Source organism: Heteronotia binoei, chromosome 15 (assembly GCF_032191835.1).
Source record: "Heteronotia binoei isolate CCM8104 ecotype False Entrance Well chromosome 15, APGP_CSIRO_Hbin_v1, whole genome shotgun sequence".
In the NCBI taxonomy this organism is placed as follows: Eukaryota; Metazoa; Chordata; class Lepidosauria; order Squamata; family Gekkonidae; genus Heteronotia; species Heteronotia binoei.
In genome coordinates, this window is record NC_083237.1 from 49,873,651 (window position 1) to 49,942,574 (window position 68,924).

At 46.0% G+C, this 68,924-nt stretch overlaps 6 protein-coding genes and 2 long non-coding RNA genes across 12 annotated transcripts in view; 7 read left to right on the top strand and 1 right to left on the bottom strand.

The window, feature by feature from the left end:
* Nucleotides 1-404: 404 nt before the first annotated feature.
* On the top strand, nt 405-4,914 carry HOXB9 (homeobox B9). The gene is made up of 2 exons (XM_060256336.1): nt 405-970; nt 4,614-4,914. Exons 1-2 carry the CDS (start codon nt 460-462, stop codon nt 4,847-4,849), a joined length of 747 nt encoding a protein of 248 aa, XP_060112319.1. The 5' UTR covers nt 405-459; the 3' UTR covers nt 4,850-4,914.
* Nucleotides 4,915-13,801: 8,887 nt separating this feature from the next.
* Nucleotides 13,802-16,152, top strand: HOXB8 (homeobox B8). Of its 2 annotated transcripts, none has more exons than XM_060256248.1 (2): nt 13,802-14,837; nt 15,772-16,152. In XM_060256248.1, exons 1-2 carry the CDS (start codon nt 14,414-14,416, stop codon nt 16,077-16,079), a joined length of 732 nt encoding a protein of 243 aa, XP_060112231.1. In that variant the 5' UTR covers nt 13,802-14,413; the 3' UTR covers nt 16,080-16,152. The 2 variants fall into 2 exon arrangements, with proteins under 2 accessions (XP_060112231.1, XP_060112232.1); XM_060256249.1 differs by having other exon boundaries at nt 15,775-16,152.
* A 2,762-nt stretch (nt 16,153-18,914) lies between these two features.
* On the top strand, nt 18,915-24,220 carry HOXB7 (homeobox B7). Its single transcript, XM_060256734.1, is given in 3 exon segments — nt 18,915-19,477; nt 23,945-24,075; nt 24,077-24,220. Coding segments are annotated over 3 exon segments (660 nt in total). The 5' UTR covers nt 18,915-19,077; the 3' UTR covers nt 24,206-24,220.
* Nucleotides 22,939-46,592, bottom strand: LOC132584810 (uncharacterized). Of its 4 annotated transcripts, none has more exons than XR_009556263.1 (3): nt 46,157-46,592; nt 28,958-29,019; nt 22,939-23,051 (listed from the first exon to the last, which is right to left on the bottom strand). It is a non-coding gene; the product is annotated as an uncharacterized LOC132584810 (long non-coding RNA). The 4 variants fall into 4 exon arrangements; XR_009556262.1 differs by lacking the exon at nt 46,157-46,592 and adding an exon at nt 33,158-33,281; XR_009556260.1 differs by having other exon boundaries at nt 22,947-23,042; nt 28,891-29,019.
* On the top strand, nt 24,276-25,137 carry LOC132584809 (uncharacterized). Its single transcript, XR_009556259.1, has 2 exons — nt 24,276-24,578; nt 24,622-25,137. It is a non-coding gene; the product is annotated as an uncharacterized LOC132584809 (long non-coding RNA).
* On the top strand, nt 35,666-39,467 carry HOXB6 (homeobox B6). Its single transcript, XM_060256733.1, has 2 exons — nt 35,666-36,428; nt 38,479-39,467. The coding sequence occupies exons 1-2, from the start codon at nt 36,008-36,010 to the stop codon at nt 38,736-38,738; spliced, it is 681 nt and encodes a 226-aa protein (XP_060112716.1). The 5' UTR covers nt 35,666-36,007; the 3' UTR covers nt 38,739-39,467.
* On the top strand, nt 41,649-45,344 carry HOXB5 (homeobox B5). Its single transcript, XM_060256731.1, has 2 exons — nt 41,649-42,587; nt 44,007-45,344. Exons 1-2 carry the CDS (start codon nt 41,927-41,929, stop codon nt 44,252-44,254), a joined length of 909 nt encoding a protein of 302 aa, XP_060112714.1. The 5' UTR covers nt 41,649-41,926; the 3' UTR covers nt 44,255-45,344.
* Nucleotides 46,593-64,908: 18,316 nt separating the features above from the next.
* Nucleotides 64,909-68,924, top strand: part of HOXB4 (homeobox B4) — a 4,283-nt gene continuing 267 nt past the window's right edge. The window contains 3 exon segments of the mRNA XM_060256732.1: nt 64,909-65,480; nt 65,482-65,612; nt 67,610-68,924. The exon segment at nt 67,610-68,924 is cut by the window's right edge and continues 267 nt beyond it. Coding sequence (XP_060112715.1) covers nt 65,212-65,480; nt 65,482-65,612; nt 67,610-67,935 — 726 coding nt within the window. The 5' untranslated portion in view covers nt 64,909-65,211 and the 3' untranslated portion in view covers nt 67,936-68,924.

The window sequence follows — 68,924 nt, forward strand, 5'->3', positions numbered from 1 at the left end:
AAGCTTTGCTACATCGCATCAACATAACACAATCCATCGTGGATATGGAATGCAAGAGGGCGGTTTGACAGCCCCGCGCAACCCCCTCCGCCCGGATTGATTTACGCCTGCCCTGACGCTTTATCAGCCTCACGAAAAAAGTTTGACCAATCATTTTGCTGGAAGCTCCCAGCCCGGCAGTCCCGACTGTACTTTTTCTTGGCAGGGGAAGTTGAGGCTGGAAGGACGAAAAGGGGGTTAAAGCGGGGATCTCGCCTCTCTTTTTTTACAGCTCGCCTCTTCCCCCCCCTCCCTGCACCTACTCACCACCCTTATATACTTTAATATCTCTAGGACCAGCTAGCTCGAGATCTGCTCCTGTGTTTTTTGTTTTATTTTATTACTCGCTCCTTTGGTTTCCCCCCCCCCCTTTTCCTTTCCCCACTTCCTTGAACCGGGGGGCTCGTATGATGTCCAAGAATGTCCATTTCTGGAACTCTTAGCAATTATTATGTCGACTCCATTATAAGTCATGACAGCGAAGAAACTCCCGCGGCCAAATTCTCGTCGGGGCAGTATGCAAACTCCAGGCAAACTAGCCACAGTGAGTCCCTCGAATTCCCCTCTTGTAGTTTCCAGCCCAAATCGTCCGTTTTCAGCGCTTCTTGGACGCCTCTGACGCCCCACACGGCGACCACCCTTCCTTCGGTCTATCATCCTTACATTCCGCATCAAAACCTCCCAACTTCCGAGAGTAGGTATCTACGGAGCTGGCTGGACCCAGTGCCCCGAACAGAAAACATAGCCGGGCAGGGACCAGTTAAAACAGAACCGCTGCTGGGACACCCCGGGGAGATTCGTAAACAGGGGACACAGGAGTACCATTTAGAAACTTCTGCTGCAAGGGAAGGGATCGCTTCCAATCAAAGGCCCAGCTTCGAGGACAATAAAGTTTGTGAAGGAAGCGAGGACAAAAGCAGGCCAGATCAAAGTAAGTTATAAAAAGTGAGGAAGTAAACAGCGTTTAAAAAAAAAAAACCAACAACGAAGAGGGGGTGTCGTAAAACGGCACAATGGGAGAGGGAAGCTTTAAAAAAAATTGCAGGTCTTAAAAAAGAGACCCCCCCTTTTTTTTTACCCTCTGAAACCTAGTGGTGCTATTCTAGGATGGGGAGGGGGGAGGAGAGGAAATGGACTGGATTGCTCTGTTTGTTTAGATTGTTGTTGGGGTTGTTTTGGGGGGGAGGTGGAAATATATAATGCACCGGAGGGGGTGGGGGGTGGTGAAAGAGATGTGATGCCACTTTTGCTTGAAGAAGTCCAGGGGACTTCTCTTGTTTGGAGTCAGTTCTTATTTTTATGCGAGGTTGGGCGAACGAGGAAATACGGAGTCCTTTATGCGTTGTTGGTGTGGGTGTTGCAGAAGCGTTGCTAGAGGGGACTTGGAGAAGGTATTCGTGTGTGTGTGTGTGTGGGGGGGGGTTGTTTTGTTTCCTTCTCGGTTCCGAGACAGCGGATGGAAAGACGTTCACGTGGAGGAGTGAATGGGGGGCGGGGGGGGGGCTTTGTTGCTGTGCGCCCTTGTTTACCTGGAAGGACCCCCCAGTTTCTTTCGGATGCCTTCTTCCGTCTTTCTTCGAGTCTCCGTCCGTTGATTGCCTTTCGCTTATGAAATGCGCCCGACGTGCGTATGAATATTTTAGAGCAACGGCTTGTCTCTCCCCTCCTCCTTTTCTCCAACAAAACAGTAAAAAAAGCGAGTTTAATTGGGTCTTTTATTTGCTGCGGGGGGGGGGGGGAGAACAGACTGGCAAAGTCTTAAACTTAATCGTGTGGTGCGTTTTGCGACCGGGTAGGCGGCTGGGATCATTTGGTGTCCCCCCTCCCCAACCCTTGGAGGAAAAAAACCGAGTGAAAATGATTGGAGATGGGGGTGTGGGGGGGAGAGATGCGGAAGCGCCACGAAATATAATGCAAAGATGCGCTGCCTCCTCGGGTAAGGGAAGGGAAGCGGGTGCCAGCCGCTTTTCCCGATGGCCTTGAGGAAACCTTCGGTTGTCAGAGCAGAAGGAGAAGGAAGAACCTCGGTGGAGGAGTTGGTGAGGGGGGGGGGGGGAAGCGTCGCCCTTTTGAAAAAAGCGACCCGGCGGCTGAAAAGCAAAACAAACGGCACAATCCCCCGGACAATCGCTCTTTCGGAACTCCGGAAACAGCCGCTCCTGCATCTTCTCCTCCTCTTAAACGCGTCTCTGTCTCTCTCTGTCTCTCTGTAGTCCTTTCCCCGGATCCAGACCTGCAGTTGGGGAAAGGGGGCGACCTGAACATTCACGAGGCATCGGCTGATTTGTGTCAATTCGGTCCTGGCGGTTTGCTCTGGGCACAGCGGGAGGGGAAGCGAAAACGCCGCCTTCTGTGTCGGGGCGCTGGGCTGCCTTCTCGGCGGAGGGGCTGAGGGGCCCGGGTGAGAAGAACTGGAAGGAGACGTCTCCACCACCCACCCACCCCCGTCCGGCTTAGGTGCCTCTCTCCATCCGCCGCCCCCACCCCCACACACACTCTACGACTTCAGGACGGAAGATAGAGAACACAAATCTTGTGGGAGAAAACGGCTCCGTTCCAGAGGATCGAGAAATGCCACTTGGGTGGGGGGCGCTCAGAATAGCTTAGAAGGCATCCTTGGTTGGAGGCTGCAAAAACCCCAAAAAGAAAGGGGGGGAAAGGAAAAGTCTGTCTCCCTCCCCCCCTCCAGAAAGTCTGCCCCCCAAAGAAGTGTACGGTGTGTGTTGGGGGGGGCGGGGGGCGGTATTCCTGTTTGTTTGCCCTCAGCGAGCCATTGAGCCCCTGGAAATTCACGCCCTGTTGGAACGTCTTCATTTGTAAATCTGTGAATTGAGTTTCTGGTCCCACACCCCCCACAAGTATAGCGTGCCAGCCAAACATAACTCTCCCCCCCCCCCTCTTCCTGTTTGGGGAATAGCGTGAAATGAGAGATAAACTTGTTTTCCTGCGGTAGACGTCATGTTTCCTTGAAGTGCCAAAAAATCACACAAACACGAAGAGTAATAATAATAATAAAAAAAGTCAGGGCGGGGGGAGGATGGTTTTTGGTAGAGATGTTGTCCCCCCCCCTCTTCCAAATGCCATTAAAAGATAGGTAGCGGGTATTAATTATTAACTGCCTGCCTCTTCTTTAATATTTAATTCTGCCTAGCCGAGCCAGTTTCGTGGAGGAAGCGGCCGGTCGCGCTGGTCAGGCGAGCGAATCGCTCACCGCTGGGGTTTGGTTTGGTTTGGTTTCCAAAACCAGAACGCGACTGGCTGAAGACCCGGGGAAATGGATTCTGCTCCGCTGGCCATCCTTACTAGGAGAATCCAAGCTTTATAGGGGCTATCTTGCGTGGAGGAAGGCACCCCGGAAGTCCGGCAAAGGTTGGGCTTTCTCCTTTCCCACCGGGTCTCCTTTGTACCAGAGAAAGCACCGACGCATATCCGCCGCGACCCTGACCCGTTTTTCTTTTTTTAGAGCGCGGCGCAAATGTCTCCAGGCTTTCCTTCGCCAAAGCCCGCTACTACCTCCCTTTTACTCCCGAGTAGTCTTATAACGAAGTCAGTGGGTTGTGGATCCCTACGGCAGTTTTTCTTCTGCCTGGTGTATCCGACTACCACCTCCCCACCCGCAACCGTTCCACCAGCATCACGTTGGGATAGTTTCTCAGAAGGTGGACTGGGGGTCCTTCCTACGCAAGTCTGTCCAGTGGGCTTTCAAGTTTCCTTAGGATGGCGTCTTGAGATTGCTCTTTGGGGCTGAAACTATCACCGCTGCAGAAAGCGCAGCCCACCTGGTCGTTCCGGAGAGGCCTGGCAGGGAAGCGCTGAGGGCTCCGGGACATCTCCCCCTGGCTTCTCAAGGGTCTTGCGGTGACACAAGGACCCCATAGATGCCTGAGACTTTTCCGGGCAACAGGGAAACCCCCCACCACAGCAGGCGATTTGCTTTCCCCTTGGTAGAGTGGAGATTATATTAAGTTTTTTTTTCCTTTGAGAGAGAGAGAGAAAGAGAAGAGAAGAGAAGAGAGCGGGAGTGCTAAATTATTCATAGTTTTCTAATGAATTAGTTGGTGCCTACAAGCGGGAAACATAGGCAAGCCATTTGAAAAACCTGCATCTGAGAAGCAGGGATCCTTTCCTATTAGCACTATGAAAAAACGTGCATAGATTAGAATCAGCTTCTTTTCTTCCTGCCATGAATAATCTCTCCCCCAAAGCTCTAAACATCTCCCTTGAATAAGTTTTTCACAAAACATCCAAACTCCTAAAAACTTCCTTCCTTCCTTCCTTCCTTCCTTCCTTCCTTCCTTCCTTCCTGGATGATCTGACTTAACTCCGACCTATTGTAGGTAGAAATGTGGTTACTTCCTCTTTACTCCATATTTGCATACCGGCGCACGTGGGGATTCTTCTATAGATGGATCCGCTTTGTACAACTTTGCTTTTTTGTCCACCAGGTATTTCACTGTAACCCTCACCCACTTCTGGGTGCAAATCCCCCAGGTCAAAACTTCTTCCTGGTGGTTGGTTGGCCAATTGCGTGACAGTCTACTGGTACTGACTGGCTTTCATACTCTCTCTTCCAGGTAACCCCGCGGCCAACTGGTTACACGCTCGCTCCTCCCGGAAGAAACGATGTCCCTACACCAAGTATCAGACCTTGGAACTGGAGAAGGAGTTTCTGTTCAATATGTACCTCACCAGAGACCGTAGACACGAAGTGGCCCGGCTCCTCAACCTGAGCGAAAGACAAGTCAAAATCTGGTTTCAGAATCGAAGGATGAAGATGAAGAAAATGAACAAGGAACAGGGGAAAGAATGAAGGTTCCCTAGCCCGGCCCCCTCCCTCTTATCTCTCCCCAAATTTGGCCCCCACTTAGAAACTTATGTTGTATTTATGGGCAGTGATGGTGCTAATGGTGCTTGAGGTCGGGTCGGTGCAGGTGGGGAGGGGAGGGGAGCCAAGCAGAAACAGACTGCTTCGTTGGGATGCAAGGGGCTCATAATGATGACACCTGTTCTATTCTTTGGGGTCTTCTTTTTTCTTCTTTTGAAACTATTCAGGAAGTCACTGCTATAGCGTGAGGAGTCGCAGCGAAGGGACTGGCAGATGACTGACATTAGTTTTTTATGTTGATTTCACATGGTTCTCCCAGGGGCTTCTTGGGAGAGTCGTCACTCAGTTATAGTGTACTTCTTCCTCCACCATACCACGCACTGTCCCAGACTAGCAACTCGGTCCATGCAAAGTTCTCCGAAGCCAAGCCTCTAGGAAGAAACCAAGGGAAACTGTGCTCCACCACTGAGGCTGGGCAGGGTTTCCCGGGAGATGGTGCCCTGACCTCAAAAGGTTTTCCATATCCCATATCCCTTACAGAGGGACCAGAATAATATAGATCTAATTAGCAGCTGAGCTTGAGCAGACGCCCATTGGATTGACCATCCTTCTTAGAGCACCTAAGTCGATTTCCTGATAGCTAGGGGCAGAAGTGCCACTGGTCTTCTAAACACCATCCCTTGCTTTTAAAAATAAGTCAACATGGGACAGCTGAGTTACTTTCCCCCAGCAGAAATGCATTTACTCAACGCCTCTGAGGCCTTGGCACCAAGCAAAGCGGGGTCCTCTTATTCTCCCCTTCAGGCTTGTCCAGGAGATCTTAAGATGTCCCATAAACTGGTCCTGACTTCTAAGGGCAAGACAGGACATTTCTCCTCCTCCTCCTGTTCCCACAAATTAGCAAGAGGGGAGTGAGACTGGAGGAGAGATCACCACCTTTTTCATAGTGACTGAGAAGGTGTGTGTTCCTAGTGTCCAACTATTTATGATTTAATGGGAAAAATCAGTTTTCCAGAAACCATACCAGAGTCAGGCATGGTATGAGGATCTTCTCTGGACCTTCTTCCTCCTCCTCCTCTTCTTTTTTCTTCTTCTTCTTTCTCTTCCTCTTTTTCCTCCTCCTCCTCCTAGGTTTCTGCGGAGAAGTTTTAATACTTGAACGTTCTAGGAATATTTCCGCCTGCGTCTCAGTGGTTCCTGGAGAACATAGCCATCTTTCATGTTCACACGAAAGCCAAGTTTTGAATGGCATAAAAGGTCTTGATGGCCTTTAGTGGAGGGGGAAGGCCCCATGTATGTGTGCTAATGTAACAGACAGACATCCTCATTGTTTACAAAAGAATCCTCATTTCAAACTGGGAAGAATGGGGATCCCAACTTTGGAAGCTCTTTTGGAGTCTCACATATAGATTCGCCTTTCAACTTATACCACATGGGATTCTGTTGTCCTTATGACTGCTTCTATTTAGCCTCCCTCCGCCGCCCCCCCCTTCATCGGTGGGACTTGGGGGAAAATAGGTAGTTAAGTAACTTAGTACAAAGTGATCATATGTTGTGTTTATTTTTAAAAGGGGGGGATCCGTGTTCGTGACTGTGCTTTTGTGAACGTTCCGCTAGTTTTTTCTGTGGCTTTTTAGGAATATAAAAATGGGGTCTATACCTGTTAGTTGCAGAACTGGCGGGACATAAACATGTATATAATTTATCTCCCTCCCCTTTCCTGTACTTCCACGCTAAAACTACCAGCCTGTTTCTAGAAGTAACACTGTATGTACTGACAATTTTTTTGTTAACAAAACAAAAGAGGGTGGGGAATAGGACAAGAGATAGATGGATTTTAATGTATCTCTTTCTGGTGATTTCTGGGCAAAGCGGTTCCAACCGAGAGATCTAATTTCATAGGATGTTGTATAGGATTTTTATACCATTTCTGCCTGAGGACAAGCCGTTATTCTGTCGAGATTTGATAGGCATATTTTGATCCTTGGAGAAACTGCCTTACCGGTTTTGCAGGATTCTCCGAAGATGGGGAAAAAAAAAATCTTTTAGGATAGACTTCAGTGTAAAATATTCAGGATTTTGTTTTAAGAAAATTTTAGGAGATTTGATGACTTTCCTCAAAATCAGTGGGGTACTTCCTATCCCGAACAAGATTTCCTTCTTTCTTTCTTTCTTTCTTTTTAGTGGGATACTAGGAAAACAGCGGACGAAGTGCTTTTTTAAATAGCTTCAAACCTTAATAACTCTAGCGTGTGACTCAAATTTAGTCAAACTTCACCTTGTCTCACTATGCCAATTTCTCAAATGGAATTTCCGAGGAAACCTCCTGTCCCCCCCACCCCCCAGTAAAAATAAATATGATTTTAAAAAAAAAATACTGTTGGAACAGGCCTTCTCTTGCGTCGTTTGAGGTTGGGGGGATTCTCTGGTTTGTCTTTATTTCGTTACTCGCCGGTGCTCCAATCGGGTGTTCCACCCTCGTGGAGGGAACAGACAGCACAAACGGGTCTGAGACCTTTCCGAGTCTGACAGCAAATCTCTTCCACTCTCTCTCTAGCCACCGACTTATTCTGACACCGAAGCAGTGACGACCAGAAGTGTTTAGAAACCACTTTTTTTTTGTATGCTAAAACATGAACTTCAAAGGGGAAAATAGTTAATTTCCTTTAAAAGGGGAGAGGGGATGAAGAAAACACAAAACCTTCGTTGTTTCTCCTATTCTACAAGATCATAATGTGTTTTTTCCCCCACCCTACAATTGTTTAATGTCTAAGAATAAGAATCGATTGTGGGGGAAACCCTTCACCCCACCCGCATCTGGTAGGATTCTGCTGCTCCCAGCTTAACAGAAATCTTTGCAGCTGTGTTCCCTTTTTCTTGGCTAGAGTTCATTATTAAAAGTTTTGGAAAGTTTTCTTTTCTTTTCTTGGTGAGAAATTGTTTCTTTTTAACTTTAAAAAGACAAGCTGGGGGGAAAGTCTAAGGATTCATTTCTTGTGAGTGTGGGGTTTTTTTTGTTTTCTTTTTGCCTCAGCGTTAAGCTCGGCCGCATCCCGAAACCCATTCAGCAAAACAGAAATAAAAGCTGCATTCCCGTCTTTTCATTTGTTACCAAAGGAGTCTTTATTCACGGAAAGGACCCTTATAATAAAAGAAGGGGACGGGAAAAAGGAATGGGTAGGTGGATGGATGAATTGGAGTGGGGAAATGTTGTGTTTACACCCGGCAAGGAGAGAAACCTACATGGTGGAATCCAGCGACGGTGGAGAAATTGAAACGTCCGTTTCCCATTTTCAACAGGATGTCGAGTCTGATTCCTCAGCCTGCCCCCTCTCTCTTTAACGCAAAGAATAATGCCCATCATTGCAATATTCAGAAAGCCATCTTTGAGATCCTGCTTCCAGAGCAATCCTCCTGCACTTTTCGACACAACCTTGTGCTTCAGACAAAAGCTTTCCTTCTGCATTGATTCCCAGGGTCCGGTGTCGAATTGAGCAGACAGCGCCGGTGTTCTTTAAGGGGAGGGGGGAGAAAATAGTTGGCTCCAGGTTTTTAGGAGAGCCACCTTCGTTCAAAAATCCCCCTTACGTGTCTTTCTTTGGGTAAAACCGGGGCAAGGGAGGTGAAGGATGTTTGGATCTTACCGAAGAAGAAGCGGAAGAAAGTAAGTAGCTTGTCATAAAGCAGATACAGAGAGAGAGAGAGGAGAAGAAGACGAAAACTCCGCGCAGTGGGCTGCAATAAAAGAATATGACCGCCATAAAACTTTATAGGGTATAAATTTCTGAAGGTTAAGGAACTAAGCAACTGTAAAGCAAACAACGGTCGAAAACTTTCAGAAGCTCCTAAATTACTTGACTGTCTTGAGAAAGGGGGGACGAGTGGGGTGGCAGCGGCGCTGGGAACACATTCCTCGTTCACCCAAATTCTTTTTAAAAAAATAGTGGTGGTTTTTAATTTAAAAGAATAACACTTGGAGGATAAAGTCTATTCCGTCTGGAGCGCTCTGTGAAAATCCAGCGCTCTCTGATGTTGGCTTCTTCTGGCTTTGTGTTCCTTATCACTTCCCAACTGCCCGCATCCTGGCCCATCAGCTCGCAACAACAACAACACACACACACACACAAACGCTCACACTACACCAGATAGACACACACACACACACAAAGTTCTGGCGAGACGTCTGGGCTTCGAAAGGCTTTTCTCCCGTCGTTTAAAAATCTGTTTACAGCCCAAGCTTTCCCCTTTCCAAGAGCAGAATACTGTGATTGTTTAGTCTTGGGTCCCCCCTCCTTTTTCTTTTTTTTCTATTTAAACAATGGTGGTTTTTCAAAAGCGAGAGCCTTTTCTCTAAAAGTGTCTTGAAAAGGACCGGTTGGGAAGTGACGCCGGATAAGCAATCGGGTGACTTCTGGAACGGAGGCCGTGACTTCCCTTTCAAATCACCACCGCATACGAATCCTAATCATTTCATAAATGATTTATCCAATGCAACAATGCTTGGGGGAAAAAAACACAAAGGGAGAGAAAGAGAGAGAGAGAGAGAGAGAGATCCATAAAAGCGCACGCACGCGTGCGCGCATAAAATCTAACTAACCCCATCTTTATTAGCCCTGTATGTTTTTACTTGCAATGGACATTAGATGGCGCCATTACTCCACTTTAGAAATCAAGAGGCACAGGCGTTCTTTCCCCCGCCGGTCTCTTTCCCTTTTTTACTCCAAACACCTTGATTTCATTAGGAACAATAAACTGAACGGTTGTTCATAACCGTTGTGAATAAATCCGTCCGACATAAAATATAAGGTTAATTATGGCGATTTTCCAACTTTTTTTTTTTTGTTGATAAAAAAGAAGGTCCATTACGATTTCTTTGGACGACGAACCACCCCCCCCCTCCCCTTAGGAAACCTGACTCACAGATGCGGCGGGAAGTTCTCCTGCGCAGGAGACCTGGACATGAATCTTGCGAAGTTCCTATTGATTTCAAAGGGGTTGTAAGGACAGGACTTAGCGGGATATTTTGGGCCCGGCCAGCGATGAAGTCTGTGTGTCTCTACATCAGGCGAAGTGTTTTGAGGGGTGATTGCGGGAAAGCAGGGAAACCAACCCACCAACCAACAAAACCCCTCATTTAATAGCCCAGCAATATAGTTTTAGGAGGCTGGTTTTGCGCCTCCGCTTATGTGGTGGGGGTTGAATAGGGAAAAAAAAAGGGGGGGGAGGTCTGCAATCCTTATACATCCCTGTTCCCCAGCATTTCTTTGGATAGGCAGCCAGGACGGACCACAGAAGTGGCGGGGTTAGGTTAGGAGGTCGCTTATTCCGCAGCACCCCCGTTACCTCTGGCTGGGGTCTGAGGAACTGCATGGTGAAACAATGCCCCTCAATAATCGACAGGCTTGCGAAATATTTCAATCCTTGGAAGGGCTGCAGATCAAGACTGGCAGTTTGCGGGCGGGGGTGGGGGGAGAGGGACCCCCAAAGTGTGGCTCCATCCAAGCACAGCTCTTCTTCTGGGTGTTTGTCAACATACAAGAGAGCTTGAAGAAAGGGGTTCTCTGAATGCCTGGAAAACCCGTGAGGAACTTGCCCCCCCCCCCAAGGATCCATTGAAAAGCTTTGCTTGATCCAAGCCATGAAGGCCGACAAGTTTTACTTACAGAAATCTGTTTTTAAAACACATTCCCCCACTTTGCATTAGACGGGAGGGTCTCACTCGCCCTCTCCACATGACAATCAATGGCCATTATTGTTGGGGGGAAGGGATAAACACGTTTCAATTGTTGGGGGGGGGGATAACATCACCAGAAAGGAGAAAATTGGGGCCGGGAATCCCATTTGAATAAAGGATTTTCTGTCCAAAGCTTCCAAGTTCTGTGAGGAACATTTGGGCCGCAGGTTCGGCGGATTGTTGGAATTCGATAGACCTTTTGTTGTTGTTCTCGTTCACCAACAAGAACCCTATTTTACAACAGCAGTTAAGCAAAGCGAAGGAAAAGCTTTCCCCTTTCCCTTCTCAGAGCAACACCAAAAAAAAAAAGAAGCACATTTAAGCAGTTCCACCCTGCATCCAAGCGGTCACCCTTTAACCAGAAGGAGTTGGGGCGAATTAATAAGCAGCCCTTGAAAAAACAAACGAACGAACGAACAAAACCTCACGGACTCATAAAGTAATGAGAAGTTATAGTTTACCAAGTGATGTGTTGGGGGGTGGGGGCGGGATAAGCTTCCCTAATAAATCTTTTTCCTCCACTGGGTCTTTGTAAATCATGTTCCCACTTTCTCTCGTGGCTTTCGTCTCCCCCTTTAGAACAGAAACATTTGCCTTTCGTCAGAGATCCCTGCTACTGTACGTCCGATGATTTAAAGGCAGCGGCCGATTCTTGATCCGTTGGGTGCGGACAACAGTAACACATTACGCCTCAAACCTCGCTGCACTTCGGTTAAGATAAAATTTCGCTTCCCAGACCTCTTCTCCCTTCTATCGCCTTGCCTGCCTACACGCACACACGTGCCACAAACACACACACGCAATATAGCATGTTGTTGTTCGCAATGCTCATGTTGGTGTGTTGGACCTGCTCTAGAGTGTGAAACCTCTGTGTGCATGACTCTCCATCGGGCCCACATGCCTACATCAAACTGTTTGTCACAGATATACAGTCTGTTAGGAAATATTGTTTATTTGGGATCTGGTGGCCACCAAAGTATACAGCCGCTGGTGTATCTGGGGCTGAGGAGTCCCCGCCTTCTTTCTGGAATCATCTTGGAGAAGTATTTGGAACTTTCAGATGGTTTCCAAGAGTGGGGAAGAGGGAAGGAACCCGGGGTTAAGGATCTGTTGTGATTCGGTGGGTTCGTGTGGGTAGTAATAACCAAACATTTTAAACAACAGCAACAGCCAACAACCACAATTTATTCTGCTCGGTGGACGGTAAAGGAGATGATAAAATAAAATCTTAAATGTCTTATTTAAAAAAAAAGAAGAAGCCAAAAATCTATCCTAAGGCGTTGCCCGCCATGAAAAGAGGTTCCAATTAAGAGAAGAAAACAGTTCGATAAAAGCCGTCTTACACAAAATAGAATAGAGCTTACTTTAAAAGACGTGAATCTGGGTACGCCTTCCTTCCTTCCTTCCTTCCTTCCTTCCTTCCTTCCTTCCTTCCTTCCTTCCTTCCTTCCTTCCTTCCTTCCTTCCTTCCTCTCTAAGTCTGAGCTCAGAGTAACTCTTCCAAGAGATTTATCTTGAAATTTTTTACTTAAATTAATAATTTTTCTTTGGGTTTCTTTCGAGGAGGCCTTTCCGTTTCAGATCTTGTCTGAATCAACCTTTGGGGTGACAACAGAATATAATTTACGGGGTACTGGGGAGGCTGAGTGTCTAGCAATGTAGAAGGACCCAAGGCCGCAAAAAGAGGGCTCAGAGGTCTTCAAAAGTGTCTTTCGCTGTTTCATGGTTCCCCAGAGAAAGTATCTGAAGCGGGACAGGAATCTCATGGGAAGCCTGAGGTTTGTAGGGTGGCCATAGGAAGGTGGGGAGGGGGAGCAGAGAGCAAAAGGAGCTCCGAAGTATTATTATTTGTGAAAACGTCTTGGTAACAGTTGCTGACTGCGTTAAAAGGGTTCCTCGAATTCACCCCCTGTGTGTTTATCACGGGTGAAATTGCCGAGTTAGCATGCTAAAAAACGGAAGGCAACTTTCACAAACGTCAGTAAAATAGAAAGTCAGCGCCCCCCCCCTACACACCTTCGGCCCCCTCTTCAGCTTCCCAAAGAAACCCCCCTTCCTCCCCGACTCCAAAGTTAAAACCACCTAGTGGTCCCCCCTTTTGCCGGGCATGGCGCATGGCGATGCTTAGAGAGGGTGGCTTCGAACGCTGGGTTAATAATGCCCATCGAGGTGGCGGTTTGGAGATGATGAGAGAGAGAGACGGCACCGCATCTTCTTCTCCTGTGTGGAGCGGGGGGAGTGAGGAGGGGGGGGCAGAGAGAGGAGAGACAACAGGAGGGTGGAAATGATGTTGGGGGGGGGGGGGTGGAGAAGAGAGACTAGAGAGCCGAAAAGTCAATGTTATATATGAAAAACTATAATCATTTTAATTCAGTATTGACACCCCAACATCTTGCAATAATGGAGTTAAGGCGCCAACGGAAGGCGGGGCTTTTATAGCAGTAGAGGAAAAGAACTCGTAAAAACCATTTAACAGCTTTTTATGTAGTGCGATATAACCCAGCAAGAACATCTCCGGGTGTTTTATTTATTTATTTATTTATTTTCGCGTTCTTCTCTCTCTCTCTCTCTTTCCCCACCCCTAAATTTTATGGCGCTTTATAGTTTGTTAAACAGTTTACGGCCCCCCTCTTTTGCCCCCCCTCAGTTACAAATGGGCCATTTCTCTCCCCTTTTTTGCGCGCTGATAGTTAAACCTTTATCAATAATAAGGAAATTGATCATTAAAATGTTAAATCTGACTACCTCGTTTGTTTTAAAATATGTTGCGGCTACAGGACGCCGTACGATTTGATAACTCGGTATTAAAATACCAATTACATTTATAGGAGGCTTTTAGAAAAAAACGGGTAGCAATTAAATCCGGCCTCTTTTTACAGTTTTCCAAAGCAACCCTGACATTTTCCAAAGGCTAAAACTGCCTCGTTAAAAAAAATTTAAAAAATAAAATGGAAATTAACCATAGGAACGAAGCCTCTCTTTAATTTTTCAACCCTCCCCAAATATCAATCTTTTGGGTGGGCTTAGGTAGATGATTTGTCGTGGGGCGAGAGATATCTCATTAACGTAGATAGTTTAGCATATTTAATCTCTATATTTACCACACCCCACCCCCCTCTTTCTCCCTCGCTCTCTCTCTCTCTCTGCGCTCTCTCTCTCTCTCTCGCTCTCTCTCTCTCCCTCTCTCTCTCTCTCCCCCTCTCTTTCCTCCTCCGTCTCACTCGCCTTTCTACTCGCAGGCTGAACAGAGTCCGTGTGGAGTACGTGGAAACCAATAGGATGAGGGTTCCGTAATAGATGCAAATGATCCAGAAAAGACACTGCGAAATATGAACAAACTCATTTGCTCCGAAGTAAATCACGGAAAAACTGTTTATGAACTGGCACCTCTCCTTGGAAATGTAAAGCGAGGACTCCTTTTTTTTTAAGTGCCGATTTTTTTATTTTTAGGGGGGGTTGAAGAAGAAGAAGAAGAAGAAGGAAAAGAAGGGGGGAAAAGAAGAAGGAGAAGAGAGAGAGAGAGAGAGAGAGGTAAAGACAGAGCGTCAGAAAGAAAGAAAGAAAGAAAGGAGTAACAATCACCTCAAACAACAATAAAAAGAGGATTCTGATACCATGCATTGTGGCAAAGAGTTTTGACTCAATCCTTGGGATTTTTTTTTTTAAATCTATGTATATCTGTATATATCCCCGGAAACCACAAAGATTCTTGGGTTAGCATCTCTTCGCTTTCCTCCGCTCCTGTGGCTGTTGATACACCCCGTCCTCCGTACCTTCCACCTCTTATCTATTTAAAATAAGCTATTTATATTAAAATGAGCTCTTACTTCGTCAACTCCCTGTTCTCCAAGTACAAAACCGGAGACTCCCTGCGCCCCAACTTCTACGACTGTGGGTTCGCTCAGGAGCTCGGAGGGAGACCTACAGTCGTGTACGGGCCGAGCACGGGAGGCACCTTTCAGCACCCCACCCAAATCCAGGAGTTCTACCACGGGGCGTCTTCTCTGTCCAGCTCCCCTTACCAACAGAACCCCTGCGCCGTCGCGTGCCACGGGGACCCGAGCAATTTCTACGGCTATGACCCCTTGCAAAGACAAAGCCTCTTCAGCGCTCAGGACTCCGACCTAGTGCAGTATCCGGATTGCAAGCTCGCCTCCGCCGCCGGGCTGGGAGAAGACGCCGACAACTCCGAGCAGAGCCCTTCGCCCACGCAGCTCTTTCCTTGGATGCGACCGCAAGGTGAGGAGGCAGCTTTGGAAAAAGGGCCAGCCGGCCGCCCCGGCCACCGCCGAGGCATTTCCTGAACCCATAAAACAACTTCGCCCTCCTTTCTCCCCCCACCCACCCCCACCTCTGCCACTAGCCTCCCCACTCCCTCCTCTCCCCCCCCCCAAACCCCTCGGTTACTTTTTTTACTGTTTTATTAGCGTAAACTTTTGCACTTCTCAATAGCTTGATCGCTTCATTACCCTGAAAGGGACCCTTTTCCTTCTGAATGGGGGAGAGAACCGGACCTCTCTGTCTCTCTCTCCCCCCCCCCACCCCCGTCCCCCTTTCAATGTGCGAAGCTTCCCCCTTAAAGTTTATGGTACTTTTACAACCTTTAAGACCCTCTTTTTGTGTCTCTCTCTTTAACCTCCCCCTCCTCTTCTCTCCCCCCTCCATTATTATCTTTTAACCCTCTGGAGAGGCGAGGGGAGCAGGAGAGGACGGGGTGGGGGGGGGACACTGGGGGAGGACTGGTCTGGCCAAGAGGGTGCTGCTGGCTGGGGAGGGAAGGGTGCTTGTAAAAAAAACGACAGTGCTGGGCGGACGGGGGGGGGGCAATGGGAAGAGCAATATTTTCTTTCAGAAAAAACCCCCACCAGGGTGGTATTGCCGGCTGAGGGGGCTCGAGCGCATATGTGGTCCTCTTTGCCTCTCTCTCTCTCTCCCCCTCCCCTTCCCCGGATAATTGCCTTCCCCTTTGTAATATTAAAGAAGGGCAGTTGCTTCCCTGCCTTTGTGTGTGTGTGTGTGAATGCGCGTTTCTGTCCCTCCTCGCCCTCCCTCGCTCCCCTTCTCTCTCTCTCTCTCTCTGCCCCTAAACTGTTTTATGTATCGTCTCAACCTTCCTTTTCTCTCCCTCCCGCCTCCCTCCCCCCCTTGCTCCCCCACCTTTGCAACACCCCAGCAGCCGCCGGACGGAGGAGAGGACGGCAGACTTACAGCCGCTACCAGACCTTGGAGCTGGAGAAAGAGTTCCTTTTTAATCCTTACCTGACCCGCAAGAGGCGGATCGAGGTGTCGCACGCGCTGGGACTGACGGAGAGGCAAGTGAAAATCTGGTTTCAGAACCGCAGGATGAAGTGGAAAAAGGAGAACAACAAAGATAAGTTCCCGAGCAGCAAATGCGAACAGGAGGAGCTGGAGAAGCAGAAAATGGAAAGGGTGCAGGAGGTGGAAGAGGGCGGCGAAGCACAGACCGGGGAGAAGAAATAGGCGCTTGGGAAGCCCACGGACAGGCGAGCCGCAGAAAGCCTCCTTGCTCCTGCCATTCTGCCAGCCGGGTGTTTTGTGGGGGGGTGGGGATAAACACTGCTTAGGGAAGGGAAACTCCCTCCACTTCCGTTGCTGTAAAACAATATAGCTGTGAGAGTCTACTTCTGATTGTCCTTTGATACATACAATGAACTATATCTATATTTAAAACAAAAAACAAAAAAGAAATCTTGGGGTCTTTTTAGCTTTGTTGCTATTTTTTTCCCGTTTTCTTGCCAGTTAAGAATTAGTATTAGTGTAATGCAAATAGCTTCTGTTAACCATGACTGTGAAAATGATTCTCTCTCTCTCTCTCTCCCCTCTCCCTCTCTCCTTTCTCCCCTCCCCCTCTCTCTCCCCTTCAATGGGGCGCGAGAGATGCTCTCCGGGCTGCAAGAGAATCCCTGAACATTCTATACGGACTGTGCCATCCTCAGTAGAGTTACAGCCGTCTGAAGTCCCTTGAAGTCAATGAGTTTGGAAGGGTGTTAACTCTACTTGGGATGGCTAAGCGCTCTTCGGAAGACTCTGGGTTTCCCTGCTTGCGCTTTCCAAAACATAGGAAAGGCGTGAAAAGCGTATTAGAGCACTTTCAAAACCAATTCCCTCTCTCTCTCTCCCCCCCCCCCCTTTCTCTCTCTGTCTGCCCCCTCCAGTCGTGGAGGTAGCTCTGAAAACATACACCCCCGACAACATGAAACTGCCTATTTCTGATGTAGTTGTTTCCTTTATTTTAAGAGTTGACTCCCTTCCTTTTGGCTTCCGAGTTTGCTTTTGTTTATGCGTTTGTCTCTTTAAATGTCTGTCTTAAAAAGGGAAAAAGAGAGAGCCTCTCTTTCTCTCCTCTCTCTTTCTCTATTTAGTTAGCATGCGCACAGTGGAACAAGTTGTAAAAAGTGCTTTTTTTCCTTCCCCCCCCCCCTTGGGTTTTTGGGTTCCCCCCCTTTTTCTCTTAGGTTTACTGTGAACAAAAAAAATAAAAGAGAATGTATACTGTATAGGTGAATTACTTTATGGGGGGGAGGGGGAACTAATGCTATATTTTGTCCTCTTCTTCACTTTGTTCTATTGTTGAAGCTGGAAGCGGCGGAAGAAAGGAGTTACAATAAAGTTTACAAGTCACAATTGCTCCTGTGACATGGTTCTTTCTTCGTCTGACTTGAAAAGTTCCTCTGGGACATCTTGAAGGGAAGAATTCTTTCTTTAAAAAAAAAAATCGAACAAAACAACGCTGGCTACCTACTGTTATCCAAGAGAACTTTTGGAAGGATGTGGAAGAAACTTAGGGATGGTGTGTGTGTGTGTGGAAAATGCACCTTAAATACGAACTGGGGGTGGGGGCAGAGAAAGCTGGGTTTTGTAAAGAGGTATTAACATCTCTTCTGTGACCGAATGGATGTTCTTATTTTTAAGGGGGGAGAACCCAATAACTTATGTTTATAGGTGTGCATGTGTTTGGAAGCTACTGAATTCTACCCCCTCCTGAGTTCCTTATGGGGTCAGCCCCCCATCTTTCAGAGTCACACAGCTGCCCTCCTAGAACCACAGAGTGTAATCAGCTTCCCTCTCCCCACCTCCCCTGTTTGCATCCGAACCATGAAAACTTTCAATGCAACCCGCACCTTTCCTTGGCTTATTTCTTTTTTTTTCCTTTTTGCTTGCTTGCTTGCTTGCTTTCTTGCTTGCTTCCCTTCCCTTTCCTTCCCCCTCCCTTTTTCTTTCCCTTTATTGGAAGCCATCCCTTGCTTCCCCAGCAGAAAGCGGAGTCACCAGCTGGTCACATTTTCCTTCTCGCTGTAATTGAGTCCAGCAGAAGAGCTGACACGCTTAAATAGAGATCTGTTGTAATCTTTCCTCCTCTCTCCCCACCCCCCCTTCCGCCACCGGGAAAAAAGAAAAAATAAAAAGACAGGCAGCTCCGAGCCCAGCGCCTGTGGCTGTGGAATAAATTACTTATGGAGCTCAGTGGCGCTTAGAAGGGAGGGGGCTGATATTGGAGGGGGGGGGGATATGAAGTATCAACTTGGGGGGGTGTTGGTGGGGAGTCCTTAGGAAGGGGGGAGAGGAGAAATCCAGGGCCAGAGCCCGTAGCACCTGAGAGTGGCCAAGATACTCGGCTAGAGGCCGGGGGATAGGGCGGGATAGAGATCAGTATAGGGTGCTGCTCCTCTGCGCCGGATTAAAGAGCGACAGGGGCTGGGGCAGAGGAAGATGGGGACTGGAGAGGGAACCACACCGAAGGACTGCGGCGTCGCTGTATGTTTTAGGCAATCTGGGTACCATCCTGTGGAAATGCTCCTCCAAAACGTCAAATCGCTAGGGAGGGGAGGGGGTGCGCGCAAAAGCTCATTTCTCCCAGCCGGGCTTCCTTGCCTGGGACAACTTCTGGTGCCTCCTGATTTCATTTCCCCCCCCCCCGCCCCCAAATCCCCTCCGTCTTCAGCCTACTTTCCTCCCCCCACTCCTCGGTTTGTTTTTCGCCCTCTTTCTTAGCAACCTCCCGTCCTCCTTGGACTCGCCCCCCGATCTTGTTTCCTTGCCAGCGCCTGTCTTGACGAACTGATATCAGCGGTGGCTTCAAATCCACATCTCTTCTCCTTCCACGCCCGGGTCTTGGGAGATTTTGGCCTCCCGGCATCAATAATGCATCGTTTTTAATAAACCCCAACCAGTAGTCCACCCACACCGTGCGGAGTGTGGTGTTGTTGTTTGCCCCTTTTCCACATTAGAAGGGGGACAGCTTAGGGGGTGGAGGGGGGGGGGGAAGAGGTGGAAAGGAGGGAGGAAGCTCGGAGCCGATTGGCGGCGCCCGCGTCACGTGGGCCGGAGTCACATGGCCACAGGGAGGAAAAAGGGGTTCCTTTTTGGTGTAAATCTGGAGTCTAATTCCGTAATATATCACGGTACCTCGTAAAACCGACACTAAAACGTCCCGGCCTACAAATCACCCGGCCAGATTATGAGTTCATTGTATTATGCGAATGCTTTATTTTCTAAATATCAGGCCGCAAATTCGGTTTTCCCCTCCGGAGTGTTTTCCGAGCAAACTTCTTGCGCATTCTCGTCCAACGCGCAGCGCGCCGGGTATGGCTCCGGGTCCACGGCCTCTTTCGCCGCCTCCATGCCTGGCTTGTACCCCAACGGCGGCGGCATGCACCCCCAAGCCCCCGGCATGTATTCCAGCAGCTACGGGCTGGAAGCCGGCTCCTTCAACATGCACTGTTCCCCCTTCGAGCAAAACCTCTCCATGATGTGTCCGGGGGACGCGTCCAAAGGCAACTGCAACAAAAGCGACCAGAGAGACGCCGACTTGAGGCACGAAAACAACTTGCGGATATACCCCTGGATGAGGAGCACAGGTGAGTTTGCCTGGGAGGCCGGAGGGGTATGTGTGTTGGGGGGGGGGGGTGAGCCTGCCTGCGTGTGGGGGGTGGGTGGGCCTGGGGAAAAACCGTGGGGAGACGGATGTAAATGATTTTAAGGGGAGGGGAACTTGCTGGGGGGGGCGGTGGGAGAAAGATGGCTCTCTCTCTCTCTCAACTCCTTTTATGACGTGTTCCTCTCTCTTTCGCTCACTCGTCCCCTCTCCCTCTTTGCCTAGAGACCCCCACCCCACCCCCACATGGAGGCAACCCTCGGGAAACAAATAAATAAATATCCCAATATTTATTAGTCTTCTTATTCCTGCTGCTATAGCTTTCTCGACGCGGCTCTGCAGGCAGAGTTACGTTTTTAATTGAGCTGGAGGGGTGGGGGAAGTCTTATTCAGGGCCCCCCTCCCATTTCTCGCTCCTTTCTCTTTCCATCCCTTGCAACTGGGTTCAGGAAACAGACGCAGGTTGCTTTTTCTTTCGTGGTTCTTTTGAGTCGACTCCAGGAAAAAAAAGAAAGAAAGAAAGGACAGGAGGGGGTGCCAATGAAGGGAGTTGTGGGGGGAGCCGGAGCGACGGGATGTGTAGGTGCGTGCCAAGATATACATATTTCTGGAGAGTTTTAAGAAGAGATTGAACCAACGCTACAAGTCTTTCCTCTGACCCTGGGCTTTTCAGCGCAAGCAAAAAAAAAACCCATGAGTTTCTTCCTCTCGCTGGTCGTCAGAACCCGCAAAATCCACATGGCGTTGACCCCCCCCCTCCCCCCGAAAAGGGACTCTGGAGAGGAATGGAGTAAGCAGCAGTTTCCCAAACTCACTTGAAATCAAAATGTGCTTTTAGGAGCATAAACGTGTACCGGTGGGGGCTTTGGTCTGTGAAGGTGGTGGAGCGCCCAAGTGTTTGATAACTGGAGGATGTATACCCAGACCACCATCACCAGTCTCCAAACGTGTCTATTCCTCTTTTTCGACCAGCATCTTTTTCTTATTGATGTTAATATTTCCACCCCCCCCCTCCCCTCTGGTAAAGTTGGTCCAAAATGTTCGCTCCACCGTTGAGCTACAATTATGACAAAATCACCCCGTATATATTTTGTCATAATTGTATTTCATCTTCGCAGCGTGGTCCCGTGTTTTGGTTTTTCACCTTGGAGCTAGCCAAACACCAGAATTACGTTCAAGGGAAAGGTATGAAGGATCTAAAATTCAGATGCCATGTATTTTTTCCGGCTGGGCCTCGTTCTCTTTCAATAAACCAGACCGACAAATCAGCAAAAGGAATGCATTTTTATTAAAAACAACTTACAACTTACAAGAAAACTTTGGAGGTTATCAGAACGCTTCCTCCGACTTGAGATTCAAGACAATGATGTAGCGGGGGTGGTCTGTAGGCTTTTCCCACTTAGTCAGGTGGGATAAGTGATGGAGAAAAAATCAGAAAACCTGTGGCTGCAAAACCAGATATGGATGTCTCCTGCCCTCAAATATATAAAAGTTACCTGTACAGAAAAAGCCGATAGACTTTATACAAAACAGTAGCTACTGTCCCGTTCCCCCCCACCACCACCACCCACCACGCCTCCTTTTCCATGTTAATATTAAGAAAGTCTCAATGCAAGAATGGGCATCAAGTACTGGTTGCTGCTTTGGTCCAACCGCCGCCCCCCACCCAGGAAAAAAAAAACCCAACAGTAAGTTAATCTATTTATTAGAAAGAACAGAAACTTCACCAAGCGGTGCCGGAGTTGAGGCTGTCAATTTCCTTGCTTGACTTTTCTCTCTGGTTGATTAAAAAAAATAATGAAGGTATATGCGATAGGAAACCAGGGGGGAGAGAGGGAGCGACTTCTTGGGAACCGAACACCCCCTCCCCCCCACACACACATTGGTATGTCCCCCAAATACTGCAAAATAAAACAAAACAACACCTGGTTTCAAGGAAGAAAATAGATCGAAGGTTTGGTGCGTGAGAGAAGCAAAGGCGATTCACAGCGCAATCCTGAACAGAAGCCGGTGAGCTTAAAACGGTGTCGCTCTGTTTAGGATTGCAGTGTAGGCATACAGAAGTCAGTTGTTCGGTCCTTGAGGTTTCAGTGCTTGGAAGCCCCCACACAATAGCTTGGCTCCTTAAACACTGTACAGATATTCCTATACAAGTGGAATTCTATCTATCTATCTATCTATCTATCTATCTATCTATCTATCTATCTATCTATCTATCTATCTATCTATCTATCTATCTATCTATCTATCTATCTATCTATCTATCTATCTATCTATCTATCTATCTATCTATCTATCTATCTATCCCACAAGCAGACCGACCCCCTTGAGGATACATACCTTATAAATCTCCTATACATTCTCACTCATCTCTTTACCAACTCTTCCACAGCTCGCTCACCTTGTTCCCTACCCCTGCGATTTCTAGGAGTCCTTCTCTACAGATACATCCACTACCCAGTAGCTTTTAAAATAAATTTTGGGAAGCTGGAAGGCCGAAGGCTAGAGGCGCCATTCCGGATCAGGTTTATATAGGCAAACTGCAGGGACGCAGGAGCAATATTGTGGAGGGGGTGGGGGAGATAGAGAGAAGGGGAAGGGGAGGTGCTATTAAGGCACTTCTCCAAGTAAAGGTGTTTTGCTTTCTATTTTTACCTGATTTATTAATACGGTTTACAGATGATCTTTCAGAATCCAGGTCGTGTGTGTGTTTTAATACATGTGTGTGTGTGTGTGTGTGTGTGGAGGTGGGGGACACCAATTTAAGCATAATTCTTTTTCTTCCTCCACTGTTTTTTTGAAAGGCGGGCTGCTGAGGGCAGGACAGGATGGTCAGTGAGTGGCCGGGGGTAGAGTCGAGATGTCTCCAGCGCCGTGCAGTTTGAGGAGGGCACATTCTCACTCCTCCCTGGATTCTTTGCCTGTTCTCAGCACTAAATCGGCCTTCCAGATAGCCCTTTCTCTCCTTATCCCCCTCCCTCCCGCAACTTCTCCTTTCATCTTTCTTGTCTGGTCTTGGTGATAGATCTAGGAGACTCCGTTGGCGAACCGGAGAATGTGTCTCCCCATTCAAGAGAAGTTTATGGCGCTGCCTTGAACACATTTTACAACCCCACATTCCACAGACATCTTAGCCCCCCCCACCCCTTTTTATAGCAGGACTGGCTTTTCGACTGTCCCTTTCTGAAACAGAGGGACTATCACTGTCCACCCCCCCCCCCAAGGCTCCCCCACCCTGGTAAACAATTTAAAAAAAAAACATCAAAAGCTCCAATGGTGTTTTGGATGAACGGTGTAGGCTGGTTTTCTGACGGCCTAGGAGAAACAAAACAAAACAAAACTCCGGAAACTTTTGTCTATTTGCGAGCAAACAGCGCCAAGTCTGTTTTGCAGGATCATACCCATAAGAGGACTCCAAGAAACGACGGGGAGGGGAAAAGAATCGGTTAAAAACCCAAGAGATTCTTTGGACGCTCGAGTAAATAGCTGTGGTCAGAGACGTGACTCTTGCTTTAAGGAATTCCCATCTCGACGGACTTATCCAGCTTCTGAATTCCCTAATGGTGAAAGGAAAAAAAAGACAACAAAGACATTTCCCCCCTCCAGACACTTAAAACATGCATACGATCTGAACTAGGAAGGAAACGAGATTACACACAAGTTATTATTAAATTATTGCTGTTGCAGCTTCTGGATGGGAAAAGTCGACCAGATGTGGGAATAAACTATCAGAGAGATGCCCTCCTTCGAATGAGTACCTTTCAGTTATATCCTCACTAATAAGGCTGAGTAGAGCCACGCTTAAGAGAAGGTAAACAACTCATCCTGTGCATTTTAATATAATGTATCCCCCCCCCCCCATACACACACATCTCAAAAAAACGTTTTTCGAGGAGGGCGAGGGACATATACTTTAAAGCAGAACAACCCCCCCACTCCCAAGCCCCTCTGTGGCAAATGCCATCCCATAAAATTGCAATCCTATGACCAGTCGACTGGGAAAGAAGTCCATGCGCAGATCCGGCTATACAGAAGAGAAAAGAGACCTATTATGAGACGGTAGATTTGAAACAGCAAGTGGCTTTTCATGAAATTTGCATTATGGTGGCAGAAGCAATGCAGAATATTTGTGGAATATGTTCTAACTTTGATCTCTCATGCAGTATTTATTTATTTATATCCTTCCTTCCTTCCTTCCTTCCTTCCTTCCTTCCTTCCTTCCTTCCTTCCTTCCTTCCTCCTTCCTTCCTTCCTCTTTATTTATAAACCATCTTTGCAACAAATGCAAGCTTCTATCACCTTTGTTCAGCTAGGAGGACCTGAAAGGTAAACAGATCAGTGAATCCACACTGGGCTACCATAATGTGTGGTAGAATATTACACCCAGAATCCATATCAAGAGCTTTAAATCGAACTAATCGGGGTCTGGTTTCTTTTCTTTTTGAAACAGGGACTGACAGAAAGCGAGGCCGGCAGACCTACAACCAGGTACCAGACCCCTGGAAACTGGAGAAGGAATTCCACTACAACCGCTACTTGACCAGGAGGCGACGCATCGAGATCGCCCACAGCCCTTGTGTCTGACAGAGAGAGACAGATCAAAATCTGGTTCCAGAACAGGCGCATGAAATGGAAAAAGGAAAACAAACCGGCGGGCCCAGGCTCCAACAGCCAGGAAAAACCAGACGCCGAAGAAGATGAAGAAGAGTGAAAGATGGGTGGGTGGGTGGGAAGAGTAGGGGAGGGGGGGCAAAGAGAGTGAGAGTGAAAAGAAGAGAGAGGTGGATGAGAAGTGTGAGGAACAAATTGACTGCCACTGTCCAGAAAGTTAAAGCAAGGCACGGATCCTTAAAAAAAATTAAAAATTAACGAATAAAGACTGTACATTTAGACAAGAAACGAATACATCCAAGCAAAGGGAATGGATGTTCTCTTCTGTTTCTTGGCTCTTGGAAAACTACCTATATTAACATTTCTCGCTTTTTCTTTTGTACAACAACAATGGAAAATAAATCTACCTATTCAATGTCTCTTTAGAATCAAAGATAGATCATTTTGTTTTCCTCTGTGGGTCTTCATATCTAGTTCCATGTATTTGTAAATTTTCTTGTTGGTCTTCATATCTAGTTCCATGTATTTGTAAATTTTCTTGTTGGTTTTTTTTTTTTTAGAAATATTCTTTTGTTGTGTAATTTTAAAAAATGGTATATGAAGTGGAAAAAGTGGATGTGATTAGCACTTTTCTTTAGGAAAACATGAACTCCGAACTTATGAAGGGAACAAAATACTTAAAACGTAACATGATGTACATATTTCTATGAGATTCCTGTACTTCTCTTTTCCTCCCCTCTTGGTAGATTTGTGCATCTAGTCTGGTTACCCGTGCTGTATTTTATATTTTAAATTTTTTTGCTTGTTTGTTTATGTTGGTGTATATTTTTACATGTTCCGACAATGGACCACTTCCTTAAGGCAGTCGCTAGAGGGGGGAAAAAAAACCCCGAAATTAATATTGTGCGGAGTAAACCGATGTATATGATAGATAGCAAATAATTTAATAGTTGGCCAAGCCTTTTTATTCGTATTTTGTGATTACTATTGCGTAGAAAGGGGGGGCATTAAAAATAACCTTACTGAATATAATCTGAAATGAGTTGGGTCTTCATTTGGGTCGCTTGTTTGAGTGCTCGTGAACGGATGCGGTCGTTTTGCATGGGAGCGATCCTTGCTAAACATTGGTCTCGTGCAATCCATGGACGGTTGGGCGATTCTTGCTTCCCTGGGGCTTGCCCAGGAAAACTTCCTCCTAAATTAGCGATGTAGGGTGTGTGTCCTCTCAGGTCAATTTCTGGATTTTTTTTTAAATGGATTTCCTTGCTGAACCAGTCCGTTGTTTTACATCTTGTGGTAGTTCGGTGCAGTGTTAAAAATAATAATAAAACCATTCGGTTTAACCCCAGTGTAAAAGCACGGTGCTAACCACAGTAGTTATTACAAATCATGGACGGTGGGGGGGGGGGGGGATAAACTCTGGCTAAGAACATACATGCGCATTACATCCTATCTGAGGACTTTACTCCTAGAGCGAACGTCTAAGCTTTTCTGACTCCCTCATGAAGCAAAGAGACAACAAGACGAAGGAATATCGACAATAATAACCACTAAAATAATACCTTCGGGCGGGAAACTACGCAAGGCCTTGGGATTGGTTTCCTCAGCTTTCCCCTCTCCCATAATTTCAGTAGTTTTATTGAAAACAACCCCCCCAAAAAACCTCCTCATTTCTGCCATTACAGACAAAATAAAGCTTAACATTAAAAAAAACAGGAATATAAAATAAATGGAAACAATAAAGCATAGGAAACTTGCGTGATAAAAACAACCAATTTCAGATAATATCAACATATCCCTTACAATATTTTTCCCACCTTTTAATTGGATTTTGAACCCACACGATTTCCTGGAATGTACTGTATATAGATTTCAGCTCTAAAATGGAATAATCGGAAATAAAAAGGTGACAGTTGGGAGGGGGCAAAGGAATGATTATTTTTCCCCTTTGTTTTTCGTCCTGTATCTACATAAGCAAATTGAAGTATTCAGTATTTTCGGTGATTCCCCCTCCCCCCAAAAAAATCTATCTCCCCCCCCCCCTTTTTTAAAAAAAGAAAATGCTCTCTCTCAGCATATCCGTGATCCCCACCCTCAAAAAAGACACAGATAACGTTTATAAAGAAAAGGAAGGTTTCTCGCTGTTAGGTTCGTTGCCCTACCCCTCAAAAAGACCAAGGGGCCAAGAACCCGGGCATTTTAGATAAATATGTCAGGTCAATAGACCTTCTGGATGATATTTAGGGAAATGATATATTATGTAGGTATTAGGTAGGTCTTTTTTCATACAGATGTGCCAAACATCCCTAAATATACAGGGTGTATTTGCCTTCACGAATTTGTGTGAATATGTGTCAGATGTCCATATCTGCGAATGTGCCTACTTGCTGTATGTATTCATCTGCAGTATGTGTCATATAGACAATAAGGTACACACACGCCCACCAATATGGATGCTATAGCCAAACAGGAGGCTCAAATAAAATAACGTACCAGCAAAATGTTTGGGTATGCTCTGATACGGAGATTTGGGCTTATAGCCACATACACAGGATTGTGATCAAGCGCGCTGGTCCACGGATCTGTCCATGTTAAACGAAAACGGGGTGCGATATTCAACCCTCAGGGCAAGCGAAACCAATACAGGGTGCGGTATTATTCTGACTCCTTGAAAAACTGAAACAAAGAAAAAATCAAAAACACAAACCAACAAATAAATGGCAAGATCTTGTTGCTTCCTTGGCCAAAACGCTGTGATTCGTTTGCCCTTGTCCACAAGCGAAAACTGGACCCCCGTCGCCCACCTATTACGAATTTGCTGCATTGGACCACTGCTATTGTTTCCGTGGCATGTACCACTGCGGTAGTGGACGCTTCTGGAAGCAGCAGTGCGCCTGTGCGGGCTCTCCTTCCCCTGTGTTATGGCTGTACAGCTGTATCTTTAATTCCAGATATACATATACACCTACGTATACGAATGGGCGCTGACTCGAGGAATAGCTTTGAATGTCTGTCTGTCCGTCTACAACGCAACTTGGGTCGTTTTATGATCCAAAAACTCAATCTCTTCCAACAGTGTTTGGGGGGGGGTGGGGGGGTGGGAGGTGTGGGCGGAATCAACACTGTAAATTCTCGGTGAATTTCCGGAAGAGAAACCGCCTGGATTTAGAAACATCAAGCGGTTTAAGAAGAAAAGAACAAATAGATTGAAATAATAGGAAATGCACTCCAGTCTTAGAAAAGACCCATTGGAAACAAAAACATGGCTGGTTTCCTGAGTCGAATAATGAGTTTCTTCATTTTTTAAAAAAAATGTACATTCAGGCAAACACACACCCATCCACGCACACACCCCTATAGAAATGAAAAAAAAAAAAAAAATAACAAGGTTCTTTGGCGACTGAAATGCTCTGGCAAATCTTCTAAAAAGAGGCTGTTTTAACCTTGAGTATCAGGGGGCTGTTGGAGACCCCCGTCGAGAAGTGGAGGGGGGGGGGGGGCCTTGCGAAATCTTTGCATATTCTTCTCTTCGAGTTTTTTAAAAAAAGAAAAGATGGCGGCGGAGAAAAAGACTGCTGTTAAAAGCAGTCATGAAGAAATGCATAAATTCCTTGTTGTTTTATGAAAATTTACAACTTTGTGATAGAACTTTATGAGTGGCTGGGTTCTGCGATTGGCCAGAGCTGGTCATGTGGCCTGCTAACCGTGAACATGAACTTTTTATGATTTCCCATGTGGTTATTCTACCATTCTTTTGGCCGCTGTATCTTGGGGTCGGATCACTGTCCTCTGTAGGACTCTCGCCTCTTTAAACATTTTTTTTTACTTACATGTGTAAGCTCGATAGGGCTAAAAATAGAGGAGAGAAGGAGGATACACTCACACACACACACACACATTCACTCACTCATGCACGCACGCACCACACAGACACACACATATCCAGGAGTGAGTTTAGACTGCGACTATTATCGATTTCCTCCCTCCCCTTCCTAATTTCCTGGGCTAAATTTCCGTGCTGATTTGGGAGAAAGTGTGTGTGTGTGTGTGTGTGTGGTGAGGGGAGTCTTGCTCTGTCTAGTGATGGAGAGGGAGAGGGAGAATCGGTACCGATGGAGGCTTTTGTCATACTTCAAAGAGGGAAGTTACTCCATTTTCTGTGCAAAAAAAAAAAAAAAAAATAGGAGGACTCGGGCAAAGGAAAAGCTCTCAGAAGTCGCAATGGAGGGCTCTCGAGTTGGGACAATATTTGCCAGCTAACACATTAAAAAGCAAACGCAGTTCTATTCTCCCCCCTTCTCCTCCTCCTCATCTTCCTCCCTCCTCTCCTTATCCACAGAATGATGGGCGCCGAAAGGTAAGCGAATATATTTATCATTTTCCTTTTCTTGTGGAGTTAATATTGGTGATATTGGAGGGTGATGTGCATCGAAGCGATCGTCTTATTCTGCCTTGAAAAGGATACAGGAAAAATAAAGGGGTGTGTGTGTGTGTGTGTGAAGGAATGTGTCATGGCTTGTCCTCTCTTCTGTAAGTGACCTCCTTTAAGAAATGAAATAGAAGGGTTGGAAGAAGGAAGGAAGGGCAATTTGTTGCTATAAGAATGAGGCTTTTTAATATTCGTCGCACCTGAACGCGGTCTCTAAAGAGAATTTCTGCAGCATCCCAGTCTAGGAAACCTGCGCTTGGAACACTTGAAAATAAATCTAGCAGCTTTTCCTCCTGACCCCCCCTTTTCCCAACCTCTTCTCCAACACCCCCCCCCCACACACACCCTCCGAAAACCGATCTTGCCGGAGTTGCTTTGTCCTCAATCCAATCCACTCTTTCGAGGAAGTTTTTGTACTGAAACCAGTTGGATTAGATGCTTCTCTCCAGGGTCTTCCGCTACGGTGTGCGAGATTTTTCTTCCAGCTGTGGGGGGGGGGGGGGAGAAGAGGAATATAGGGTAAATTATATATATATATATATATATGCAATTGATGAAAATAACATGGCACACTTTTTGGTTTTTTTTTTTAAATGATAGTAAATGCTAAATGAAAGGGAGTGAATATGCTAAATGGACTTCGATCCAGTCGAATTGATTGCATGGATTTTTTAAGTGCATGTGTATAAAATAAGTGTGTGTGTGTGTGTGTGTGTGTATGAGAGAGAGAGAGAATGTTTCTTTGAGTATTTGAAGCACTTGTTTTTTTCCATTTTTCCATTGTTCAGAGACTTGAGAAGTTGTTGGGGAAAAAACGTTTTCTTGTACCCTGCAAGTATACCAAAATATTTTAAAGGAAGAAAATGTTTAGAGAGAAAGGATTTTTCAAATATTTCATGCCAAATTAACTGTTATTATTATGTAATGTCTGTGTTTTAAAGTGTGTGTATGTGTGGTTTTTTTTAAAAAAATATAACTAGCTATTATTTGAACAAATATATGCAGCCTAGGAACTGATTGCTGTTTCTAGTGACCTAGAAGTTACTTAATGTTTTTAAAATAAGATAAGAAAGAGAACACCTTTAACCCTATTAACTTCCGCTGTTGTATTTTTTAAAAATACTGTTCATTATAAGTACCTCTAGCTACCATGAAAACGAGAAAGAAAGCTGAGAACTTGTGGACAAAATTATTTTGCGTAATGATGACAGTCCGACATTGGTGTGTGGCGCTCTTTCTTGCTCTCTCTCTCTCTCTCTCTCTCTCTCTCTCTCTCTCTCTCCTGCTCTGCTGAATAGATTTTGACCCGCGAGTAAATCTCTGCCCGAACTCTCCAGATGTTCTGCAATATTCTAAATCTACCTTGTACATACTTTAATCACTGCTGCTCTTATGCTCTGCTCAACTCTGGCGCATCCTCGGTCGGTTTCAGCAGAGATTGCGCTGGGGGGGGGAGGATGACGCCCTAAACGTTTCCAGATAAGTTGCTAATTGCGGAATTCTTATCGTTTAAACACCGAAGTGTTTATCTGCTTCCATCCACGCCCTCCACCCCACCCGCCACACACACCAAAACCCCCAGAAAGTCGGATTTCATTTCTGTGTTTTCCCTGCTTCTGTCTGGCCTCCGCTCATTCGATGTTATTTGCTGCCATCTACCGCCTAACTCGAGAACTCTTCGGTTTTGTTCCCGTACTTTTACAGTGATTAATTCCCATGAAAACTAGTTTAACTAAACCGAGGTTTTCATTTTCTACAGTTAATATATTTTTGTCATGTAACGCATTAGGCCATGGCTCACGCGGTCTGGAAACGGAGCCGAAGAGAATTTTCCATCCATCCATCCAGTCATTCAAAAAACAAAACAAAAAGAATACGCCTAGCTTTAGAAGATATTGTTTTCGTTTTTTCGCTCCTGTGAAATAACTTCCACGCTGTTTGAGATTTTTAAATCCATGCTCCGGGGTGGAATTTGGGCATGCGCCAACGTGTGTGTGTTTTACTAGAATGACATATTTTTATTTCAAGAAAGGAATAGCCTTGGATACTTTGGTCAGTGTTTGAAAGGCGAAAAAAAAAATATTACTGGTTGTTTCTCGGCTCGAATGTTTGTGTCTGGCTTAGCTTCTACTCGCGTGAGCAAACGTCTAGTGGTGTCTAGAGGAACAGGGGGGTGGAGAGGTTTGGGGTCTATATATAAACGGAGCATGATGGATGGCCGCGAGTTACAGTGGTTTGAGAAAGAACAATGTCCGTCTCTCTTGCGCCATATTTCCGTTATGCGAAAGCAGGAGGTGTTTGGAGCAGTCTCTACTCTCTCCTTCTCCTCAGGGCCTTTCTTGAACTGCCCTACCCCACCAGCACATCGGGTGGGCGCAGCCCTCTGGGAAGTTCTCCTGCGCAAGTGCTCCTTCAACGAACGAGGGCTTCCGCCAGAGAACTTTCCGCGGGACTCTGACCTTATTCCTCTTCCCTGCTCAAGCTTTCTCCTCGTCCGGCAGCCAGCCGACCCTTCCTTCCTTTAGGGTCTGGTCTCTCGTCTCGTGTTTGGCAGTCCCCGCTTCCCTTCACTTGCGGTCGGAGGGCGTCGAACAAAATGGAGGCAGTTCAAACACAGGCGCGCACATACACCAACTTTCACCCAAATGGCCATTTCCCCCTTTCGCTAATTATTAAGCTAAACTCTTTTGAGGAAAGGATGAAGAGTGGTTTCTTTTTTTTTCCCCTCCCTCCCCCTTTTGGGGTCTGTATGAGCCCATTAGCGAGATTATTATACCCTGCAGAGGAAGCCAGGTAAATTAAACGCAAATGACTGGAAATTAAGTTTCGAATTGTTATGTGCTTGGAAAAGAGGGAGAATGTATATATATCAAGAACCTGCCTTCAGGGGTCATAGCCGCCAGCCATGTGGGGAATCTGGACTTCTTGGGCCTGGAGTTTGGAGGGGGTGGGCTACCTATATGACAAAGGGAAGTCCTGGGAAGAGCTTTATGATCCCAAATAAAGTCATGAAGCTATTCAACCCTCTGTGTGTGTGTTTAAGGCCAGTTTTTAACTTTTATGGTACCAATATAAGTCTCTTTTCTGCCAAGAAGGCCTGCTGGTTTCACACTTCTCAAGGGTTTTTGTTTTTGTTTTTGGTTATTTAAGGAAGATGCTTTGTTGTTGTTGTTGTTGTTGTTGTTGAAAGGGGATGCCACTTCCCCCTACTCTGCTTCAAGTTTCTGGACTTTTCCTGAACTTTAAAATCTTTCCCACAAAGCAATTCCTTGGTCCCCTTTGCAGAGGGGGGGTGTGGTGGAGTTTGGGTGTAATTTTAATCCTCCTCCTTCATCTGCCCTTCCATCTATTCCTTCTCCTTTTTAATAGTTGGCGTCTGGGAATCAGAGATGGCAAAAACGGGAGGGGAGGAGAGGAAGGGGTAGGAGAGAAAGCAGAAACCTGAGGCACTTCCCCATCTGAAGGCAGCTGTAAATAAATCCCTTTAATCTTAATTTCTCTTCTGCCCCTTTGAGTTATGCCCTGCTCTGGTCTAGATGGATTCCCCGGGCCCAAGGAAGGCACATGCTGGTGCGTTCTATGCAACAGGAAGGAGTGCTTCTTTTTTCCTGCTCTTAGAGATACTTTCAAATAATGTCATGATATGAAATATTATTAATTCAAGAACATTTTAAGATGGAGGCCCTGAACAGAAGGGAATCTGTTAAGGGACCAGGTTAGTATTGTTGCTGCACTACTGTCTCTTGTGGTGGTGATGGTGGCGGTAGCAGTAATGATAATATTAAAAACAAGAAGAATGGAACAGCAAGAATCCTGTAAAAATACATCTTCATTTCCCAAGAACTTAATAATAATAATAATAATAATAATAATAATAATAATAATAATAATTTCTCTTCCAGAAGGCAATTCTACAAAGACACACAGGTACACAAACAGTAGAATACCTTGCCCAAGTCTTTCAAAATGCCTACTATGATACATTAAAAAGTATAAATGATCTCAGTTAACTATCTCATTCATGTTACCCCTCCCTCCCAAAATACTTGCCAGATGGATTGAAACACCTGTGCTTTGCCTGTGAACAATCTCTCAGGTAACAGCAACCATTTTTTTCTCCCACTGAACAAAAAAACGCTTGAGATATGTTACTCCCAAGGTTTATTCCACCCCTCCCCCTGACTTTAAAATGATTTAGGAGAACGTCTTGATGTGTTATTGTTTTTACTTGAGTAACGGGTAAAAGTTTTTAAAATTAATGTGAATCAGTTACAATCTGTGCTTCTTTTTAAGGGGGGGGGGGACGAGGCGCCTACCTTTCTAGGCATTGAATTGTGGTTTATTAGAAAGAGAATTTCGCTCGTGATCCTCCACCAGGTTTTGTGTGTGTGCGTGGGTGTGAAAGAAGAAGAAAAAATAGAGATATTTCAAACAAGTTTGAAACCCTAAAGTTCCCTTAATCGTAAACACAAATGTAAAAAGACGGAATTGCTCTGTATAAAATTTCCCATTATATCTGCCCCAACACACGCACACACATGCACACCCCACATTTCTCAGGGCATTTTGTAAAAAAAAAAAAAAGCCAGGTTCCAAAGGTTACAAACCAAGGAGCTAATTTACTCACTCGTTTCAACACTTAAGCATTCAGACCTCAAAGATTAATCCAGATATTCTTGTGGCAGACGCTGAAGAGCTGTGTTGCTTTCATATCCCTCAAATAAAGTATTTTTGTAATCAGTTCAACTTTCTCCCCACCTCTCCCTCCCTTCAATCCCTTTTGTTTTCCCACACCAATAAAGCAGACCTATTTAAAGTTTTGTTGAGTGGGGGAGAGAGAAAGAGACCTACAGGAACCAATATCACAGGAGCAGAACCATTCCCCCCCCCCCCTACACACACACTTCCTTTGCCTGTTATTTCCTCCAATTTTAAGAATAACGTCCAGGGCTGCGATGAAACCATGTGGACTTCCTTGCCATTCGAGACCAGATTCATGACAAATGAAAGCAGGAACCCACTAAGCCCTTCTCTGGCTTCTTCGTCGTCGTTGTGGAAAATTCGCAAGGGTTATTCTATACGGATCATATAGCCATGTAAATCGATCTGGGAGCAATTGTGTTTGTGTGGCGCATCCTAAGAGCAGAGCAGAGCCTCTGTAAGGGAGAGATGACGGATAGGTAGTTTGACTTACGTCCCCCGTTTGCTCAAATTGCCATGGAGTCTATTTTGTTGATATAAAGTTTCGGGTAAACTGAAGAGGTACATAATGTTTGCATTGTTAGGCACGCGAAGGACGGTTTGGGATGCTGAGAAGTTGGGGAGAAGACAGATAGAGAGATAGAGAGAGACACACAGAGAGAGAGAGAGAGAGAGAGAGAGAGAGAGAGAGAGAGAGAGAGAGAGAGAGGAGAGATAGATAGATAGATAGATAGATAGATAGATAGATAGATAGATAGATAGATAGATAGATAGATAGATAGATAGATAGATAGATAGATAGATAGATAGATAGATAGATAGATAGACAGACAGACAGACAGACAGACAGACAGCTTCTATCTAAGGCAGCAGACTGGCAGACAGTATTGCTGGTACTGTAGTACTTGGCAGTACGCGTTTAAATGGTTTCATTGTCAGAGGGATTTTTCCTCGAGCCCTCTTGAAGTGCCTTTGGTCACAACCCAAACACAATTCGTAAAGGGGATCAAATTGGAATGAAATTGGCCACCACGATAGTACAAATCTAGAGGAAGTGGGGAAGCAAGTGAATTATAACCTTCTCTGCCTTGGAGAGGGCTAGAGGAAGGGAAACATGAAGGCGAACGCTCGAACTTCTGTCTTTGGGTGGTTGCTCCCCGGGTGCATCCAGTTCACCCTTTTAAAAAGAGTGGCGGGAGGACACAGAATTCTGCCTCATCCCCCCCCCCCCCATCCTGACTTAGATCCAGTCCAATTCTAAGAAAACAAACAAAGCACCCCTTCAAACACGCTAGGGAGGGGGCAGAAGAGATTTTCTGCCTTGCCGGGGTCTCCACAGTGAAAGGTTGAAGGTTCACCTCCTATCCACAACACCAGCCCCATCTACCACAGATGACCGTTCCCTGCTACCTTGAACATCCCCCCTCCCGGTGCTTTGGTGATCGATAAAAGAGTCTTCTTGGTCGTTAGACCAACCCGCTGCCCTTAACTCTAAATTGCCCAAAGACCTGGCCTTAACCGTAAAAACGCAAGAGGGCACAGTTCTTTAAAGACCATGTCGAGCGGAGCTTTCTTCCAAGTCTCACCCATTCATCTTCCAGACTTTATAACTGGATACCGGAGAAATTCCAAAGCAAGAATCGCGTTAGGGCTTGCGTTGTCATGTGTATGAGAGCTCCTTACACACCCACACACATACACACACACTCGTTCTGTTCTTTTATGAACATTAAACGGGAGTGTGTGTGTGGGGGGTGGGAATTAGGGCAGAGAGAACGTGTGACCAAAACGGATTCCTCTATCTGTCCCCACGATCAATGCATTCAGGAAGGTCTTTTCAGATTGTTTTCAGAGTTTTTTTCTTAAAAAAAAATGCTTTGGAAAGTAGATCTCATGTTTGCACCCCTCTCTGGAAGTGGTCAAACTCGCACCTACCCCCTGCCGAAATCCCTCTCCTGCTGAGAATAGATTCTGTCCTTATATATTTAATTCTAAATTCTCTCGGTTTATACTTTGATTACCTCCACCTCTCCCCAAATCCAAAAGAACAAGATGAAAACAAGAGAGAAGAAATCCATACTAACAGCCCTGGTTTTCCAACCACGCAGGAAACTTCCAGAGGAGAACAAAAATCGCAGTGCCTCCCCCTTCCTCCGCCCCCCCCCCGCTCCCTCCCCGGTCCACAGCAGTCCTGGACTAAGTTCCATCTCGTTTGTTTTGCTTCTCGCCTTTAACATTTTTGTCCCCCCCTCCTCCTCGTCCTCCTTCACAATTTATTTATTAATTAGAAAACAAACAAACACAGCAAACTCCAGAATGTTTCGATTTATGTTCTCGCAGATAATTAGTATGTGGTTAAAGGGGGGGGAGGGGATCTATTTGTGTATATGGGGCGGGCGGGAGAGAGGGAGGGGGACCCGGCGCGGTTCTCTTGTTCAAAAGTGATGGTTGTTGGTGGCAGGGATGCTTTGGCTGGTTTGTTCTAGGGGTGTCCCCTGCGCAAAGCTAACCCCTCTAGGGTGCGATTTCGCAGTCTTCGGCGCCTGCTATTGGTCAGCGCGTGATCAGATGGTTCTCTTTCCTTATGTCCCTGGTTGGCACGCGGCCATCCCCCTTCAGCTAAAACCCAATCTCCCATATACTGCTAATAGCTAAACCGCTTGGACTATAAAACGCAACAAATCATAAAGACCAAGGGAAAGAACAGCCGCGGTTCCTCTGCTTGTTTGTTTGTTATTGTTATTGGTGTTATTGTTGTTATTATTATTTCCAATGAGTTCTTATTTTGTCAACTCTACTTTCCCGGTGAGCCTAGCCGGAGGTCAGGAACCGTTCTTGGGACAACTCCCCTTATATTCCACGGGATATGCGGACCCTTTAAGGCACTACCCTTCCACTTACGGCACTGGGGGTGGTGGAGTCCAGGAGAAAGGTTACCCGGGCGCGCCTTACTACCAGCAAGCCAACGGAGCTTACAACCGGAGCCCTGCCTGCGATTACGGGACATCTGGTTTTTACAGGGAGAAAGAGACCGCCTGCTCTCTTTCCAGCTTAGAGGACCCTGTTCCGTTCGGCCAGGAGCAAGTCCGGAAGTCAGACTGCTCGCAGAGCAAACACGTTTTTGGGGATAGCGAGGATCAGAAGTGTTCGACTCCCGTGTACCCCTGGATGCAAAGGATGAATTCTTGCAACAGTGAGTTCCTCTCGGTTCCCCCCCCCCCCTCGCTCTCTGCACATCTGTCTGTCTGTCTGTCTATCTATCCACTCCCACGCATTTCTTTCTGAACGGGACGCTTCCAAACTCAACTTCCACACAGAACAACTTGAGGGGGGAGGGAAACTTTTTCCAAAGTTTTCTGCTACTTTTAGAGCCCACTTCTTTAAAAAGGAACGCTTTCCTTTCACGTTTTCAAACATTCTTTGTACAGTCCCCCACCCTTTCCCCTCCGGTTTGTCTGTTTCTTCAGCAACTTTGTGCCTCTCCTAAAGAAGGCACGGGGATTATTGATTGACCGGCGCTGTCTTGTAAGCGCAGCGTTGGTTGTCATTCAGCTGGAGTGATTTAGAGACGTGGCTGATGTACTTACACACAGACACACATTCACACACACACACACACACACACACGGCAACCGGCATCAGGGAAAGCCACCCAAGGATTGATTTTAATGGATCTAGATTGCCCCCTCCCTACCCCACCCCACATCTACCCCCGGTGCCAATTCGCATCCCAGGGAGGGTGTTCTGTAACCCCAGCCGCTTGAATAATGTCAGAAGGGCTTAAATATTTGAAAGGAGAGAGCTACATTTTTAATGAAACTCGCGCATAATGAAATGCCTGTCTGTACAGGACTTGCAGATAGTTTCTCTTTCACTCACTCGCTCGCTCATTCATCCCCCCCTCCAGCCCCCCTCCTCCATCTGTGAGCTCCAAGTGCCATGTTTGCCATTAAAATAATGCCCTTTTCTTTTTTAAATAAAAGAAAATAAAAGAAGTAGAAGCATTTCCCCTTCTTTTAATCCCTGCATTTGGATTTATTATTTCTTGCCTTTATATAAAAAGAAAAACGTCCAAAGTGTTGCCCATTGAGCTGTGGGGCTGAAGGGTGGGGAAGAACTGATACACTTCATTCCAACCCTGGAATGTATTACAGTTAGCAAGAGAGGCGCTTATTCCTTGCAAGCTTTACAAAGCAGAAAAAGAGCGAGGCCAGTGATGGCTGCAAGGAGTGGAAGCTGAAGTGAAGGTAAAGGCAATTAATAACTTCTGCCGCCCATCTCTGTTCAGATAGAAGTGTACAAAAAAAGAAGCACGGGGAAGAGAGAGGAAGGTTTTAGACAGTCCCTCAAGACAAAGTCCTGCGAGCTTTTCGCTTAGGACCTAAAAAGGCCACATCAGTTTGGAAACCAAGTCCCATTGGTTTCTATGACCCATTACGCTCCAGTGTCACTTCGATTTTAGAAGCCATTTACATGGCGGAAGTCGTCTTCATAGTCTGCGCTTCCAGCTGAAGCGACTGCAGTGCCAGGGCTGTAAGACTTAGGCATCCCGATTCGAACCACGTTCACTCCAGAAGCAAAACTTGCTGTGTCCAGCGGGACCTACTCCCTAGTAAGAGTGCCTCGAGGTTGCAGCTTCCCATAAACTCCTGTCAGTAGGCTGAAATCCCTGATGGTAAGGGAAGGTGCGAAACAGAGGAGGGATCCCTTTCTTTAAATTTACTTTAAACAAAAAAACCAGGAGGGCTAGTAAGCTTTTGGGTTACACAGAACTCTTCCTCTGTGAGTCAACAAGCAAAGGTGCAAGGAATCAATTGGAAGGGGGATGTTGAATGGCCAAGATTCAGCATTCCACCATGAGGGAGTTGTGGAGGTAGAGTAAGCTGAGCTGTGGAGACTGCTGCCTCGCCACCTGTGTCCAGGACTCTGTTGGACAACTCCAGCGTTGTCACTGGAGCCAAGGGAAAGGGGTTCTAACTTAGAGGGATGATAACGTCTGGTTTTCCAAATGGCACAGAAAGAGGAGTGCATTTGGTCCTGTTGAGCAGAGGATGTGGGGGCCGGGGCTAGGGGCTGGGGAGGGGGGAAGAGTGACAAGCACCGAGGGGGGGGGGAGTTGAAAGGAAGTCAGCACCCACACAGGCACACACCCCAGCTGGATAACCATCGTCACGCTTTTCTTGAAACTGCAGTGGGCGCCCTATGTCCCATCCACTCCTTCTCTTTTCTTCCCCCTTCCCCAGGTTCCTCCTTCGGGCCGAGTGGCAGGCGAGGGCGGCAGACCTACACGCGCTACCAGACCCTGGAGCTGGAGAAGGAGTTCCACTTTAACCGTTACTTGACCAGGCGTCGACGGATCGAGATCGCTCACGCGCTTTGCCTGACGGAGCGCCAGATCAAAATCTGGTTCCAGAACCGACGGATGAAGTGGAAAAAAGAGAACAAGCTACTCAACTCCACTCAGCTGAGCGCCGAGGAAGAAGAGGAGAAAACGACGGAATGAGAGAGAGGAGGGAGAGGGGAGGGGAAGGGAGAAGGAAGGAAGAAAGAAAGCCGGGTGGCAACGGTTTCAGAGGGCTCCAGAGGAAGGGGGGAAGGCACAACCAAGGCACAGGGAGTTTTTTTCCGGTTAAAATATCCGAGACTCTTATGGAGGTGTTAAGCCCACCTTCCCTTTGCATCCTGTCTGGCAACCAGTCATCTGCCCTGGCCTCTCCAAGCTTCTAGTCCCTTTTGTTTTTCGGCCCTTTCTATTGGCCCCCCTCCCCCACCACAAATGGATCTCTCTCTGTCTTTTTAACATTGAGTGTCCTCCTTAGGAATCTGGCTAACTCTTGTATTTAAATGGAAGTGCTGCAATATATGTATCAGATTTTGGGGGTGTTGTCTTCATTTTTGTAAAACGCACACACACACACAAGTCTCATGCAAGATTTTACTCCTCTGTTGCTTTTTATATAAAAACAGTTAAGTTAATTAACCCCAAGGTTCTTTGCCATTGAAGAGATTTTTTTAAAAAAATCTACTGGGGGGAGGAATGGAACTCTTGCTACCGGGGAAAACGTATGGTGCAAACATACCAAGAGGGGTGATTTTTTTTTTGTTACTGTTGTTCGTTTTATTTTATTACATTTTATTGTACATGTTGTGTTTGTAGTTTGTGTTAGCTATGAAGCTATGAAGATAAGAATCCTCTAATAAAAAAAAAAGCAAACAGACTTCTTGAAAATAACACTGGCCACGTTGGTACTTTGGGATGTGTTTTCCTTACCCCCCCCTTCTTCTGAGATATTCAACTTGCACCCGTTGTCTTCCTGTTAAAAAGAGAAATCCATGCTAGAAGTTCTTCTCCTAACCTGATCAAACAAGCAATTCTTTCAGCTCGACAGAAGTTAAGAGATGAAAGATAAATTTGGTCTCTCCCTCCTTTCAGCTTTTTAGCCTAACTTTAAATGAAAGACCTTTTCACCAGGAGTATCTCCAGAAGTGACATTTAACTTTAATATGGATCTTTTTTTATTGTTACAGCACAAAAGAGTTATGAAGGGGGGGAGAACTCACATCTGTAATAAATCAAAGAAACAAGCAAAACGGCGTGCCCCCTCCCCATCATACATCTGCTAAAAGATACCAAACATTTGTTTAGCCTGTTTCAAACGCTTGACCCCCCTCCTCTGATTCTGCTCACCCCCAAATCAAATTAAAATGAGAACCACAACCTATTCATTCTTTTCCTATTCAGAGCTAAAGGTTATTCCAGCCAGGAAATAAATGGATAATTTAAATACAGCTAGACTCTTTCAAATAGCAATTTTTTAAATGTACAGCCATTCAAATCTTTCTCTCCTTCACCCTCCTCTGTCTCTGTCTCCTTCCTTCCTTCTTTCCTTCCTTCCTCTCTCTGCTTTTTCGTGTCTGAACAAAGAGCGTTTTGCAGAGGTCTCTTCTCCCAATACCAACATGATCTTCAGCATGCTTTAGAATAATATCATTTTTGTGCCAGTTATCCTTGCCCCTCCTTCTATAGGGGCCAGCCGCCTGCAAATAATTCTGACCTGCTATTTTATGCCCAGATCTTCTGAAATGTGTTTTTAATTAGCTAAAAGAGGTGAAGATGCTAAAAAGAATGAGTTGGTCTTTTGCTGCAGCCGCCCCAAGTACACAGGTATTGATACATCCTGGCTTCCTCCCCTCCCCACCTTCTGTTTTAATGACAGCCACTTTTAAAATCAATTGCTGAAGAAGTTTCCCAGCTGCAGGACACACTTATTCCTATTGCTACTCTTTTCATTGCCCGTAATTATTATAATTATATGTCACGTTCAAAATGGCTCATAAAAATTACCAATGAATTGCAGGCGGAATTTTGGAAATCCCTGAACTAACTTGAAATAAGAAGTCGAGGAGGTGGGGGGATATGCTTCAAGCGCAGAACAAAAGCAAAAGGTTTGGATCAATCTGGTCCCAATTTTTTTTGCAAGGAATTACTGCTTACCACATGTTTATTTCGAGTTCCCTTGAAGGGTGAATACTTGAATACTCCTTTCTTTTGTACCAGAACCAGCCCCCCCCCCCCCCCCCCGACAGATTTTCAGTTTCCCCACACACGATTTCTGGCACTTGTGAGTAAATCCATCGAGCTTTGAGATCTGAAGGGGGCTGATTCTTTACCTTCTGATATGTACACAATAAAGGTACTGGAATTATGATAGTGGTGGTGGTGGTGATAATAATGATGATAATATTATTTGTAACAATTTAGGTTTATGCTATTTTTGAGAGTCAAGTCATCTTCAGTTACAGCAGGAAAGCATGAGGGGAAGAAGGAAAGGAAAGGAAAGGAAAGGAAAGGAAAGGAAAGGAAAGGAAAGGAAAGGAAAGGAAAGGAAAGGAAAGGAAAGGAAATTGGCTTCCCAGTTTTCATCAGGATGGAGTCTCTCTTCGACGGCAGCTTGTCTAATAGCAACGCTATAAAAGTTTTGGAATGATAGTGTACTGCTCACGAGTAGTAGTAGTGGTGGTAATAAGAATCTGGTATTACAAGTGGTGCTAGTAGTAGTAATGCTAACAGTGTAATCCGCAAAGAGCACCAATATTGAGGCAAGCTCGATGCTGGATTTGAGGGACACGTCCTGTTCATAAAAGACAGAAAGAAAGGAACACGGAGATAAACCAACAAAAAGGATATGAAACATATTTTAAAGGAGAAAAGTTTTATTTCAATACAAGATAGAAAGAACACAGAAGGAGATCGCTTTGCTATTTTTTTTTTAAAAAAAGGGTGGGCGAGCTAACCTCCATGCCTGCTAACTCTTCCTTTCCCCAGTAGGTGGCGCAGTCCGCCAACAAGGAGCAACCTCGGGTTTTTCTGCTTCCTCCCCCCCCTCGCGTTTCCTCCCCCTTTTGGAAGCCGCATTGACATGGGCCTAACGATTCTCGGATCGTCATTATTTGTAACCATAGAGCATGAATTGCCTCTTGAGGTCATCAGTGAGAATTTACGACTGGTCAACAAAAGCACGTGATTCCCAAACGCACCCCCCACCCCACCCCCATATTTGGCCGCATACATAGCAAAAACGAAGTACAGTGCATCGCTATAATTCATTAATACATCATAAATCCTCAAGCACAGGGGTTATAACGACCACGAGCCCCACAAATCAAGCCCCTCCAAAAATACGACCCCAAATGAGTTCTTACTTTGTAAACTCGTTCTCAGGACGCTATCCTAATGCCCCCGACTACCAGCTGCTAAATTATGGGACCAGCAGTTCCATGAACGGATCTTATAGAGATCCCGGCAACATGCACGCCGGCTCTTACGGTGGATACAACTACAATGGGATGGATCTGAGCATCAGCCGCGCCGCCTCTGCCTCCAGCCACTTTGGAGCGGTGGCCGAGAGCTCGCGCGCCTTCCCCAGCCAAGCCCCGCCAGAGAGCCGTTTCCGCCAGGCGTCGAGTTGCTCCTTGTCCTCCCCCGACTCCCTCCCTTGCTCCAGCACCAGCACCAGCGGCGGCAAGAACAACAGCAGCGGCAACGGCGGCGGCGGAGGCAACGGCGAGAGCCATGGAGGCAAAGGCGCCTCCTCCGCTTCTTCCCCCGCCGAACAGGCTCAGGCGGCTGCCGCTGCAGCTGCCGCTGCCGCCGCCGCCTCCGCCGGCGCCGCTTTCGCCGAGTTAGACGAGACCAGCGCGTCCTCGGGCCCCGAGGAGAGCGGCTCGCAGGTCGCCAGCAACGTCGCCCGGGCTCCGACGGACTCCATCGCCGCCGCCGCCACTACGCCGGCCCCCGAAGGACAGAGCCCGCAGATCTTCCCCTGGATGCGGAAACTTCACATTAGCCATGGTACCCGGCGCCTCTTTCTTGCTTGCTGTCTCTCTTTCTTGCTCTCTCTTTTTTCTCTCCCCCCCCCCCTTATTGTAATTTTTTTTTTTGGTCTTTCGCGGTTGCATGGAGGGGGGGGGGCGACGTACAGATCTGAGAGGAGACAGAGGCGAACAGGGCAGATTGGGGAGGGGGGAAGGAGGGGAGAGGGGAATAGAAACACAATCGCTGGGGCCAGTCTTTTTCTTCTTCTCCTTCTTTTGGCCAGGGATCTGTGTTGCTTCCCTTCCGGTGGCAAGCAGAAAGTGTTTTGGAAAGAATTTATTTTTATTTTATTTTTTAAAAAACAATGCTTGACTCGAAAGGTTTTCTTATTCGAAGGGAGTTTCTCCCCCCTCCCCACTTCCTCTTAAAAAAGAGATAACATGAAGTGGAGAGACAGGAGGGAATAATAATAATAATAATAATAATAATAATAATAATAATAATAATAATAGACGCTTTTCCAATAATAGGTGTCAAAGAAGAGGAAAGACGTTAGACGAGCTTATTAATTTAAAAAAAATGTATTTATATTTTTGTTTACAACAGAGAGACGGGGCTGTCACATAGTTTAAGGCGGGGATGGTGGCAAACTCTTTTCGCCTCCCCATCCCCCACTCTGAAATGGAAGACAGCATTTCAAAGGAGGGTGTTGAGTTGCCCAGTTTAAAGGGCGGCGTGGGTGGGGGGGGGGAGGAATGGATATCGACCGGCTTAACACGCCGGTGTGAAGCCCATGGAGCCGACAGCAAGCGCCAGGGATTTCTCTGGGGCTTGGTCCCAAAGAAATGTGGCAGGGATCAAGGAGTGGCGGGGAGACACAGTGACAGGATGTGGGGAAAGGCACGCAGCTATGGCAGGGACGTGCTGACCATCTCTCCCCCCTGTCCCTCTGTCTGCTCTTCTGTCTAGACCCACGTAGATCCTTAACTGTATAGACAGGAGTTTTCAGACTTTAAAAGGGGGCTAATGCTGCCATCTTGCGTTCTCTTACTTGGGAGTAAGGACCGTGGCACGGAGTGGGGCTTACTTCCGAGTAAAACATGAACAGGCTCTGACTGTAGATAGGAGAAACTTATTTGGGGATCTGGGGAATGTAATGAAGGTGGGGGTGGGAAGATAAGAGAGCCAGGCTGGCAGATCCGGGCTGGCCATAAAATTAGGTGAAATTGAAGGCTGGAGCTAGAGAATTCAAGAGGAGGGATAGTTGTGGGGAGGGGGGGGAGGATGTCAGTCTGCACGTGTGTGGCGGTGGGGTGAGGGGCACCTTTTCTTTGCCCAAACCCATCCCGAGTGTCCTGAAACCCAACGGGAAGGGCTGCGTCCCTCTGACTCCGAGGGCCGTAAAGCTGAGACCGACTGAACCCCAACCTCTTGTCCCCTGTCTTATGCATTCAGATATGACCGGGCCGGACGGCAAGCGAGCGCGGACGGCGTACACCCGCTACCAGACCCTGGAACTGGAGAAGGAGTTTCATTTTAACCGCTACCTCACCCGCCGGAGGCGAATAGAGATCGCCCACGCCTTGTGTCTCTCCGAAAGACAGATAAAAATCTGGTTCCAGAACAGGCGGATGAAGTGGAAGAAAGATAACAAACTCAAAAGTATGAGTCTCGCCTCTGGTGGGAGCGCCTTTCAGCCATAAATTATACCGAGGAGGGCATATGAAGGCTATGAGAAGGTGGAGAACGGGGGGTGGGGGGAGAGGAAGGACGAGGGGAAAGCAAAAGCGAGCAAAAGTTTCCGACAAAAGAAGCAAAACAGCCACTGGGTTTTTAAAATATATATATAATTCCGAGCACTGCGAAGTGAAGCACTTTCCATTCAGTTTGCTGTTGGTTTGTTTTCTGGTTAGGTTTCGAAGGAAGCCCCTCCTGTGGTGCGATCCCTCCCAGGACCGTGTCCTTTGCTGCGATTTCCCCGCCCCCCCTTTAAATTAAGAAAAAAAGGAAGAATAATAATAATAAAGTTATTTCCAGAGGCTTCTTTAATGATCTAAGTGTTCTAAATGTTTGTGTCCGTGTTGATAAATGATGCTTTCTGGGGGAGGGAGGGGGAAAAAAAAGCTAGCATGTTTGTTTTTTTAATTTTGTTTTGTTCTTTTTTTTTTTTTACAAAAGAAATGTGCGATCTTTAAATGTTATAACTTATTTATAATGTGCTGAGGAAGTGGACAGAGGGGTTCTTCTTTTCCAAAGCTGAGCGCTTTTTGGAGAGAATCCGACCTCTTTTCCTTTTTTCCCCCCCAGTCGGGGCACCCCGTCCTTCAAGAGGAGGGGTGGAATTAAAAAAATAAAATAAAATAAAAAAAATCAACCACAAAAAATGTTTTGAAACATTTACAGTATATCTCTATATAAGCTCATGTATCTTTCTGTCTTTGGAAGTGTCAAGTCTGTGATTCGGTCCATATCGCTGGCCTCTCTTGGCTCTCAGGCCCGTGCTGAGACTTTTTTCTTTCTTTCTTTCAATGTGGGTGAAGTTCACTTTAAAAAGGGTATCTACGATTGGACCAACCATAGTATGTTGAAATAATGTTTGTAAATACTAGACATATTTCTGCGGTGACTCATAGGAAGTTTTAGTGGGCAGGGTGAATTCCGTGTTCTGTGTCTCTGAAATGGCATTTGTCCCGTCTAGCTGCCTGTTTCTCATCTTTGCCAAGACGCTTTTTCGTATGCATTGTAGCCTTAACTTGAAGTCAAATAAACGTTGCTCCTGGCCAGGAAAAAAAATACCACAACCTCACACCTTCTTTTGTGTTTTCTTTATACCACACCGCTAGAAAGTCGCAACAACGAGGTCACCCCCCCCCCCCTTCTCACGAGCTCTTCCTAAACCACAGAAAGTCGTGTCTTCACACGATGCCCGCCAGGTTCACTTAAAGTCCTTTCTCTGACCTTCCAAAATCCACTTCAGACGTTGTTGCTGTCCCGCAAGGGGGGGGGGGACAACTCCGAGAATAAGAAAAAGGAAGCAAGACCCTTCCTTCTGTTCCCAAACTTCGCTTCCTTCCTTTACACCCCGACCCTGACCCATGTTTACTCGACAATCAGTCCCCATTTGTTTCAATGGCACTTAACTTCCACGTCCCCTCGCTTACCACTTCAATCTTGAAAGAGCCATAAAGTAAAGCTATTGGGAGGGGGAAGGGGAAGTTTATCTTAACGTGGAACAAAAATGCATTCTGAGTTTGCAGAGCTAAGTTATCACACGCTGTCTTAGATGGCAGAATCCTTTTATATGGAGCTCTTCAGGCACACGCAAACGCAGACATATGGATAGGTAACAGGGCGCAGATATGTTCCACCGAACATGAAAACCGCAGCTGCCTTAATTTAAGTTTCGCTTTCAATATAGACAATTTCAAACACCTTTCTCTCCCCCCCACCACTCCCCCCAAGACTTCTTGTTCTACTAAGGAGGGCTCCCATCTCTGCTGCCCACCACCAAAGAGCCCCCAGTAAGCAATCGCTTCGGATACTCTTAACAATGCTAACTTTAGAGCCGTCTGTCCCGTAGGAAGTAAAAGGAGTCTTGTATAAACTTACCCCAAAAACTCTTTAGTTACTTCTGAAATGGTTTGGAGAGGGATGGGACGCCAGTTGTCATTTTCCAAAAACACAACCCCATTTCCTCGCCTTCCCTCGAATACACACCCAGAGACACGCACGCACACACGCATATATTTTACCCACACCCAAAGTTAAGTAAGTATACCAAAAGTAGCTGTGACATTAAGATGTCAAATGGATAGGGTTTTATCTAGAAGTTAGATCGTAAAAATCGCCGAGACCTCAGCCAGATACCCCTTACTGGCTCTCAAAAGTCACGTGAGGTCCATAAAGTTAGTTTTATGGTTTTGGGGAGTTGACAATGTACAATATATTTCACATTCTCTAGAATGTTAAGTGACATTTTAACGGCCTGCTCTGGCTTGGAAGGGGGCAGACATGGGAGCGGGCTGTTCCAGGCGAGAGAAAGCCTTCTCCATAGCTGGGAGGAGGAAGCCATGGACGGTGCCGTGTTTACTCCAAAGAGGACTTAGAAGCGGGCTAGCCTTAAAAGAAGTAAGTTTCTCTTGAAATGCTGTCTGCTTAAATGACTTTTAAAGGGCTAAATGGCTACAGAGTGGGAGGAGGCGGGGGGAGCGGGGTGGGGAGAGAGGAGGGTGAAGGGAAAGGCGTTGCGTCTCCAAGTTTCTTCTCTCAAGGAACTCCCTGAGATCTAAATCGCCCAGGCCCCAGGTCTACCCTAGAGTGGCCCACGAGATTTCTGCTGCTGTTGTTTTTAGATTAAAGCGTAAATTCGACAGAAGAAAGGAAATGAATCCATCGAGATGAATGGTGATACCATTGCTGCAGAATGCTGAGGGGTTTTTTTCCCTTGCTTGGGAGGGGTGCACCTATATGTCAACCGATTCACCCTGGGCAGCTTTTGGAGGGGCGCTCTGTTCTCGGGGGTCTGTTGAAGTCGAAGAACTGGATCACATCAGAGTTCAGAGGACTGATTTGCTGGCTTGGGGGGAGGGGTTGCACGGACTATAAGCAAAATACAGGTTTTCAAGGGCCGCTTGAGGGGTTTTTTTTCCCTTCCTGGGGGTGGTCAGTTTCCTGAATGGATTCCATCCATTCCTCTAATCCTCCTCTTTGTATCCCGCAAGATTTAAAAAAAAAAAACATGTGGAGAAACTTGCTTCCCCCCCCCCCCCCTTATCTTCCTTTAAACTTCCATCTGACATCACTATTCAATATATTTCTAGCTATTCACTTGTTGCTGTTTTCCACCAGCACAATCTGCCAGGTAAGAAAGTCCTCTTGGAAAGCAGAACAGAGCAAGACTCCAGTGGCACTTTAAAAACTGTGTGGTAGGGTGTAAGTTTTCGTCAGGCACTGCTCACTTCTTCAGATCAGTGACTCAGGAAAGCTCCTTCCCTGTCACAAATTTTGTTAGTCTTTCAGGTGCAACTGGATTCTTGCTCTTTCTGCGGCTACAGACAGACAAACACGGCTACCAACCTTGATCTGTCTCCTGGAAAGCTTCATTGAAAGCCAACCACCAAAGCCATGACCTCCCGTTGTGGATTTTGCCCCTAGGATTGTCTAGTACCGTGTGCGATCCTCGTTTATGCCCCTTTATCCGGGTGTAAAAATCACCAAGCTCACTGAGACTTGCTCCCAAGAAAGCATGCACAGGCTTGTGGACCAAATAATACCTAGATCAAACAGATTGGCATTTGTTTAATGGAACAAATTCTCTTTAGAGAACCCTATGGGTTTGACGCTGGTGGCCTCAGTCAGCTTCGTGGTTGCCCCTTTGAAGAGGAATATGAGTGAGAATGGTAGATGGTCTTATGCCACACATACACACATAAGAAATGTATTTGACCTGAAACTGAGTAGCGCTCACGATAAAGGTAGTAGGCATAGTTTCAGGATGATTCCAAGTGATTTATAGCATTTTAAGAATCTCTTAAAACATCCAAATGCAGACCTAAATTTATTTTCTTCTGCGCTTTAAGGATCTGGGTCAAAACAAACTGATTGTCAGCTAAATTAAATATAATTCAAAGCTCGCTGTTAAAATATATCTTCTGTTGAGTGCTTGGGATTTCTTTTGCTATCAAGGCACCAGTAACAGAACTAGGGTCTTTCTTTCTTTCTTTCTTTCTTTCTTTCTTTCTTTCTTTCTTTCTTTCTTTCTTTCTTTCTTTCTTTCTTTCTTTCTTTCTTTCTTTCTTTCTTTCTTTCTTTCTTTCTTTCTTTCTTTCTTTCTTTCTTTCTTTCTCATGGTCTTTGTGAGAACTTGCATTCAGAACTAAGGAAACATACAACTCTCAGATAACACACAAAGGGATCCTCAGGCCGACACAGCGCAATCCCATGCACCCTGTCTTGAGCAAAAGTGCTAGTGAACTCGTAAATCACAATGTGTGTTCCTGTAGGTTGTTTGTTCTACTGCTTCAGCCCAGCACTGCTGCTCACCTGGGCTCGTAAGCTGAGATCCCAGTAACTGGAAAGGACTGGTAAATCACACTCTCCACCACTCCCCCCAAGTAGACCAGACCCTCAAACGCTGATTTTCAAGGGGTCGTATTTTCACCTCCCCCATCAAAAAGGGAATCCGGCTCATTTTTTATCTTGAAATGCAGAATTCTTTCCTGAACATGCCTACCATGTTTCCCTCCAGTGAATGCTGGAGAAGGGTGTCCTAACAAAACGATCCGAGCAGAAACGGCAGAAACCAAGGCTTGTCTGTTCTCGGCCCACTGAAAAAGCAACAGAATTAGCGCTGAAAGCACCAGGCAGAGAGACGTATCTCCTGCGCCAGCTCCATTGGAATGAATGGGGGCAGTTCAAGAGCTGTACCCATTTCCATGGTGCTTGGGCAGGGGAACTTACTACTGAATTCAAACGTGGTGAGGTGGGGGGGTGTATAGGTAGGGGGGTGGAGAGTGTCTGGCTTTAGCATCCTGCAACTTTATTCCTCCTTGATCTTCCCCCTCCCCCCTTCATTCTTCAAGGGGGGAGTTTTGGGAGAGGGTAACATTTGGGAGACACATGTCCACTGCCGAAAGTGTAAATGGAACCTTGTCTCTGCTGCTGCGATTCTCTTCGCCGCTCTCTCCCCACCCCCAACACACCCGTTCCTATTCCATTCAAACTCTGCAAGGAGATATGGACTGGGGTGTTAGTATCCTTCTGCTTGTGATCGGTGAATGGGGACGTGGATAGCGATGGTCCGGATGGAGGAGAGAAGGTCTCCTTTAATGCTTTATCATGAATAACTGGCCTGTGGTGGGTCCATAACCGGTGCTTTTTTGGGAAGAAGTCCTCCCCCCCCCCACAAAATAAAAAAAAAATCAAACGCCTTTATGTCCCATATCTTTCTACGGGATAATTAAGCATTTATTTATATATCTAAAAAACCCCTCTTCCATCGGTTAGTTTAAATGACCTTACAGTGCGTTCCTGAATCTTTAGTGTTTTGAAGTCGATGGATTTAAGGGGGCGGCCATTACACTATGAGACGCTCGATTCTGACTGAATGGGACCCTCAGATTAGAAGGAACTAGACAGACCAACCGCTATAAATGCAAGATCTTAGCGTGCCTCACTCCCCAACCCACACTGCAGAATACTTTTACATTCAGATCTGTGCAAGATGAGAAGCACATCCTATTTGGTGGGTTTAGGATTTACAGATCCTGCGTCAAACATGCTTTGGCACCTGTTTATGGAACACTGCAAAGCAGTCTGATGGAAACTCCCCCCACCTCAAGAGGCTTAATATATATGTGACATTATTTTCTGCTTATAAACAAAGGGTAACCCTTGGAGGAATTGGAAGAAATGCAGTTTTTAGGGGAAAGTTAAGACTAGATGCTCAAAGACAAAGGGTGAGAGACAGTGAGAGGCAACTCAAGGTGAAAGAGAATCCATTCTCAGCATTGGTCTGGAAGTCTGTTAATCCAGCTATGCATCTGTCATTCATCTGTCCAGTTAGGGATCTCATTTCCCTTACCCTTACCGGCTATGAAGGCAAATAGGTGTGAAAAACCTCAACTTGTGACCCTGGAGAGCTGCTGCCAGTCTGAGTAGACAATACTGACTTTGATGGACCAAGGGTCTGATTCAGTATAAGGCAGCTTCATATATATATATATATATATATATATATATATATATATATATATATATATATATATATATATATATATATATATATATATATATATATATATATATATATATATATATATATTGTATATTTCCTAGACTCGTCGCACTCCCCTATCATGTTCTTTGCCAGGATGATCCCTAACCGTACCTTCAATTCAAGTCCAGTTTCACAAGCCTGGGGACACCTTTGTTGAGTTGATTCCATTATCCCATTCCATTTCTCCCTGTAAGCAAGGAGGCTCTTGCTTCCAAAGGTAGCAAGGATATATTGCTGCTGAACAGAGAGACGATCAGTGGCACTGTTGTGGGGTGCTGCGGCTGCCCCACCTATCTAAAGACAGGGGGTAATTGAATGGTCTGCTCTGAGCTGTCCTAAATCGGTTAGCCCTTCTTATCCCAAGCCAGGCCACCGATTTTTTTTTTAGCGTCACTAAGAAATGGAAGTCAAAATAACACCCATTTTCTGTTCAGTTGTATTCGTATTGTTCCTTTCTATAAGGCACTCTTCTTATCCTTTAAAAGGTTGTTTTCTATTTCTCCACAATTCTTTAGGAAACTTACTGTAGGTGACCTGGTAGACATTCCTCAGTGGGGAAAAGGAAAAGACCAGAAGCACTTTTAGTTTCTTGTCTTTTCCTTCTTTTGCTTCATTCTTGCTTTCCTTAAGAAAGAAACCTCAACAGGAGAGTAAAGAGGAATGCAATTCAGAATGCATAGACAGTGAAGGCTCCTACAGAAAATTCCTTTCCCTTCTTATGACAGACACCTGGCTGTATACAGTGTAAACAGGAAACAGAAACAATGGCCTCATATTCTCAACACTGTTCCTTGCATATAACCTTATAGGTTCCTTTATTCAGTAATGAATGCTTCAGAATTCTAATCTTCCTTTATTATGAAGGTTGCTTCGACCTCTAGCACCGCCCCCCCTTTCTTATGACATCAGAAACTGGTGAAAGAACTCCTATTTCTTGTAGACTGGGATGTGGGGGGGAGTGTGTCCTTTGAAAAACTAAAATATGACCCCTAGTCCTAAACTTAGAAAACCTATTGTTTGCAGTAAAATTGGTTGCATTCCATATATAGGATAGAATTTCTGGGCACCCTCCTTCTAGCAAAGGAATTGTAACACGCTAAATTTGCAATGGTGGCTGTGAAATAACATAACTTGCAGTGTTAAGTAATTAAACTGTGCACCCAAACACACACGATCTCGCTGCTCCCTCCTCCTCCCGTAAGAAATGACCACAGAACCACCAAAAAGCTAAAGAGGGCCCGTGCATGCATGGTATCTTCAACTTCTCCAATTAATCTTTCCAGTCTATCCGCACAAATTGGAAGTTGGGGGTGTGTGCTGGGAAGAGCGAGGGAGGGGGGAGACAATCTGCTCCAGACCAGCCAATATACACCTCTCTTAAGTAGTACGTTTGTCAGGCGACAATAGTTGACTTTTTGACCACAAAAGGTCATATCCAATGTTCTTTGAAGTCAATGGATAAACTCCCCTTGAACTCGGTTGTCCTCGCGATAACCAGACCAGTCTATTCATTGCTGGCGCATGTGTGTGTATAAAACCATTGTGTGAATCGCCCCCTTTCACACACACACACACATTCGCACGCACACACATACACACAACCTTGTATCCATCTTCTTGCCATGCATGAATATTATTTCCTTATAGACCCAGAAGCGGATCTATTGGCGAGCTGCAACCTTTGACTTAATAAATACGTGATTATTTGATGTGTGACCAGACGGTTCTACCCTCTATCCTGACTGTGCTTAGTCTGAAACAGTAGTCATGTTTTTGTTTTAAAAGACCTCCGTGACAGGGTTTTAGGATAACAGTGGCAACTTGAAGACTAACAGCATCTATTCCAGTGTGAGCTTTCATAAGCTCAGTTCTTGAGATACTACTTTTTGGGATACCAGAGGCAGACAGGCAGGCAGGCAGTTTTTAGGTTTGGGATAATATATTGACATCGCAAGGGTTTTAAAAATTATTATTTATTTAATATTCTTTTTGGAGATAGCCAGCAGTAGGATTTATTTCACTGTATTTTTTTTTTTTTTGCACGGTGCAGATTGGAAATGTAACTTTCGGAAGGAGTGGGGGAGTGAAGGTCTTTGCTCAGAAGGGTGGCATGAACCTTCCGCCCAAATCTGGGACACGAAAGGCTGTTGGGCAACTGTGCAGAAAGAGCAAAAGATAGGCTACGCTGTATGCTGTTGAACAAAATCGTGACTTCCTGACCTATGCCATGCTCGCTTTGATTGTTGAGCTACGGAGGAGACCTTCTGAAGGGCTTTTTTTAAAACCCAGAACTGAGAGAAGAGAGAGATTGACAAACAGCAGGCAGACCCCCCTTCCTTTGTGCAAAAGTTATGAGCAAAAAGATCGATCTGCTCTTGGGGAAACCTCCGAAAAGACAGCCCATGCTCGGCAACGTGATCCTCTTCCAAGGGTTTCTCCCACTTCCACCTGTGCCAAAACGATAAGCCAGGCTACTGTAGTACCACTAGATTTCACTCGGTTAGGTGGTCGGCAGCCACGATCAGCCGGACCCACCTAGACCCATCGGACCAGCTGGAAGTCTAAATGAATAAAGACAGGATCCCACCAAAGTTAAATATTTTAAGTCTCATTGATTCCAGAGGGGGAGAGATTTATGCGCGCGCTTCACTCTCGCACTAAAATCAACCAGATTTAAATAGGTTTAACTTGGGCTGTTAGGTGCCCTAGATCTCTCTCTGCGTGTGTATCATAGCACAAGAACACGAATCTTTATTTATAACGTCCTTTGTCAACCAGGTAAATGTCATGGCCCAAAAACTACAACCCACCCATCCCCATTTCCGATTTAAATACATAACTCTCATTTAAAACACCCGTATGAATTGTGCTGTCCTTTTTGCTCCAGCTAGGGCTGGATTTACAAGTGTAAGGCTCCATACGTTTACTCTCTCTCTTTTTAAAGCAAAATACGTTGTAAAAGGCACCCTTGAGTGTTTAGGTAGAAAGGTCTTTCTGTCGTTCTCTCTGTGCCTCTCTCTCTCTTTCTCTCTGTACCAGAACCCACAAAAAGAGAGCGAAAGAGAGAGGGAGAAAGAAAGAGAGGAATTAAAAATCTGTGAAAGGATTTTAATTAAGAAAATTAAATGAAAAGGGGGCTCAAATGAGTTGCCTGTTGAGGAGGTGGGGGTGGGGGCTCGGAGGGAGCAGGGCGAAGCTATTCTGAACGATTAAATCGCCATTTTAACAGTGTAATGGGGTTTGCATACTGAAAAGGGGGGGAGCGGTCCTTATAGCTCATCAATAATTCATAGGCACTCGGGATCATTCTCAGGTCAGCAGACAGAGAGGTAGAAAAAGCCGCATCTAGATAGGAGAAGGAGCGTTTCTCCCCCCCCCCCCCCCCATCAAAATGCACTGGGAGACCCTTCCCCAGGAAAGAGGGTAGAGTCCCATTCTTAGGTCAACGTTTGCTTGGGCTGATTTTATTTTATTTTAAATCTCCCCTCCGGAGTTGCCCCTTTCTTAAGCACGTTCATTTGTCCTTAACCTTGCCTTAAATGTATATATTGGACAAGCCAAGGCCCACCCAGCTTTGGAGAGGAAGGAGCTCCTCTCAAGTCTTCTGAAACGCTATCCATAAACATCGCTTTGCGTCCCCCCCCCCCCCCAAGTCTGTAAAATGGGAATAACGTCGACAACCTGGAAAAGGAAAAATATCTTGCACGTGGAAAATGGCGGTTATGTTTTCGATCGCAAAGGGCGGGACAGACACGCTAGTCCGTGGGAGCAACATAAAACAGAAGTCCAGTGGCTCCTTAAAGACAAACCACGGGGAAGCTCGGATACAACACGAAAGCTGAGACTGGAATTATTATTATTATTATTATTATTATTATTATTATTATTATTATTATTATTATTATTATTATTATTATTATTATTATTATTATTATTATTATTATTATTATTATTATTATTATTATTTTGTTAGTCTTTAGGGTGCCACGGGACTGTTCATCATATTTTGGACTAGACAATGGGGTGAGGGGAAGTCACCACTTCAGGGTTTTGCTTTGTTTTTGTTTTGCTAATGGCCATGCGTTTTGTCTCAAGATGAAAGGAAGCCACCAGCTTCCCAAGTGTGTTATCAACACCCTTTTCTTGAAATCAGAAGGGCTTTAGATCCAAGGAAATGCGCATAAATCGAGGTGTAAATTTCCCACTTCAACCGGTACCTATTTCTGCTTCTCTTTTCTTCTCCACCTTCCCGGCCTCCATATTTCCTCTTGTATCATATTGCCTATGCCAGTCTCTTCAGTGGGTACCTTCCTGGAGTACATTGCTCAAAAAAAGGTGCCTAGGTGCCAGAGAGAGACAGAGTTAGGCTGGCAGAAAGAAAGATTTCCTGAGAGAGTGGAAGGATTTTCTGAGGACGGGAGAGCATGAATTTAAACAGGATTATCCCTGTGACAACTTCTCCCTGAACAAAAACAAATAAAGCAAAAGATAAATAAAGACAGAGGTTTGGTTCCTCGGGATTGAGAGCAACATATAAACTCCCAGGGACCAAACTTCTGTGATTAGAATAATCGACCAAGAGTGGCATGATCTTCTTTCAGTAGATTACCACACATATTCCCATTTGGCATGAATATTACTGAAGGGGAAACTACCGCAGGGAACCAAAAGCATCGAAATCCAGAGGTTCTGATACATTTGGTCCGTACAAAATCTGTCCTCCCTTCAACAAAATCTGTCCGTCCTTCCTTCCTTCCTTCCTTCCTTCCTTCCTTCCTTCCTTCCTTCCTTCCTTCCTTCCTTCCTTCCTTCCTTCCTTCCTTCCTTCCTTCCTTGTTGTAGAAAAGTAAGTAGAATGTAGATATTTTAAAACGTGCCCAAAGAAGGTTGGATGTCTCGAAGTGACTCCTAGGCAACGCAATCCTATGTATTTTGGCTCGGGAATTCACTTAAGACTTCCAGCTAGGGAAGAGTCACGCCCATACCTTGAAGGTAGAGATAAGTCCCACTTGAACACAGTGTAATTTTCCTCTGAGTAAACAGGGCTGCCCACCAGTTAAGACCTGAGACTTCTGAGTATTCCTTGCTGGTACAAGCTTGACTCAGTTTATTCTGGAATTTGTTGAGGTTTTCCTGGGCTCTTGGTGTGGTTTAGTTAAGAAGAGCCATTTTTATTCCTGAAGAACAAACGGAAAACTTCCGGCAAAATGAAATTTACAACATACAATATTGGAGGTGGGGGTAAGGGAGGCTGGGAGAAACGGTAAATCTCCACGCTTGTAACAACTCAGTATAACCAGCAGAGCTCGCTTCAGACCGCAGCCAACCGGCGGTTCTTTCCCAGGCGTTCTGGCGTGGCTTTTGGTGGAGGTCCTTAGACCCCCACAAAACTTTGCCCCAGTGACCGCCTGAGAACCCGCCTTGCGGGGGAGGGGGGAAGAAACCTCCTTAGTCTAGCTCCCCAGCTCTGAAAGAAGAAAAGAGAAGGGGGAAGATGGAGGCAGTTATAGCAGTAGGGAACGCACCTAATAAAGGAGAACGAATTCTCAAGGGTTGAAAAGTTGTTCAGATCATTTAGAGAAATCATCACTGTAGACTAAACCCAAGAAAGGCAGAAAGAAAGAAAGATCCCTGCGCAGGTTCTGCAGTCTGGGGAGGTGAACGCCGTCCTGGGCGGATTGGAGAGCAAGCTATTATAGATTCAAGGGTCAAAAAGGCGAGGGTCAAAAGTTTAGGCTGTGCGAAACCCGGTCTTGCGTTTGTGCCTGACGGACTGGATGTCAGCGCTAAAGAGGACAGGAGGGAGGGCTGCTGGCGGGGGCGGCGGCGTGGCTTCGCGGTGGGGGAGGAGAGAGGGAAAAGCGCGTCGTTGTTTGCTGGCCAGAGATGAGAGAGGTAAGAGTTAGGGAAGTCCAGATGCCATTCGCAACCTTGCAAAGGGCGGCAGACCTACTGGGAAGGGGCGGTGTGGGGAGAGGAGGTAGAATTAGGGGAGAGAGGACGCGCGGGTGTGGAGTAGTGCCATTCAGGAGTAGTGGGTAGTGGGCAGAGTAGACCTTGTATCTCTCTCTCTCTCTCTCTCTCTTATTACATATAGATCCAAATAGGCAACCGTGTTGGTCTGAAGTAGTAGAACAAAATAGGAGTCAATTGCACCTTTAAGACCAACGTAGTTTTATTCAGAACGTAAGCTTTCGTGTGCATGCACACTTCTTCAGACGAGGAATGAGGTAACAGTAAGCAGAGTACAGAAAGCATAGCTGGTGGGGTTTGGAATGCCAAGTGGTACAAAGTTAAAGTCCAATAGCAGAATAGTAAAATTAACAAACTGAGGAAACCTTTGATCTGGGTTGCGTTAGCGTGGGAAACCATAAAACAGTAACATGTCAGAATGTGGGAATGCCTGTTAAATATTCTATTGCTAATAAACCTGGGTTACATATATAAAAGAATCCAGCGATGTCGTCAACTGTCTACCCAATACTTAGATAAAACGAACAAGAGGCGAGCAGCAGGTCATTAATTCAGTATCAGGAGACGATATATTACTATTATTACGATTGCTATTATTATTACTACTGCTGCTGCTACAGGAATGTTACTATATATTCCTAATCCAGAATAATAACATTTCCACTGATATAATGTAATTGATCCTAAATTGGTGGTGTGTGCCTTTCAGGAGGATATATACTTCTTAAGAAATTCAGTCAGTGTAACGATACTTATAAAAAGATTTAGATGACGAAACTACGAGCTGTCAATTGTATCATCATCCTGTACGCCATGCTGCTACTACTATGGCTGCTGTTGCTAGTAGTAGCAGTAGCAGTTGTGTTGGCTTCATGAAAATAGTGGTAAATAATATATCCCTTCAAAATTCATAACATGCTTCTAAAATGAACAGATATTTTTCTGAGCAAGGCCGACTGTAACCAAATTAACTATCCTAAACTGGCCCGTGTGTCCTTTTCACTTCAAAAGTCTGCACCGAATTAATCCACCCATTAATATACAAGTAGATATGCCACCAGGAACGGCTCATGAAACGTTTCAGTGGACTGTTTCCTAAACCTTTAATGACAGGTGAACATTTTCTCCCTCAGGACTTGCAGCTGCGCAGTCAACCTCCTACCTGTGCCTAATGTTTTGTTTTTTTAAAAAAATAATTAAATATTAATAATGGCTTTGCCTTCGGAATTTGTATCCAGACTTCCCAAAGGGACTTTCCTTTTAGGGGACAAATGACTGTGGTGGCTTGGCTTCCAGAAATCACAGGAGAAACCTGCTGTGTACTGAAAGAAATATTGGTCGGTTTTATAAGCCTGGATCTTCTGCAGTACCTATGGTTCTTGAGCTCATTTACTTTTCAACCCGTTTTGGATTTAGTGTAATGTGTTACTGCAAACAGAGAGTTTCCTGTATCTCTCAATGAGATGAATGAAATGTTTGAAATATGACCTTTTAATGTTAGCTTTTGTTTGTTTTGGATCCGGCAATCCTTCTAGATGCTTGGAATGGTCCCTTTCGAGAGATTTTGAAATGTAGTTTTATTTGAATGTAGACTTATCAATATATTACTCAGTTACATCATAGAACAACTGAATATTTGATTGGCTGAGAGACCAGTTTTAAATTTGCTTGTTATGTGTGCGTGTGTGTGTCCTACATTAGTTGGCAATAAGTAACCCACTATTTAGCCCCTTTGCCGTTTATATCTCCTGGGTGTATGTAGGAAAAAACTCTCTCTGATTAGACATTGCTGCAGAATATGGAGGAGGGGGAATGAACTAAATCGGATTAAAGTCAAATAATGTCTTGATTACAAATGAAGACACTGGTTTCTTGTAGGACTGGAGCAGCTAGAAAGGGGTGGGGAGAGACACTTTGAATCCATGTACCTGTTTTGTTATTTTTAAATCAGACACAAAACCAAAGAACCCCTATTCCCTTCTACCCTAGCCATTTCTCTGTATTGAGCTGTAACATATCAACTACATGAAAATAACTATTCCCCGTGCAAAGAATGACCCTCACACAAATAGCCATGTTTGTTTGTTTGTTTAAAAAAACATAGACGTTCAGCTTGCAGGATGAAAGTAAGTCCCATTTTAACGACCTTTCGAAGAAAAGGTTCTTAGGATCAAGGGTAGTCAAGGAAGCTCCCTTATAAATGGATCACTTAGGAGAAAGCGAAGCCAATAATATAAATAATTCAGAGCCAGGACCGAAAGGTTGCCTTCTCACCCCAATCCTTTGGGCAGAAGGCATGTAATTGAATTTGGGATGTAATTGAATTTGGGAATTTGTTTTTGGATGCTCCTCATATTGGTCCCACTCCGAATTAAAAGATGTGGGAGGGGGAGGTGTGTCCCATCCTTAAAGATACCAAATAGTTCTATCAATCGGATCCCCTAAACGTCGAGGTGAATCCTACTTATTTAAATCGTTTCCGGATCCGCATTATATTTGTCGCACCATGAGTTGTTGACGTGCAAGAAAATATTCCTAGAGGTTCAGGCGTGTGTGTAGAAATTGATAAAGGTTGGCTCTAACGAATTGCAGAGGCTCCGCTTGGTATTTATGAAATATCACGATAAATGGGCTACCGTTTAGCCGTAACTTGGACCATCCATCTCTGGGCTCCTTTAATTACTTCACTTATCTCTGAAGCGCAGTCCCCACCACTCCAGGTTCGCACAATGCTGAGGCAGGGCGTTTAAATGGGATAACATTTGTTTTCGGAAGGTGAACGTCGTTCAGGTGAGATTCCGTGGCGCTTTAGTTGGTGCTGCTAGGAACTGACCTCGAATATCTTAACTTTCTTAAGTTCTAATTTTTGAGCATGGTTCCTCCCCCTATAGGAAGTGCCATTAGACCAGACAGAAAACCCGGGCGAAAACGGATGGGTTTCCTCTGTGAGTGGGCAACGTGTGAATCTTGTCTCTCGCGAAAAGGGAAAGAGAGAACGAGGCAGACACTCGCAGCTATAGTTGAATGCCAATTGGCCTCTCGGAGAGACTATATGTTCTCTACCTGTGAAGGTGTGGCATCGTGTTTCGTCTACGTGTACCTGTAGAATTGGTGGCAAATTCATGACATACAAGTCCAGAGATATTCCTCACCCTCCTGGGAAGCTCAGTTCAGCATTCAGTTTAGATTCTAGCATCTAGCGACGCCTGGTGCGTTGAATAACACCTCTAAGGTAACATGTTTCCTTTCAACAAAGTTACCTCTTTGCTAGATGGGGGGGGGGCAATAAGATACGAACTCCCTCAATTAAACCTTCAGCTGAATTGTTCCTTAGGAGCAACAATTCACCTTCCTTCCTTCCTTCCTTCCTTCCTTCCTTCCTTCCTTCCTTCCTTCCTTCCTTCCTTCCTTCCTTCCTTCCTTCCTTCCTTCCTTCCTTCTCTCTCTCTCTCTCCTGCTTTGATCCTCAACCGTGTCGATGCTACACAGACAGAATCCTTCTCTCTCACACACACACTCCCCTTATTCCTCTTAATCTACGGCGTCTACATTTAAGCAGTGAATTCAGAAGTAGGTTTACTTCCGATGCCAGAGGACCGACAGAGAAGTAATAATACATACCTACCACCCAACGCGGACGCAGGAGAGAAACGTATAAAGGGAATGACTTAAAAAAAATCGTAGGCGTTTGCAAGCGACAGAGGAAAAGATCTGCATTAAAATTCCTCGTCGTGGCATCCTCTTCCCCCCCCCCCCACCCCAAAGTAATGACCTGGGTAAAATTCAATATGACCGAGGGAACTATGCAAGCGTATTATAGAAAACGCGAGGGGGAGAGTCCCGGAGAGGGGTGAAACTCAGGTCAGCGCGTCTAACAAATATTAAAATGTTGGAGGCGCTCGGGACACGCCTAGCTGTTTAACAAAGACTGACAAAGTATGGAGATTAATACGAAAACTTGCGAGGATCCGAATGGAAAACCCTCAGTTAGGCCAAGGCTCCCTCCAAGCTGGTAGCCCGCGATTCCGAAGGCCTTTAAAAACAATTGCTTTTTTATTTAAAAGAAAGAAAGAAAGACAAGAGTGTTCCTATTGCGGGGGGGAGGATCTATGTCATGGAGGAGGGGAGGCGACGACAGGAGGATCCAGTTTTCAGGTTAGTATTCTGCTTCGCTTTTTATTTTATTTTTTTTTTGTGGGGGGGGGGGTTGCAGCAGGAGTGCCCCAGCGAATCGGCTCCCTCGGGTATCCCGTGTTGGAGAAGGGATTTATCGATAACTGCGGGCAAAAGTGTGGGACCGGTTGGTTTCAGAATCTTGGCCTCGCGGGGACGGCAAAAAGAGAAAGACAACGGGGTGGACGGGGTGGGACCGTTGAGGAAAGAGCGACGCTGCGGCTGCGACAACAGCACGCTTTCCCTCGCTGCATTTACTCGGGAGTAAGCCTCCATAAAGGCCCTTGGGAGCGTTTTCGGCTCCGCGTGCTGCAGAATGGCAGCCCCCCCCCCCAAGGGAGACAGGTCGTGCCTTAAAGCAAAGCAACAGCGGAAAGTCGGGGGGCGGGGGGGGGGCGTGCGGGAACTTCTCTTGCGCAAGGCTCATCCGACTGAACAGGCGGTTTGACCCGTGGGTTGCGCTGGAAAAGATCTTGACCGTCCCCTGCTCCCAGGCTCTTTTAAAAAATGGTCTTGCAAAGATGAGCTGGCAGGTGCTTTGTCCTTTGGGGGTGTGTGAGAGAGAAAGGGGGGGGAGGTGACAAGGACTTTCCAAGTTTGTTCTTCGGTCTCTCCCTTCCCCCAAAAACATGTGCCCCTTGGTAGGAAACATCCTGTGCCCGTCCCCTTCCCAACCTCCCTGCTCTTGACTGAACTTTGCAACCCAAAGTCCATCTGCTCCGGGCAACCAGCTTCCTGAGCTGGTCTCTTTGAAATGCAGAGGACGCCGGAGCGAAATCTGTCTTTCCAAAACTTCCGGAAAAGTGGAGACGTTTTTATTAGAGCAATCGAAAGTGCCAAAGGGGGGGGGGGAGGGTGGTTTGAAATGGGGGGGGGGAGAGAAAGAGAGAGAGAGAGATGTGCAAGGGGGGGGGGAGGTGGCGGCGTGGTTTGTCTTGTGATTTCCAGACCGCAAGCTGGTTTCGCGTGTGGTACTTTTTGGAGGGGGACATTTCTGCTAGACGCTAGGGGTGCTGGTGACGCCGAGATGAACTCTTGGAAGAGGACGTGGCTCTTTAAGGATCAGACAGGGATAGAATAAACGGGCTTTTTCATTTCCCCTTCATATAACAGGGAAAAAATACATATGAAAGAGATCCGTCAGGAGATGTTTTAAAGATGTATAGCCGGTTCACCCTAGAGGCATCGTCAGGAGACCGTAGTCTTGTAATTTTGCTAACTTGGCTCCTTCCCCTAAATTAACTCACGTGGAAGTCATTTCTATTGAGACAGTTGATTCTGAGCCGAACAGGTACCTGGTGGCCCCATAAATACGGGGCAGTTTTTATTTGGGTACGAAATGTGCTGAGTCAGAAGTCACCTGAGTCATGACTGGAGAGCAACTTGGCAGTTCTAAGCAGAGTTGGTCCATTCTGAGCCCATTTACTTCAATGGACCGAGAAGGGTGTTAACTGTGCTTACAGGGCTTACCCATTGGGAGTAAGAGATGCTTCAGGAACAAGCTACCTAACCTTTGTGTTCTCAGTCTGAAACTGGGGTTCTGTTTCTGTTTCTTTTTTAAAAAATTGCTCTCCTTGAACGCTGCTTGGAACGTTGCTTGGAAATCAACCCATAAGGATAAACTCAAGGCATGAAAAAGGTGTGCCGAGGAAGTGTTCCCACGAAATGAATGGTGCACCTGTTCAAACATTGGGGTAGGACTTCAGTTAGCCATCTCCTGCACACTTACTCGGAAGGTGTGGTTGAAATTAATTGCTACGGGGCAAGTTAGTGTGTTTTGGATACCTGTGCCAGTAGGGCGTGGAGAGATGATGTTCTTAGTTACGACAAATATGATCGCCCTGAGCTCTAAAAAGCTTTACTTGGCCTTTTTTTTGTAAAAAATAATTTCTTCTCGGCCTTTAGTTGACTATGATAATACAGTGCTAGACCTAAGAATGGAACTGACCTGACCAACGTCTATCTGCTGGAGGAAAGACTGTACGGATCTCAGCCATCGCCACCAATGTGCATGCATGCAGTGCTATATATATGTATTGTAATGAGGAGAGAGGTCGGGGGATTGAAAGGCGTCTGTTGAAACCCACAAAAAGGATGATGTGAATCTGGAAGTGGGAGGTACACCACTGTGTTGCCAGTTTTCCCATAAGGGCATAATTTTGGTTTAAAACAGGAGAAATCAACACTGGTGACCACCATCCCAGCCAGAACCATGCCAGGTGAAAACGGGACAGGCCCAACCCTCAGCTCTTAAAGCTAGGTAGTAAGGTTCTCTACCAGGAGAAGAGTTCTGTGTGAACCAAAGGCTTTTATATTCCTGTACTAAAATAATTCTAAGGTCAGGGTTTTTTTTAAATGCAAAACCAACCAGAGTTTATTCTTCCAGACCAACAGGATCAAAAACAGTTGGCCGGGAAACCATTGCTCTCTCTTTCCTACCCTTTGAAGGTTCATTAGTTATACCGATGTGCATATTTTATTGCTTTATATCGCCTCGTTCTTGGAAATGAAATTCCTTTGATCCTTTTCTTCCTCTATGTCCCTGGAGGGGTAAAGGGTTTGCCTTTTTTTGGGGGGGGGGGGGGTGAATGCCACATCCTGTCCTTCGATCTCTCTCTTTTTTTGTTTGTTTGTTTTCAGTCCCATTTCTATCTTGAGTTTTAGTCGAGTTAAATATCCAGGGAAGCCTTTAAAATCGTCACATTATGTGGGAAGTTATTTTAAACTAGAATTAATTGCTATGGGGCAATTTTCGTTTTAATTAAACAATAACTCTTTTTGGGACTCCATTGGAAAGAGCTAATGTTTCTGTTTTAATACCTATGGATTATGGTATCTTCTCTTAACGAATATGGAACGATATAGGTTCTGGCTAATAAACGGGTGGGGGTTTGGAATGATATGTTGCTCTTGAGGTTACATAGAAAAAAGTTTCCAGAAATCCTGTCTTCCGTAATAAAGGTTTTTTTGGTAACGTTTTCCTCCCGGCTGTAAACCACGCGGAAGATTTCTAACCCCAGGAGGACATGTGTCTGTCTTCTATATGTACCCTGTAGATCCGAATTTGTGTAAAAGAAGCGGCCTCACAAATTCGCATCTAGGGGAATATGTAGTTGACACAAACGCTACGGAGTGCAGCCTCAGCCGAAGAAGAAGGCAGAAAAGGGAGGTGGGGGGGGGAGAAACCAAATCGTTGAAGACTTTTCCTAGGAGGAATATGTAGTAGTTTTTTTAAAAAATGGCATATATTGTTACTGAGGATTCGATGTTCTTTACTGTCGGGTATCTCCTGCTCTTCAGACAAATCAGGGAGGTTCGCCGTTGTCCTCTGTTCGAAGGACAAGAACTACGTACTCTGCACTGAGACTCGTCTGCAGTTGCAGAGGGGTGGCCGCGTTCCTCACTTTGCTAGCGAACTAAAACAAAAACCCAGGGGCATCTTAAAGACGAAGGACATATATTTCAACACCAGCTTTCCTGAGTCAGAGCTCCTCCCTAAGGTCTTATTTGATGCCAGCCCTGCTATTAGTAATATACAAACGACAGGTCCCTGCCCCGAAACCTTACAAAAGGGATAGATATACTGTGTCCTAATGAAGTGTGTGTGTGTACCAATCTTGGATGTGCGCCCCCTATTCCTTCAAGCCTCTTTATAAAAACAAAAAAAACCAACCCCACAATATTATTTCTGTGATTGGACATTTTCATTCCTCCTATTGTAAATCTAATCTTAACCCTCCCGGTTTCTTCGCTGTGTTCGAAAGTATTTTCTACATTTTGGGGATATGGGGCGGAGGACCGAATTAGTTTAAACCAGAAGCGAACCGTCCTTTAAAGGGATGGGTAAACCGAATTAGTTAATGATGTTTCTATCGATCTCCAGCGCGCTCTATCGATCTTTGCCGGTGCCTGGCCTCCTATCACTTACCTTCAGAAACAAATTTTCAACGCAAATGAGACTCTCAAATGAATGAGTCTTAAACAGAGATTTTTTTGTTTTGTTTTGTCTTTCCAGCCTTCTGTTTCTTCCGGTTATCTCTTTAATCTTAGTTTGTTCCTGAGTTTCCGCCAAGAGAAATAGTGATTGTGTATGCATAATTCAGAGTAATTTTAATTGATTTTTTTTTTTTGCATTGGGAGTGGGCACTTGAGTTTTGAGACTCTGGTCATGGAGTGATTACGGGTCACCGCGTTGGGGGGGAGGCTCTGACGATGTCATTCCTGTATTTTTTTTGGGGGGGGGGGTCTCCACTGTCCACGGCATAACGTACATTCCCATCCAACCCTCGACTAATTTCGTTGGGAAGTCCAGTTTTAGTTCAGTAGAATTTAACTCTCCAAGTTGACCGTGGGCTTGCAGTGGAAAAGTGAAAAGAGTTGAATGCATGCCCCCCCCCACCTCAACCTCCATGCCGCCTTCCCTCCCCCCCTCTTGATTATTTCCTTATCCGGGAATTCCAGACAACCTCTCCATTGGTTCCTGGGGTCACATGGACACCTAACTTTGTTCACTTGACGGCAAATGTAGGAGGGCTCTACGAAACAGGAAAACGAGTGCGGAGGGGAGGGGAAGGAAGGGAGCAGGGGGAAGGGGAGGGGCCCCCCGAAAGAAATAGGAATAAATTTTAGTATATATTTTTGGGGTGTGCGTGTGAGTGAACGAGCGAGAGTGTGCGTGCTGGCGCGCGCGCGCCTTTGGCTGAAATTTCCGCCCCCCACCCCCAAAAAACAATATTAATGGCCATGAGTTCCTTCTTGATCAACTCCAACTATGTGGATCCCAAATTCCCACCATGCGAAGAATATTCGCAGCACGATTACCTTCCCAGTCATTCTCCGGAATATTTCAGCGGCCAGAGGCGAGAGGAGAACTCTTTCCAACCCGAGGCGTTGTACCCAGCGCGGTCCGCCTGTAACCAACCAACCTATCCTTCGTGTCGGGGCTCCGGCCACCAGCCGGCGGTCCTCTCTCCCAGGAGCCAGCAGGTCCACGCTCCGGCGGGACTTCAGAACCACCTCTCCGACCATCACGCCAAGCCCACCGCCTTCCTGTAGCCAAAACTCTCTCAACCAAAGCCCTTCCTCTTGCAAAGAACCGGTAGTTTATCCTTGGATGAAGAAGGTGCACGTTAGCACGGGTAAGTGAACCTTAAAGAGCCTTTCGCTTTATACTAACCTGCACCTCAAAGTCTTGTTGGGAAAAAAGAGAGAGAAAGCTTATTGCCCCGGTTGTAAAAGAACCATTCCCTTCTGAGATTTATGGTCTCCCTGTTTGCCGAGCGCTATAATTACATCCTCCATAAATTTTTATTGCTCTTCTTGGCCAACTGCCTTTGAAGTCCCTGTTAACATCTTTCTTTCTTTCTTTCTTTCTTTCTTTCTTTCTTTCTTTCTTTCTTTCTTTCTTTCTTTCTTTCTTTCTTTCTTTCTTTCTTTCTTTCTTTCTTTCTTTCTTTCTTTCTTTCTTTCTTTCTTTCTTTCTTTCTTTCTTTCTTTCTTTCTTTCTTTCTTTCTTTCTTTCTTTCTTTCTTTCTTTCTTTCTTTCCAGCCGGAATGTTGATCAGGGAAAAGTTTTAACGATTGAATAGGATGCTTTTCACGGAAGTGTAATTGTGTTGGGGGGTAGCTTTAGGTCAACTTTTGCTCTGCCTTTTTCCTTAGTTCTTTAGTTTATGTCCCTCAGCCCACACTAGTTAGGGAATAACTTGGGTTTCAGTGGGTCCGACGTGTCCCCTTCTCCCAAAGGGGATATTTGGGTTTATTCGCATACAGCTGCTTTAGAGTTTTAGAACTTCTAGAGGCACACAGTACACGTGGGCGATCGCGGAGCTCGAATCCCGGAAGCGCCTTTAACGAGTGTCTTGGTCTGTTTGTGTTTGAATGCCAAACCACTGCGACGGATTTAGGCGCTGGTTTCAGTCCAAGCGCTCGTTAAGCTTAAACGATTCTGGATCTGGTTGCTGGTCTCTAATATCACAAGCGCTCTTATGGACAATGGCTCCAAGCCGAGAAGGTTAGAAAAGGGGTGGTCTAAAACTATTGAAGTCCGTGGGCTTAAACTTAAACCATTCTCCAGAAGGTTGCACTGAATTCCACTTAAGGTTCTTGGACACTCGTTGGAGTTTCCTCTCCCTACTTCCCAAAAGCTTGAAACAGATGGGGGAGGGGGGGGGTTGTTAAGCTGTTTAGGACTGGGGCTGTATGGCTTCACTTCCATTCACTCACTGTCGCTGGCTCTCTGATTTCCTTTCTTCTTTAACACAGACCCCAAATTCCACATATGTAGCTCCCCAAACATCTAGAGGAGCGGTTTAAACATGTCTGTTTGCTCTTGTGGGGGGGGGGCTTCAGTGAGCATTGGGCCATACATTGAGTCTGGAGGTTTCGTGCGTTAGGGTTGGGAAAGGCCAGACAAAGATGTGGCTAGTTCGGAAGATTAGACTTGTGTGAGATACAAAGGAGTGCAAACAAGCTAATGTTGGGGGAGGGAGAGCGGAGAAAGGTACACGTTGAAGTTGACTCTCAGCTCTTTCAAAAGAATAGTACCCATCTTGGGTCTGAATCCCCCCTCTCCTCACCTTCCCTTCTCCAGGGAAGTCCCCGATCCTACCAGGAGCAGTTCCTAAACCTCTCTGCGAGATGTATTCTCCACTAAACGTCCCTAGGATTGGAGCCTTACTGACTTCTGAGTAGGGGAAGGTTCATCTCAGGCCTGTTAAATCTGGAGGGGTTGTGTATGTGTTCTGCTCAGATCCAAGCCAATTCTGAGCCGTGAAAGGCACAGGAAGATTGGAAGGGGAACCGCAGCTGGACTTTCTTGTGCTGGACACCCCACCGATTCAGAAACCCCGTTTGTTTAGGTCCCCCCGCCCTCGTTCTGCATTGTCCGCGCGCGCACACGAACCGCAGCAGAGGCAGGGTTTGGAGGACTTTAAGTGGGACTTGTGGATTCTGAACCCATTGTCCCCCGTCTCTCCCGGGCTTTCTTGGAAGGAAGGCAGCTTTTCAAGAGGCAGAACAGTAACTTTCCAACCTCTTCCCTCCCCCTCCCCTCCCCTCCCCCACCCGGTGCCTGATCTCCTCCTCCTCCTCCCTCCTTTACCCCTCCCTCCTCCTTTCTGTTTCTTTCACTCAGTCAACCCCAACTACACGGGGAGGGAGCCGAAACGGTCCCGGACGGCCTACACCCGGCAGCAGCTCCTAGAACTGGAGAAGGAATTCCACTACAACCGCTACCTCACCCGGAGGCGACGGGTGGAAATCGCCCACTCCCTTTGCCTGTCCGAGCGCCAGATCAAGATCTGGTTTCAGAACCGGAGGATGAAATGGAAAAAAGACCACAAATTGCCCAATACCAAGATCCGGTCGAATGCTGCGGCCAGTCTCCCGGCTCAAGGAGGGAGCGGAGCCCCCCAGGACCGAACCAATGGACCAACCCCCAACCCCCCCGCCAGTCTATAACCTCCCCTGGAGCCTGCTCTATGTCTCCGTGGGTGTGTGTGAGAGAGCGAGAGAGTGCGTGTGTGTGCCAGCTAAGAACTGATGTATGAGAGGAAGGGATGCGTTGTGATTTCCACTGTTCCCTGAGGAAGAAACACCAGGGTGTTGAGGGAAGGGGTCGAATGGGTGGGTGGGAACACTATTTATATGAAGGGAGAGAAGACAAAAGAGAATAAGAAGGGGGGGGGGTTATCCCGTTGTCCGGAAAGCAGGGTTGTATTTTTTTTTTTGGGGGGGGGTGCTCTGTTCCACAGGAGATGTGGGGGGGGGGGGTTCAGATTTGGCTAAGATGGATCCCTTTTCCACTCTTAATCAAGCCAAACTCGGGGCCATTTGTCATGTTTACTCTCGCGTACAAACGAAGGACCTTATGCCAGCCATTAGCTCGACAGACAGGCTCGTCTTTAATAAATGAGGCCCGGTTTCACCTATGAGGGACTGGACCCTCTCTCTCTCCCCCTCTCTCTCCCCCCTCTCCCTTTTCAACCTCTTCTTTCTCCCCCCCCCCACCAGCCCCCCCCCATACCCATTCTGAAGCCAAACATTTCCCCAAGGCTCCCGAAAAGGTGTTGGCATCTGCTTAACACAGCTGTAGATGGCAGAGTGTTTGGAAGGGAGAAATCAAATTTCTTCCAGCCCTCTAAGGGCTTCATTGGGTAGTGAATATTATAATGTTCCGTAAGGAGGGGCACCATTGGGGGGGGAGAAATCGGGGAGGGACAACCTGAGTCCCCCCCCCCTTTCAAGATTGGAGCAACCAAGGCATTTAAAACAAAAAAAACCAAATTCAGGTTAATAACATAACCTGTAAGACCTGGAAAGCGGAAAAGAGCTATACTCCTGAGCTTATAAAGTTGATTATAACATAAAGCCATCTGGGTTCTGGGCCATTAATGGGAAGGGGGAGGTCCTTTGTAAATAAGGAGGCTCGGTTGCACTCTTCACTGCCA

What these genes read in the sequence shown, in the direction of transcription:
- HOXB9 (XM_060256336.1), top strand. Translation starts at nt 460, where the DNA reads ATGTCCATTTCTGGAACTCTTAGCAATTATTATGTCGACTCCATTATA. An exon ending in CAAAAGCAGGCCAGATCAAA is followed by an intron (nt 971 to 4,613) that starts GTAAGTTATAAA and finishes TCTCTCTTCCAG; the next exon opens with GTAACCCCGCGGCCAACTGG.
- HOXB8 (XM_060256248.1), top strand. Translation starts at nt 14,414, where the DNA reads ATGAGCTCTTACTTCGTCAACTCCCTGTTCTCCAAGTACAAAACCGGA. An exon ending in TCCTTGGATGCGACCGCAAG is followed by an intron (nt 14,838 to 15,771) that starts GTGAGGAGGCAG and finishes GCAACACCCCAG; the next exon opens with CAGCCGCCGGACGGAGGAGA.
- HOXB6 (XM_060256733.1), top strand. Translation starts at nt 36,008, where the DNA reads ATGAGTTCTTATTTTGTCAACTCTACTTTCCCGGTGAGCCTAGCCGGA. An exon ending in AAGGATGAATTCTTGCAACA is followed by an intron (nt 36,429 to 38,478) that starts GTGAGTTCCTCT and finishes CCCCTTCCCCAG; the next exon opens with GTTCCTCCTTCGGGCCGAGT.
- HOXB5 (XM_060256731.1), top strand. Translation starts at nt 41,927, where the DNA reads ATGAGTTCTTACTTTGTAAACTCGTTCTCAGGACGCTATCCTAATGCC. An exon ending in GAAACTTCACATTAGCCATG is followed by an intron (nt 42,588 to 44,006) that starts GTACCCGGCGCC and finishes TTATGCATTCAG; the next exon opens with ATATGACCGGGCCGGACGGC.